Source organism: Atractosteus spatula (genome assembly GCF_055471065.1).
Source record: "Atractosteus spatula isolate fAtrSpa1 chromosome 10 unlocalized genomic scaffold, fAtrSpa1.hap1 SUPER_10_unloc_2, whole genome shotgun sequence".
In the NCBI taxonomy this organism is placed as follows: Eukaryota; Metazoa; Chordata; class Actinopteri; order Semionotiformes; family Lepisosteidae; genus Atractosteus; species Atractosteus spatula.
The window spans coordinates 441,014-512,191 of NW_028296622.1; the positions used below are offsets into that span (position 1 = coordinate 441,014).

At 47.5% G+C, this 71,178-nt stretch overlaps 9 non-coding genes and 3 pseudogenes across 9 annotated transcripts; 6 read left to right on the top strand and 6 right to left on the bottom strand.

The window, feature by feature from the left end:
* The first annotated feature begins 26,790 nt into the window (after positions 1-26,790).
* Positions 26,791-26,955, top strand: LOC148812540 (U1 spliceosomal RNA). Its single transcript, XR_016086329.1, has one exon. It is a non-coding gene; the product is annotated as a U1 spliceosomal RNA (small nuclear RNA).
* A 622-nt stretch (positions 26,956-27,577) lies between these two features.
* LOC148812541 (5S ribosomal RNA) lies at positions 27,578-27,696 on the bottom strand. Its single transcript, XR_016086330.1, has one exon. It is a non-coding gene; the product is annotated as a 5S ribosomal RNA (ribosomal RNA).
* A 4,051-nt stretch (positions 27,697-31,747) lies between these two features.
* LOC148812542 (U5 spliceosomal RNA) lies at positions 31,748-31,862 on the top strand. Its single transcript, XR_016086336.1, has one exon. It is a non-coding gene; the product is annotated as a U5 spliceosomal RNA (small nuclear RNA).
* A 404-nt stretch (positions 31,863-32,266) lies between these two features.
* Positions 32,267-32,383, top strand: LOC148812543 (U5 spliceosomal RNA). The gene has a single exon (XR_016086337.1). It is a non-coding gene; the product is annotated as a U5 spliceosomal RNA (small nuclear RNA).
* Positions 32,384-33,149: 766 nt separating this feature from the next.
* Positions 33,150-33,266, top strand: LOC148812544 (U5 spliceosomal RNA). The gene has a single exon (XR_016086333.1). It is a non-coding gene; the product is annotated as a U5 spliceosomal RNA (small nuclear RNA).
* Positions 33,267-33,579: 313 nt separating this feature from the next.
* Positions 33,580-33,694, bottom strand: LOC148812545 (U5 spliceosomal RNA). Its single transcript, XR_016086334.1, has one exon. It is a non-coding gene; the product is annotated as a U5 spliceosomal RNA (small nuclear RNA).
* Positions 33,695-40,795: 7,101 nt separating this feature from the next.
* On the top strand, positions 40,796-40,913 carry LOC148812546 (5S ribosomal RNA; annotated as a pseudogene).
* Positions 40,914-41,537: 624 nt separating this feature from the next.
* Positions 41,538-41,701, bottom strand: LOC148812547 (U1 spliceosomal RNA). The gene has a single exon (XR_016086332.1). It is a non-coding gene; the product is annotated as a U1 spliceosomal RNA (small nuclear RNA).
* Positions 41,702-43,542: 1,841 nt separating this feature from the next.
* On the top strand, positions 43,543-43,661 carry LOC148812548 (5S ribosomal RNA; annotated as a pseudogene).
* Positions 43,662-44,284: 623 nt separating this feature from the next.
* On the bottom strand, positions 44,285-44,448 carry LOC148812549 (U1 spliceosomal RNA). Its single transcript, XR_016086335.1, has one exon. It is a non-coding gene; the product is annotated as a U1 spliceosomal RNA (small nuclear RNA).
* A 2,571-nt stretch (positions 44,449-47,019) lies between these two features.
* LOC148812550 (U1 spliceosomal RNA) lies at positions 47,020-47,154 on the bottom strand (annotated as a pseudogene).
* Positions 47,155-52,896: 5,742 nt separating this feature from the next.
* LOC148812551 (U1 spliceosomal RNA) lies at positions 52,897-53,060 on the bottom strand. Its single transcript, XR_016086340.1, has one exon. It is a non-coding gene; the product is annotated as a U1 spliceosomal RNA (small nuclear RNA).
* Positions 53,061-71,178: the final 18,118 nt, after the last annotated feature.

Genomic DNA, 71,178 nt, shown 5'->3' on the forward strand with positions numbered 1-71,178 from the left:
TTTTTGACCAAGCACGAATATTCTTTTGTCCATATCTCCGCAATGGAAGCACAGAACGCCGTCAAACCAAATGCATTTTAAAGACCACGACTTGTGGATATTTCCACACCCTTTACATCAAACTATCAGTGAGCTAATTATCTTTTTTTAAACCTCCGGTTTTTCATCGATGCGTAATTACGCACGAACTGGAACCCGGGGGACCGCTGTGTGCACACGTTCACAACGCGAGAAATACTGTTCAGATTAAAGATTAAAATATTCTTTTCTCAGCAGCTTATTAAAAACAGCTCCCATGATGTTCAAACCGACGTTTTACACAGAACACTGACACAGCTTTGCATTCTGAATCTCTTTTTCTCATGCTTTTATTTAATATGGCACAATGCACTGGGATAGGGGTATTCTGTTCACAAACCAATAGCATTTAAACCACAGCACCCACAATGCTGCAAGTGTTTTGCACACTAAGCAGGTCCTCTGACTTTTCCCAGCTTTGTTTTGGGTTGTGGAACCTTTCTTTATATTTTTAAGGATTTTCTGAAGATTACACTACAGCTAATACACTGGGATAGGTGGGTCGTCTTCATGGCTCAATAGCATTTCAAATACAGCACCCACACTGCTGTACCCAAGTGTTTTACACACCAGACAGGCCCCCGAACCTCGTACAACCTTGCTGTGGCTGTGGCCCCTTTCTTTAATTTTTTATGATTTTCTGAAGATTACACTACAGCTAATACACTGGGATAGGTGGGTCGTCTTCATGGCTCAATAGCATTTCAAATACAGCACCCACACTGCTGTACCCAAGTGTTTTACACACCAGACAGGCCCCCGAACCTCATACAACCTTGCTGTGGCTGTGGCCCCTTTCTTTATTTTTTAATGATTTTCTGAAGATAACACTACAGGTAATATAGTGCCATAGGTGGGTCGACTTCATGGCTCAATAGCATTTCAAATACAACAGCCACACTGCTGAAACCAAGTGTTTTACATACCACACAGGTCCCTTAACCTTATACAACCTTTCTGTGGTTGTGGCCCCTTTATTTATTTTTTTAATAAGAATTTTAGTTTTTCAATATGGCACCATTAGACAGGCGGTACATGGGGATTGGGGGGTGCTATTCATGAGTCAATAGCTCTTCAAGCACAACAGCCACAGTGCTGCAACCAGGTGTTTTACACCAGACATTTCCCCTAACCTTATACAACCTCGCTTTGAGTTGTGGAACATTTCTTTATTTTTTAATGTTTTTTTTTACTGTAATCAAGTGTTGTGCTCACTAGGCAGGCCTCCTGACCTTTCACAGTCATGCTTTGTTGTGTGCAACTTTAATTATCTTTTTAGGATTTTTTGAACATGGCAACTTCCACCGAGACGGGTGGGGGTGTGGGGGTGCTCTTCAATAGCTTTTTCATCTATTCATCTTTATTTTTTTATGAGTTTTTCAATATGGCACCATTAGACAGGCGGTACATGGGGATAGGGGGTGCTCTTCACGAGTCAATAGCTCTTCAAGCACAACAGCCACAGTGCTGCAACCAGGTGTTTTACACACCAGACAGCTCCCCTAACCTTATACAACCTCGCTTTGAGTTGTTTAACATTTCTTTCAAATCACTTGGGTTCATCAATCATTTGATCATTTTTCAGCGTGGAATAAACCTATTACTTGTTCCTTGGAGATTACCATCTGCTGATAAGATATGATCGCTATATTGACCATATACAATTTCTTGCATAAGGAATTCATATTTTGCATACACCGATCCCCCCGGAGTCCCAAGTGATTCTGGTTTTGGAAAGCTAAAGGACAATGAGCTTCACGATACCAGGGGGACAGTGGGTGGTCAAGTCTCCCCTAAACAATGGATCTTGTCAGATTATGATGTCAGTGCATTTAATAATGTTGTTGAACTCTCTTTAGCCCAAATACAGAGGAGCCCAGACCCAGAATGTTACACATACTGACAGAGAGTTATCTCATTATGTGTGTTTGGATTTTAAAAACTATTTTTATTGTTTGCTAGAACCAAAACAATCTATGTTAGACATTTTCATCTTCAGCCAAAAATACAAACCTGTGTACGTAGTGTGGTGCAGGGTCTTGTCCCATCCTGCTCTTGGTCCAGGTTGGAGGGTTGCACCGATTCTGAGTCTTGTTAGCTGGTATGGATGGGTTTGGGGGTGTTGATACCAGAGTGGTCCAGGAGGGGGGTGCAGGTGTCTCGGGGGCATTCTTGTTTTTCTATGAGTTCAGGTTGATTCTGTTGGTTCTGTCATGAATCTCCCTCACGCAGGCAAGCGCTCCCGCATTCCCTTGAGCTCTCCCCATACCAAACGTGCACATGTCAATCAGTCCTCTACTTAAACCCTCATCTGTCCCCCGGTCATTGCTCACGATTGAGATTCTCTCCCGGAGCTTACCTACTAACTACGCCTTTGCCTTACTATGACTTCTCCCCTGGACCTCGACCCCGCTTTTCCGACTACCGCTTTAGCCACTCGATTTTGTACCTTCACCTGTTTTACGCTTTCTCTGATCCTGACCCCAGCCTGTCTCTTCGTTTACGCCTCTGCCTACCGACACAACTTCTACGCCTTCCCGGACTCCGACCCCTGCCAGTCCCTCGACTACGCCTTCGCCTGTCGATTCTGTGCCTACGCCTGTACTACGCCTTCCCGGACTCGGGCCCCTGCCTGTTTACTCCGACTATGCCTGCGTCTCGCGCCAACCCTACCAAGGGCACCGCATTGGATCCCTATCCTCAGCAGTCAGCCCCTGCGTGACAGGTTCTGAGTGTCTTGGTTACATCCATTTGTGTGTATAGATGAAAAAGCTATTGAAGAGCACCCCCACACCCCCCACCCGTCTCGGTGGAAGTTGCCATGTTCAAAAAATCCTAAAAAGATAATTAAAGTTGCACACAACAAAGCATGACTGTGAAAGGTCAGGAGGCCTGCCTAGTGAGCACAACACTTGATTACAGTAAAAAAAAAACATTAAAAAATAAAGAAATGTTCCACAACTCAAAGCGAGGTTGTATAAGGTTAGGGGAAATGTCTGGTGTAAAACACCTGGTTGCAGCACTGTGGCTGTTGTGCTTGAAGAGCTATTGACTCATGAATAGCACCCCCCAATCCCCATGTACCGCCTGTCTAATGGTGCCATATTGAAAAACTAAAATTCTTATTAAAAAAATAAATAAAGGGGCCACAACCACAGAAAGGTTGTATAAGGTTAAGGGACCTGTGTGGTGTGTAAAACACTTGGTTTCAGCAGTGTGGCTGTTGTATTTGAAATGCTATTGAGCCATGAAGTCAACCCACCTATGGTACTATATTACCTGTAGTGTTATCTTCAGAAAATCATTACAAAATAAAGAAAGGGGCCACAGCCACAGCAAGGTTGAACGAGGTTCGGGGGCCTGTCTGGTGTGTAAAACACTTGGTTTCAGCAGTGTGGCTGCTGTATTTGAAATGCTATTGAGCCATGAAGACGACCCACCTATCCCAGTATATTAGCTGTAGTGTAATCTTCAGAAAATCATAAAAAATTAAAGAAAGGGGCCACAGCCACAGCAAGGTTGTACGAGGTTTGGGGGCCTGTCTGGTGTGTAAAACACTTGGGTACAACAGTGTGGCTGCTGTATTTGAAATGCTATTGAGCCATGAAGACGACCCACCTATCCCAGTGTATTAGCTGTAGTGTAATCTTCAGAAAATCATAAAAAATTAAAGAAAGGGGCCACAGCCACAGCAAGGTTGTACGAGGTTCGGGGGCCTGTCTGGTGTGTAAAACACTTGGGTACAGCAGTGTGGGTGCTGTATTTGAAATGCTATTGAGCCATGAAGACGACCCACCTATCCCAGTGTATTACTTGTAGTGTTATCTTCAGAAAATCCTAAAAAATATAAAGAAAGGTTCCACAACCCAAAACAAAGCTGGGAAAAGTCAGAGGACCTGCTTAGTGTGCAAAACACTTGCAGCATTGTGGGTGCTGTGGTTTAAATGCTATTGGTTTGTGAACAGAATACCCCTATCCCACTGCATTGTGCCACATTAAATAAAAGCACGAGAAAAAGAGATTCAGAACACAAAGCTGTGTCAGTGTTCTGTGTAAAACGTCGGTTTGAACATCATGGGAGCTGTTTTTAATAAGCTGCTGAGAAAAGAATATTTTAATCTTCCTGCTGTCAGTAGTATTGTGAATATAGTTGACCCTTACCTGAATGAAAACAGGATGTAAAGGAAGGGTTTCAGAAATCAAACAAAGCTTTATTCCCGTGCTTACAGTCTGGGTAATGGGAGACTGCGCTGTTCTGCTTCCTATGGTCATATACGGGTTTTTCGCATGAAGCCGTATTGAACAGTATTTCTCGCGTTGTGAACGTGTGCACACAGCGGTCCCCCGGGTTCCAGTTCGTGCATAATTACGCATCGATGAAAAACCGGAGGTTTAAAAAAAGATAATTAGCTCACTGATAGTTCGATGTAAAGGCTGTGGAAATATCCACAAGTCGTGGTCTTTAAAATGCTTTTGGTTTGAAGGCGTTCTGTGCTTCCATTGCGGAGATATGGACAAAAGAATATTCGTGCTTGGTCAAAAAAATGTCATAAAACCGAAAAAGTAAAGGCTGAGAAATCATCCACAATGTATTTTATACACAAAGCAAGTGTTTTTGTAACTCTAAGAGATTTCGTGAAAGCGCTACAGGCGTGCCAAAATCGTTTTCGAACTTCAAGCTAACTTTACCCCGGTGGCGCAGGTTCACACAGACGCACCTGTCGCCTGTGAAACAGACAGCTTGAACCATCAGTCTAGGACACAGCTAACCTAGAGCCAGGTGACCCAGGGTCCAGGACTGGGAACCCCGAACTCGCTGTGTTTTAGTCAGTGAATGTAATTTACCCGAGTAGGGTAAACACGGTCTCGCGTCGGTTTTAGCCTTTTAGTTACTGTACGTGTTCTGTGATCAGTATGTTTTACTTATCACGGTTTGTCCTGTCAGTGGCTTTTCCTAATTTTAATTGTGTGTTTGTTTGCGTATTTGTTGTATTCAGAAAAGGGTGGGAAGTGTCTAAAATAACTTTATCAAACGCGAGAGCGCGGTGTCACTGCAAACACGATTCACGGGCTCCGTGGCTGCTGGACTCCTGTCGTCATGGCAACCGGGGGAAAGCACATTGAACAAGCCGACGTACAGAAATCCCGGAGCACCGCGAACATGTGACTCGTTTACAGCATGTTGATCCCTCAAATGAACGGGAGAGAAACAGAAACAACATTTCGGCTGTTCAGACATCTTCATGGTCGACACTGCATTGTTTTTATAGCGTTGTTAGTCGAACATTCATCTGATACCGAAGAGCTTTACTGTCTCAATGGATATAATAGTCTCTGGACAGACTCAGTCTTCACAATAGCAAACCACTGCTCTGTTAAAATAGACAAAGACTCTCTGCCTGAATTCCTGTATATTATCATGTCCCAGGTCTGTCAGCCAATTACCAGTCTGTACAGAGCTATTACCACAACAGGTTCTTCTTGACTGCTAACATACAGTAGACAAAGGAAACTCTCTTGTCTTGGGCTGCTGTCACCCGGATTCAAAGCGCGGGTATTGAGGTCACAGCACAAAGTACTGACCACTATACCATCGCGGCAAGCTGGGACAGACTATCCTTAATTTTATTCAAATGCTCACAGTGTCTTTAATCTGATAGATTCATATACCGTGCTCATGATAAAGTCACAAACCTGTCATCTACACACTGTTCCCAGAGCTGGATAGGTGATTCCAGATTCTACAGCTCTCTAGCAGTAGTGGAAATCAGGCTACAGAAATGGAGAAAATCTCTTCAAAATGTGGAAATATATTCCCGAGACGAGTCCTTTCTCAAAGGTCAACTCTGCTTGCAAGTCACCCCTCCCCACATCGCGCAGTGTAGCGGTTATAACCTTCTATTAAACACTAAAGGGCTTCAGTGAGAAAGCGGGCAGAAACAAAGCGATTCTCTTTCATTTTTACGTTTTGCACGCCTGACTGGGTTTTACGCTGCTCTTTTCTACACTGAACTGATCATTTGGACACCGTAAGTCAAGAGAGACACATTTCTATGTAATCAGGAAACCAGGAATCCTAACCGTTAGCCCGTTAGTGCCACAGAGAACAAAAAACGTTTCAGCAAGATAAAATTGCAGGATAAACACATTTTTTTCTTTTTCGTAGGGCTGGTGTTTTGTTTGATTTAGCGAATTTTTTACACTTTATTTCTGACACATGACTTAAAAGGCTGGTAGAGTATATTTAATACAAGAGCGCTGAACAACAATTTTCATCTACCGTATTGTCATGTTTTTTTTAAAAAAGCAAGTTAAATGCATATATAGTAAATGTTTTTTTTTTCATATAATAGTGTTTATGGTCGGATAAACGTAATTCATTATTTAACGGACATTTGGTATAATTAAAAAAAATACTCATTCACGAATGTAAACATTTTTTACAATAACGTGTTTTATTGTGATCTGCGCCCCGTGCAGCAATATCACCAGACAGTTTAATGGTCTGTCGTCCTTTTACAGTTCTGGGTTTTATTCTGTCTTCAGATGCACCAGATGTATTTTTAAAATACGTAAATAACAATTCTGGTGCAGCGAGGCATTCTGATTAATTCAGATTCACTCTTCACGTGTGTTACAGATATCATATAATGTTTTTGTATCCACGCAAAACATCGCATGAAGTTGATATAGTTTGCTTGTAACATATTTAACAAGGCACAGTGCCATACTATTAAAATACATCAGAAAAGTACCCGAACTCATCTTATTTATGTATTTGAAACGAACGGATGGGAGACTTTGATATGGCTTTCTGGAAATTCACTTTTAGGAGTTTTCGGAAGTCAGGACCCAAATATGCTCGTACAGTGAGGGAGGAGTGCTTGACTTCCTTCTTTCAGCTCGTGCATTGTTTCTACTTGTGACCACCAACAGAGAGAGCTTTACCGGTTCACAGAAACGTCCCGGGAGTTTTCTGGGTTAAGAGGGAAGAATAAATGTAATAAATGGAGATGTTATTGCCGCTGGGGAGTATGAAGGCGGTTTAGCGAGGCGGTGGCGTGTAGACGGAGGAGACGTGCATTCCGCACGGGCAGCGCAGATCAATGAATCACATCTGCTGCGCGTTGAGTCCTGTCCTACAGATGCAGCCATTCAAAGTGCGCGTCACAGACACGTACCGCAGGTGACGTCGCTCAGTATGACGCAAGATGACGCGTGGCACCGCAGTAAGTGATTGGTTGACCGACAGGGGCACTCGTGGTCCGTTGGTCTGTCGTAGAAAGACTTACAGTAAAAACGTCTTTGCTGTGCCCGTTGTAGATATTGAATTTTACCACTGAAGGGAAATCTTAGTAGCTGAGCATAAAAAGAATAGGAGCATACTGTAACGCGTGTGAAAGCCATAAACGATATTAATTTTGGAACATAAACATACAGTATATAGCTGGTCTTGGTACTTTAAAGAAAAAAATACACACCGGTATTCCATTTCTCCCTAAACATTGTAAGCTTCGAAGTCTTTAACTAACGTGATACCGGAGTCAACAAGCATACTTTTAGAATTTGATTAAAAGGGAATATAATATGGAATCGCGTATCTCAAGAATTTAATAACGGTATGATTATATCCGTGTACTGCGGCAGGGCTGTGTAGGGCTGTTTCGCCTGCTTGCTCCAGCGAGCTGACTGTAGCCGACTGGTCTAGGTGCGTGCCTGCCAACGGGCAGGCTGTGTGCTCGAATCCAGCTGGACCTTCTAGTTTTATTTATTTATTTTTTAATCGCGTAACATAAACATATTACCGTATGCAAACTGTACTGTATACAGTATGTATATGTATATTTAATGTCTTAACTGTGCCCGTTTAATTGAATTTAAAAAAATTATTTAACACGAACATTAAGCTGTTTACATCTTCCGCCTGAGAACAGTCACCCGTTGCTACCCAACGCAGAATGGTGATTGGCTGACACCATCTGACACCCCTCTGATTGGAGAAAAAAGACGTGCTGGTTTGCTATACATACTGTAACAGGAAGAGGATTTCTTTCTATTCAAAACGTGTATTTTAAAAGTTTAAGTAAAAACCTTTTACAGCGTACACAGATTTCTAAACTGATCAGGATCGTTATCTTTGTCTTATGCATAATAATATTCACCGCTCTGTGCAGCAAATTAATAATAAACTTTATTTTATATAGCGTTTTAAACGAATAAGTAATTAGATTGCTCATAAACCTAATCACTTGCTTTTTCTTTTTATTTAGGCTCAGATTTCAACTATAGATCGTATTATTAATAACCATAATAACAACCAACCAACAAAAACAACCATATAAACATAATACCAACCAAAAACATAGATAACAACCACAATACAAAATCAAATATATCAAACCATTTTACTCTCGCAAAGTCCTCCAATTATCATAATCCCGCCCCTTATGCAAAACCAAACCTTCCTCCCATCCCAGTTTATCCTGTTTATCATAAACAAAATCCACCTCAATTTTCAACATAAAGCATTACACAAAATCAATACCTCAACACTCCATACTCAACAACGATAATTCACAAACAGCCAGAACATGTAACTACACATTCCCAAACAGACCTAATTTCCATAGCCCCGCCCCTTATGCAAAACCAACATCCCTCCCCTGTTCTCTCTCTCCCCTGGCGGTTGTAATTGTTTTTATTTTCAAATAAATTTTAGCAAAGTCATGCATTTTAAAAATCTTAAGATTTTTATATTTATGTCTTTCTTTAGTGGTTTCATTAGTGACAAAGGCTAAACTTTCTTGGAAAAATGTCTTTTATGTAAACCATGTTTGCTATTTATTCATTCAGGGCTAAAATATGTTCATTGTATTCTAATGAAAGAAGGGTTCCTTTCGCCGTAGTCGGGAGCCTAGCCTTTAACTAGTAAGTACTGTACTTACTGGGTTTTTGAGGGGGGGGGGGGGGAGTGTCTTTCGCTGGAAATCTCGCCTCCTACTTTGAAAATACCCGTGAGACGGTTCAATTCGTCACAGCCAGCACTCCTGCAGAGAGGGGGGTTGTACTTGGAGTGTATACAGTACACGCGTTATGCTCTTCGTTAATGTCTAAGCCGGAACATATCATTATATCTCATTTTGTATTTCTTAAAAAAAATCGTTTTCCCAGCCTAACAGTATTGTTTTTAACCTGTAAATTTGCTGGACAGAGAGGTGAACATTATTACACAGAAGACAAAGATAGCGATTTACGTTGCATTGTGTATCGTGCTGCTTTAATACAGTTTTAAATAATTGGAAGTCTAAACAGTATCAGCTTTATTTATGGGTTTTAAATAAAGGTGATTTAAACGCGATTTAAATCAATATAAATGTTTATATTGTAACGCATAGGTGACTATTCATTGTTATTAAAATGACTTAAATTCGATCATGTTGTGATATTTAGAAATATACATTTGTTTGGTGCGAGTGAAGTTTTATTTAATCTCTGAGCCATACTGATTCTTCTGGAAGCGAGTTTCCGCCAGGGAGTAAAAAAAAAACACACTATGGTATTCTCTCCAATGCAGTGCAGTTAAAAACATACCTCTGATGCTGCTCCTAAATGAATATCGTTTATGACCATCAGAGGCTTTATGCTCCTTTTCTTTTTTCCAGTGGATTGAACAGGGAGAGGCATTTCATGATGTACTTTTCACTGATGAAACAACAGTGGCTCTGGAACAGTTTTCAACCATGTTGTTTTATAAAAAGGGGAGATATGTACACGTTACTGAAGCTAAAAGTTTAGCCTTTGTCACTAATGTAAACACTAAATAAAGACGTATAGAAATCCCTACGTTACAGACTGTATATGGCTGGTATTGGTAGTTTAAAGAAAAAATACACACCATTATTCCACTTTCTCCCTAAACATTTTAAGCATCAGAGTCTTACATGTGGTTATTTATTGCATAATTAAATTTTGAAAGCCACTGAGACATCAGGTACTACTGTTGTATTTATGAAAAAGAAACAAAACAAAAAACATACTAACAACTGTGCCATCCTACTCCTTAGTTAATACATTTTATTATTCATAAACAGTTAACATTGTTAGCAAAATATTTTGAATTATATTTATCCCTATTTTTTCTTTAGTTTTGTATTTAACTTATTATATGATAGTCAGACTTAATGTATATTTGAACAATGAAATGAAAATATATTTTTACAAGATTTTACATTAAGCACTTAAAATTAATATGGTTAATAAAAGTAAACTGTAACATGCTGTAACAAGATCGGTTAAACTGCGAAGAAAATGCTTTCAGAGAAAATGTTTCAGGTGTGAAGAACATAGAACTCTAATGCAATTTCAACCAAACCTGTTCCCACACACCCTGCCCCCACTACCATTAGAATATACACAAACATTCGCGTTTCATTCTGAGCAGAAGACCCTCACACCTGAAGAGTGCTGGCTGTGACGAATTAAACCGGTCTAACTGGCTTCAATCACAGACCATGTGACATGGGACTCAGTAAACTAACAGCGCCACTGGATTTGATAATACCTAACCAAAATCCGCAATATGGAAACAGAACCTGTGTGATTGTTGATAGATGATGTACTCGTAACATTTTTTCAAGACGAACTACAACATTTAAAAAATGACTTGTATGTACTTGATCTCTAATCAATCCACGGGTCCCAGCACAAAACGAAAGTAAAATGCATACCGTTTCGCGCTTCTTATTAGTTGCTCAAAAGTAATTTGACCGTATGAAATGCATAATATAAACCTAGAAACATATACGTGAGCAGTACTTAAGCACTGTAGTATCGGTGTTAAGACATACCTCTCAAATACTGTAAATCAAGTTAAAAATATCTCAAGACCGATTCTGGTCGTAATGAAACCATGTTTCGTGTATGTTTTCTTTTTCATCTTGAAATAACTCATTTCTAAATACCTTTTTCACTGTTAACATCTTGCAGCAACTTTGCGAGCAAAATATACACTCTGACAGTTCATCCTGCTACCAACATTAAATAAAACAAATCTTAAGATTTCTATATTTATGTCTTTATTTAGTGGTTTCATTAGTGACAAAGGCTAAACTTTCTTGGAAAAATGTATTTTATGTGTTGCAGAAAAAACTGACTTGCTTTAACAAAATATGTTTACAAATCCTTTCACCTGGCATTTTCGTAGTTAGAAATTATGGAACGCTCTGTTAAAAGCAAGGGAGTTTTTATGTCCGTTGCAGTTCTTTTGCAACATGAATATAATTATATCGTTATTAATTTCTTTAGATACGCGATTCCATATTATATTCCCTTTTAATCAAATTCTAAAAGTATGCTTGTTGACTCCGGTATCACGTTAGTTAAAGACTTCGAAGCTTACAATGTTTAGGGAGAAATGGAATACTGGTGTGTATGTTTTCTTTAAAGTACCGAGACCAGCCATATACTGTATGTTTATGTTAAGATTTCCCTTCAGTGGTAAAATTAGATATGAATATTCAATACTTAAACGGGCACAGTTAAGACATTAAATATACATATACATACTGTATACAGTACAGTTTGCATACGGTAATATGTTACGCGATTAAAAAATAAATAAAACTGGAAGGTCCAGCACCTTCCACCTGGATTCGAGCACACAACCTGCCCGTTGGCAGGCACGCACCTAGACCAGTCGGCTACAGTCAGCTCGCATGAGCAGGCAGGCGAAACAGCCCTACACAGCCCTGCCGCAGTACACGGATATAATCATACCGTTATTAAATTCTTGAGACACGCGATTCCATATTATATTCCCTTTTAATCAAATTCTAAAAGTATGCTTGTTGACTCCGGTATAACGTGAGAAATGGAATACCGGTGTGTATTTTTCCTTGTGATATTTTAAGCTCTAGTTGAATGATAGGTGTCGCATTTTAAATCATTTTCGTAGTTAGAAATTATGAAACGCCCTGTTAAAAGCAAGGAAGTTTTTATGCCCGTTGAAGTAAAACAAAATGCCTGACAAAGTATGGCTTGGACAGATTCCAAGTGCTTGTACAAATGTGCTAAAGAAATTATACTTTGAGTATACAGCTTGTCCAAAGTCATCCATTATTAATACTATTAGTAATATCTTCGGTAAAGGCTTTGATGCATAAATATTTCTGATAAAGGTAGGTTGTGTACTTTTGTCCAACTGAGCAATCTTGCTTTCATAAAATATACCAACATTTTAATGACTGAAGATTAACATGCTGTAATACACTGTTCAAAATTAAAGGCTCAAATGCTGTACATGAGAGGTTAAGCTCCCCCTGGCGGTTTTACAAGGTGACGCCGGATAGTTTCCGGCAGAGCGTCAAATGATGCGCGATTAACCACGTGACACTGCGTGATACCGCGACACGCCCACCGGGGTATGCCGCAAAATAACGCACCCATTTTGAATGGCTGCATCTGTATATAACCGCTGAGCCCGGACACACACAGCCTCTCCAGCCAGTGCTGGAGATTTACAGGGTTAAAGCCCAGAAGTTGAGAGTAGAGTTTTTGTACGAGTATAAGATTAAGGGAATAGGGTTTGGTGCACAGAAGAGGTTTAGGTTTGTTTTGTTTTTGCCACATTTGTAACGGCCATGGCGGCCTGTAGGGTCGGCATGCGCCGTTACTTTTGCACGCGTTTGGTGTTCAAGTGTGGTGAGGGCTCGGCTCACTCGGGTGATATTTCACGGTTGGACTTTTCAAGGAAGGTGTTACAGAAAGAGTTAAAGGTTAAGGCATTAGATGTCAATTGCTTAATTACTTTGCCGAAGGGAATTGGTTTTGACGTTAGTTTCAAATCGGCAAAGTTATTGGAAGAATTTTGGAGAAAAATAGAAGAGAAAAAAGATGTGGGCCTGATTAGAATGTTTGAATGGCAGAAGCTGACGGATCTTTCTAATAGGACTGTGATTGTTCGCATGTTTAATGAGATGGTGATGAAGGAAGATATTGTGACATGGTTGTCTAAGTATTGTTTAGTGAAAGGTGAGCCTCAGAAAGTCTTGGATGATGATGGGATCTGGAACTGTGCATGGAGAGTACCTGTTTCGTTGCATGAAGACAAAACTGGTTATGGTGGATTTAAACACATTCCTTCTTTGATTGGATTAGGTGAAAATAGAGGCCTTGTGTTCTACCAAGGGCAGCCAAAACTGTGCAGGAGGTGTGGGGAGCTGGGTCACTTTGTGGATGCCTGTACAAAGGTGGTGTGTGGTAAGTGAAAGGAAATTGGACATGCATATACTGAATGTACAAGCGTGAGGAAATGCAATCTATGTGAGTGTGAAGGTCATGTGTTTAAAGACTGTCCAAATTCCTTTGCAAATAGAACAAAACTGGGAAGACCGATGCAAAAGCAGGAAGAGTTTGAAGAGGCATTTAGGGCTGGAGCAGTGGTTCTGGATCAGGAACTGGATGTGGTTGACCTTGAAGAAAGTAGTGGAAAAGAGAGCGAGGCTTCAGAATGGAGTGAAGGAGATGAGGCTGAGGTAGAAAAGAATGATAATAAAGTGTAAAGGGAGGTGGACTCTGAATTGAGTGGTAGCATCTCTCCTGATCGTCTGCCACCCGTGGAGACTGAAAGCGCTCAAATGGAGTGTATAGAACAGAGGGTGCAGTCTAAAAGGTCTGCTGAGACATCTGATATAGAAAGTGATCTAACTCCGAGTGGAAAAGTGAGGGAAGATCATTTTCAGAGTCCTCAGATGGCAGGTTCTCCCATGGAATTAGTTCTCTCCAATCCTACTGATCCAGCTTTAGAACTAGAGACTCAAGGAGGGCAGGTGGAGAACCATCCTATTGATGGCGGGGGTGGTGGAGGAGGAGGCAAGGAGAGCAAATGGAAAAAGAAAAAGGCCTGTATAGTAGGTGTCACAGACTGAACGATTCTAGCCAGAGTTTTTAGTCTCCCCTGGTCTAACTTTAAGTATGGCTCTGAACATTGTGTCCATAAACGTGAGAAGCATTCGATCCAAGTTGAGGGCAAGGACTATATTATCATTTGTGAGTAAGGTAAATGCTGATATTATGTTGTTACAGGAGTGTGGATTACCTTTTAAAAACAGCTATAAGGATATGGAAGAACTGTGGACATTGGGCCCATCAATCTGGAGCGGGTCCAATGAGAATAAATCTGATGCTGTTTTAATTAAAAATAAGATGGTAGAGGTACGTCAGTACCTTGTAGTGAAACCAGGGAGAGCACTGGTGGTGTATCTGGGTTTCATGAATGTCAAATTTAAACTTTTAAATGTGTATTGTCCGAGTTGCCCACATGACAGATATGTCCTAATTCAGGAATTGAGAGAATATTTATTGGGATGGGAACCACTGGTTTTAGCTGGGGATTTTAATTGCCTTTTAGAAAGAGAAGGCAGAATGAGGGGTGAGAGACGGGTCCGATTTGATAAATCATCAATATTATTGCAAACGGTATGTAAAGATTTTAAACTGAAAGATGCCCTCAAACTTCATAGTCAGGGGAGGGCAGGTTTCACATGGCACAAGTCTAATGGGACCCAAGCCTCACGTATAGATTTCGTTTTGATACGTGATTTTACTTGCACAACTGCAGGCTTAACCCCTGTTTTTTCTTTGACAATTGTTTACTGTCATGTACACTTGCTATTCCAACGGTTGTTACTGTGGGGAAGGGTGTGTGGAAGCTGAATATTTCACTTCTGGAGGATGAGGAAGTGAGGAGCAGGTTCAGGGAAAGATATAAGGAATGGCAGTCTTTGTACGACCTGTTTGGCACAAGAGCACAGTGGTGGGAGGAGGTGAAGGAGCGCACAAAAGCATTCTTCATAGAGATGGGGAGGAGAAAACAGGCTAGGATACGAAGGGTTGAAAACGGATTACAAAAGAGATTGCAGAGGTATGTTAAGTTATTAGAAGAGGGGTGGGACTTCAGTGAGGAAATCAAAGGATTAAAGAATGAGCTTTTAAATCTCTCTAGAGAAAAGATTTAAAAAATCATGTTTCAAAGCAAAGTGAAAGAGCTTGAAGAAGGTGAAAAATGTACAAGATTCTTTTTCAAGAAAAGGGTTGCAGGGAGGGGACTAATGTCTGCATTGAAGGGACGAGAGGGGGTTTTGCAAACTAGTATGGAAGACATGTTGACTGTAGCTGAGGATTTCTATGGGGAGTTGTTTGGAAAGAAACAAGTGTCTAAGGATTTGTTAGAAAAATTTGTGCAAGTCATTCCAAAGAGTGTAAAAGACGATACTGTGTTATCAAAAGGCCTTTCTGTAGAAGAGTTAATGGAAAATTTGAAGACCTTCAAAACGGGTAAAACTCCAGGGTTGGATGGTCTACCCATTGAGTTTTACAGGGCCTTTTGGGATAATTTAGCATTGGATCTTTTAACCATTTTTAAAGAATTTGAGTTTTTAGAAGAACTGCCGGACAGCTTTAAGATGGGAGTTGTGATCTTACTATTCAAAAAGAATGATCGCACGGACCTGGCAAATTAGCGACCGATAACTTTATTGAATTGTGATCTTAAACTGCTTTCCACGTGTTTAACGCTTCGATTAAAATCTGTCCTGAGTGAAGTCATTCATCCAGATCAAGCTTGTAGTGTGGCAGAGAGGAGGATCAAGGACAGCCTAATACTGATAAGAGATACCATAGGTTATGCGAGAGAGAGGAATATTGGATTAGCGGTCTTAAACTTGGATTTTGAGAAAGCTTACGATCGTATCTCTTATGAGTATATGTTTAGAGTACTACAAAAGATGGGGCTTTCAACCAGGTTCCTCACTTGGGTAAGGTTATTATATAAGGGTATAGGAAGTAGAATAATGATTAATGGCAGCATGTCAAATGTGGTTAATGTGAATTGCGGTGTTCGCCAAGGCTGTCCGTTATCCCCACTCCTTTTTGTTTGCTGCATAGAACCACTGGCACAAGCCTTAAGAATGGAGAATGGGATTGAAGGCATTAAAATCCCTGGGAGTGGGGCCCAAGAGGTGAGAACTGTACTATACATGGACGATGTAAATGTTTTTTGTACAGATTATAAGGGAGTCAGAAATAGCTTGGAGGTGACAAGCCAGTTTTGCGGAGCATCAGGGGCCAAGCTGAATAAAAACAAATGTGTACTGATGCAATATGGAAACTGGAGTGAAGAGGAAAATGTGGGAATCACAATTCGTAGAGATGAAATGAAGATCTTGGGAATAAACTTTGACAGAAAGGGGATAGGGAGTAGGAATTGGGAGAGGGTGGTAGGGAAAGTCGAAAGCAAGATCGGTCTGTGGAGTTTACGGGAATTAACAATGGAAGGCAAGGCTTTAGTTGTCAAGACTGTAATTTTACCATTACTGTTGTTTGTCAGTGCTGTTTTTATGCCATCAAGGTCTGTTTTATTGGTTTTAAAGAGGGCTATTTTTTATTTTTTCTGGAGGTCAAAATTGGAGAGAGTAAAGAGGGTGGTTGTAGAAAAAAAGGTGGAAATGGGTGGAAAAGGCATGCCTGAACTGTTCACTTTCCTAATATACAAATATGTATCATTACATTTGTCTTTAGCGGTAGGGAACAGGGGGAAAGTATCCTTTATGTCTCGCTTTTTGTGTGGTTTTTATTTAAGGACATTGAAAGTTTTAGAGATCCCTTTAACAGCACCTGTTGCTTTTAACCTCCCATATTCATATTTTATCATAAAGAAATTTTTAAGGGAATGGAATTTGGAAAATGAGGCACTGGATGTGTTGACAAGTGCAAGAAGGTTGGAACTTGTTGTGTGGGGTAGAGGTGCAGTATGTAGTATGTCATATTCGTGGCCTCGTGGCTGGAGATCCCAGCCATGTTTGGAAAAGGGTTGGCCACACGGTTTTGTTGAATAGACACAGAGACATGTGCTGGTTGATTGCACATGAAGTTTTACCAACAAGGGCTGTGATGCATTCGAGAGGCATGGGGAAGACATCAAGGTGTCCAGTGGAAGGATGCGGACAAGAAGAATCCATCCGGCACGTCCTATGGGACTGTGGCATCGCAAAAGAGGTGTGGACATTGGCTAACAGCTGGATAAGGTGCTTTCTGGCTTGCGGTATAAGTGACCCCCAGGTAGTGCTCTATGGATATGGACTTGAGAAGCTATCGAAATCGGAAGAAAGCAAAGCCTGGCAGGTCATCTGTTGCCTAAGGGAAGCTTTATGGAAGACTAGATCTACATTGGTATATAGAATGGAAAAAATTCGGCCTCTGTCAGTGATACAGAAGGCTGTGTCTTATTTGAGAGACTACATTTTGATCCACCGGAGAAGATTTGGGGAGAAAGAGACTGAGAGGGTCTGGAAGTTGACATTATGGCCCAAGCATGTTGCAATCAAATGGTGATGGATCAAAAGTCATGTTTCAGCAGGTCATGTTGGAAACTTTTTTTGTGATGCCTCTTGCCTTGCACAAAAACTGTCTAGTGTTTTTATTCTTCGCTTTTGTATCTTATTTAATTTTATGTAGAACTTAATACTGTAAATTGGTTTTGCTTGTGTATCAATAAAAACTTTAAAATTTATTTATTATTTTCCTTTTGAGCAGAAGCTGGGTTTCTTTCTCTAGTTAAAGTTATTGGCGTTGTGGTTACTGTGCTAGACCGTTGGGAATAGCGCTTTTATTTATTTATTCAAGCAGTCTGCTGTATACTGTACGTGAAATAAAGATAAGAGTGCTTTCTTGATACTTCACAAGAGTATACATAATTCACGAGCTGTATTAAAAAAAATGAACTGGAAGAAAAGCAATAGGGCTGGAGTTTATAGACTGTGATGCAAATACAAGAGTAGGAGAGGAGGGGACTAGTTCAGGAGCACAACCGCCCCTCCCCTGCCCATTCTCCCACCAGGGTCTGTTGTAACCCAGTGTGGAATTCAGCTCCTTGCAGATCAGCTTTGGATCACTCAGCTGAGAAGCCCTGGGAATATGGGGCAAATACAGAAGATACCCACCAGACTAGAGGGAGAGTTTGTATTCCCAAGGGATGACTTGTTTTACAACATAAACAAAAACCTCTGTTCTGCTGCTCCAGGCTTGTTCCACTGGGAACAAGTGCGGCCAGGAGCTCATGAACAGTAATTGGGGGTTGTTTCCACAAGGGGGGCTGGAGTAAGTTGATGTAAATTGTCCAGTCTTGTTGAGGGCAATAAAATTCATTAGATCTGATTGACCAGTTAAAATGAATTGTTCTGCTTTATTCACAGAAGCCAGTGCTCTCTTCTCAATGTGTGGGTGAGTCTGTCAGTGATATAACAGCTAGGCAAGACTGCTACTCTTGTGTGATCTATTTCATCTCCTGTGACCCCATCTTCCAACGACAACAGTCCAGTCTAGCATGGAGTTTCCCAGACTGCTCTGTCAGTGACAGTGGGAGGTTTATCTTGTCTCTTGTTCAGCCAGAATGTGACAAATAGTGACCCCTTAATGGAGGAAACTTTAACTTTACACCACTTGACAATATTACAGGTGTTGGTGGGGGGGGATCCCCAGTGATCCCACAGTCTCACATAGACAATGGCCAGTCTACACAAACCTCCAGTCAACACAGCCCTGACCCCTGTTATGTCACCCAGGTCTTCACTGTGAGACAATGATTATTTATATATTCAATGGAAGTATGGAATTAAAATAGTCAAGTCTTGATAAATAGAGTATATTGTCTATTTATTATACTTTTGCATTGTGACAAAAATGAATTTCAAGTCCATCATGAGCACATGCAGCATATTAAAAACAGGTCTCTGCACTGCAAAGGAATCTCAGTTCACTTATAAAAACTTTAGCTAATAAACCTGAAATTTCATTTTTTTACTGCTTGTTCTTTAAGGTACTAACTCATTGACATTATGTAGATTAAAATAAGACTATTCACAAAGAAAAAGCATTTATCACAAATGTATCATGCCAAATACACTCTAGTAATCAAGAGCAATTAAGAAAAGAAAACAAAACCATCTTTTGAGGATGCCAGATAGAAATGTAAACACACACACTCGCACGTGGGGCCAATTTTACCAGAAACCAATTAACCCACCAATGATCTTGGACTGATGTCTGAAAACCAGAGCAAACAGTACAATATTAAAGTACTACAGCTATCAGTAGATAGCTTATCAATATAATACTTATGTCTGAACTTCATTGAATGGTGACACTTCAATCTTTAATATTCAATGTTTTTCACAAAATCAACAGCTGAGAAGAGACCGTCATATACATTTATCCAGTGGTTTTCAGAGAAGAGACATCCGTGTGGGCAAGAGTCCTTTCCCTGAGGTCCACTGCACTTCAGCTAGCTACATTCTGGCTGGGTCGTGTGTACTCCTGGGAACGTGGCCTTTAATGAATATTGGGCACTATGTACAAATTAATAATGTGAGCATATTAATATGATTTGTGTTGAAGCCAAACATAGACAATCACTGTTAAAACTTGAATTCAACCTCCAGTGTCTGCTTTTGAAATGCTGATCATCACCTGTCTTCTGGCTTAATGGATATTTCTTGTCTTCTTTTTTTTCCCCCAATATGCTCTTCTCTGTATTATTAAGTACAGTACTTCTGGGTCATCTCATGTACCTTGTGGCATCTTGGCTGGTGCTGAATGGCAAGCAGCTGCTATAAAAATAACATGCCTATTAATATGATGTTGAAGACAAAACCAAAACAATACAACTTTGTTTTATACTTTAAAATTTATCACAAGCTTGTCATATTTACAGTCATCAACTGATTTAGGCTGCTGTTCCTGTGAAAAATGTCCTTTGTTTAAGAAAGATTCAATTTAAAATCTTTAGGTTTTAAATATAAACCACTGGCAATATGGTAATCACTTTTACAACTTTTAAGAAGTTGCAAGATAGCTCTACAACTATGTTGTCCTTAACCTATTCAGAAACTACCACTAATATTATAAGAAATTGTTCTCTAGACTCATCTTGTGGGCTCTCTTCTCGATGAATTGGAAAGGTGTCGTTCATGAAGTCCAGTACTGTCGATGTCTCTCTTATCAAGAGACTACCCATCTAACGCTGCAGGAAACTCCAGTGCCTGGTCTGGGAATGCTGTGCTATTCAGATTCTATCAATAAATTTCAAGAATGGTTCACCTTTTTGTTTACACTGTGGCATTTCTTTGCAGTAACAATTGAGTGGGATAGTTATCTGCCTTCTATACTCTTCTGAAAATCATGTATCTTTTTAGCAGTCCCATATCCCTTCCTTATATCCTTGCTGATGAGAATGAGAAATGCTATTTTCAAGACATTAACACGAATATAATTTTTACATTAATTCCAAGGTACAAGAAAATGAATATCTTCAAAATATGCACTTTAATATACTTAGGAACAAGTAATAGGTTTATTCCATGCTGAAAAAAAGAAGAAAGAGAACACAACGTTTCGGCCGTGGAGCCTTCTTCAGGTGTGAGAGAGACAGGGCAGTAGGCAAAGGTAAAGTAGCGGGAGAACAAAGGTTAGGAGGGAGGAGGAGTGAGAGGCGGGAGTAGGGGACAGAAAGAGAGGCCAATCAAGAGGTGTGAAGTCAGAATGGGTGCAAAGAGGTGTGAAATGAAACTTCCAATGAATGGAGAAAATTTAAAAGAACATTAGTCTGTCGTTAAGGGAAGGGAGAATGTGTGATCCTAGCTGCAGAATAATTTTAGTTTCGGTGGTCTTTCTGATGTATGAGTTCGGAAAACCGTCTTTGAGAACACAGACGGAGAGATTAGAGTGGTCGTGGCCGTCAGAGGTGAAATGAGAAACAATGGGCTTGGAGAGATCTTTAATCTTCACAGCCCTGACGTGTTCTCTGAAGCTGTCTCCGAGTCTTCTTCCTGTTTCTCCAATGTAAATGGCTGGGCATTTACTGCAAGAGATACAGTAAATAAGGTTGCTGGAGGTACAAGATGCTGTCTGGGTGATCCGGAATTGTCCTGAGGGGCCTTGAATGAGTGTGGTGGTGGCTGTGTACTTGCAGGTGATACAGCGAGTTCTGTTGCAAGGAAAAGTGCCAGGTGTGGATGGTTGTTTAGGGCGGTCAAGGGAGCTGTGAACAAGGAGGTTACGCAGATTAGGTGGTCGGCGATATGAGATGATAGGGCGATCAGAAAAGAGGGCCCCAATGGAGGGATCATCCTGTAGGATGGAAAAGTTGTGGTTAATGGTCCTGGGGATAGGAAGTGTGTTAGGGTGGTAAGGAAGCACCAAAGGAATGCGGTTGTTAATATACTTAGTTTCTTTTTTGGAAATGGTCAGTGAACCAACCACTCCAGAGCTTGTCCTTCATTTTGAAATGATTTCCTGGAAATGCTGTAATCACAGAGGAGCTCTTCTTCACAGACAAAATTATGACAGGCTGTTCGTTGATTATAATTGACTTTCTTACAGCCCTTACATTGTCTTTTCTCTTTGATGGATTTATCCATCTTCTGATTTGTCTCCTTATCCGGGAGGCAGGCTCAGTGTTTTTCACGAGCATCAATGCACAGTTTTTGTGCAGGTTCAAATTATTCTTACTGTCATGTTCTTTACCACCCCTGGGTGCTGCAGGTGCTTCAGGTGGAGAAAGGCCTGCAGGTAATACAGTACAAGAAGCTGCTCAGGCAAGGTGATGTCTTGCCCAGTCTGTGCAACACATCTTTCTCTTTGCAACCATCAACACCTTCCAGCAATCCTTCGTACTTGGTTCTGGACTCTGCAACTGTCTATATCTGTGGGAGAAATTAATACTCATCAACTTTTTTTGTATTCAGATTAAAAGTACAACTGAAAGAAGTTTTTAAAATGAAAATGACCTATTTTTAGTAATCTCTTGGCAACATTCTTAATGTTCTTCTTCTGAATATCCTTTAGGATACTTTGGAAGTTGATGATGAGGTTAGCCAGGCTGGGATCCTCTACTTTCACACTGATATCATTTACGATGTAGCCCGGAAAATGGTTTATGTTTTTAATATAATTAGCAATGATTTGGTGAGACAGTCCAGTGGTCTTCATTTGGTTACAATAATTGTTGTTTTGGATAGGCCCTTTACAAAGTTTAAGGAAGATGCAGATGAATCCATAAAAACAGGAATCTGGAAACATTTTCTACCTGACAAATTGTAGAGTCACTATGTTTATGGCTGACATTTCACATGGGTGAATTTTAAGCTAAGGAGTAAAAACATGTGGTATGGAAATATCACTGCTCAATTTTAAATGCCTTTAAAAAATAAATACCTCCTGAGAGCAATCTGCCACTCCAAGATCCTTGGTAAGGTCCTGTTTAAACCCAGCCCGGTGAGGAGCATCCAGGGAGTGCTTCCTGTCCAGTCCAGCCTGGGCCACCATCTTCCTGAGAGCCTGCTGATGGCTTTTAAGAACTGGGGGACAGTAGGAATACAAAATACACATTTAAACATTTTTACTTATACGACAAACTAGAATACAAGTATAAAACACGTTCCTTCTGTACGTTTCTGTGTGAGTAGGTGCAGTTTCAGTTGGTGAATGGGTTTCTGCTTTCCCTGCTGGGGATTATGCATGGACCATTTACATCTCAATAAGCAATCAGGGTCTTTTGTTTACCTGCCTAGTAGGACTGTGGGAGCTGTACGAGTTTCCATAGCTGATTGGTTTCAGTTATTCTTCTGTTTGGTGCCTAAGTGTTAGTATGGTGACGATGAAGAGTTCCAGTCCCTTTAGGATCTGGCTAGTTAGGAGAGGGGAACAAAGCTCTTTCTCCCAGATTTTATCCAAGAGGGGACCATCTGGGACAAGGAGAGCACTCTCCTTCCAATGACTAAAACCTTCCCAGTTCTTCTGATGTTCAGGCCTTGTGGAAAGATAGTATCAAGCCTTTTGATCTACTCCCTTTCCTTTTTCTTTCTGTCTTTGTCCAGTCCCATAGTTCCTGATGTACCTGTGTTGTGCCTGTCGGGTTCGGATGGAGTTACCTGTTTCCCCCACATAGGTCACCCCGCACTTTTTGCACTGGATGCTGTAGATGGCGTTATTGATGTTTTCTGAGAGTGCCCTTTGCAACTGGAAGATTTCTTTAGTTTTGTTGTCTTGGATCATTGTTTTCTGTTATGAAATGTTTGGCTCTTGGTGTATATGATCTGTTTTGTACAGGTTTTAGCTTGCTTTGGACTAATTCATCCTGAAGGTTTTTGTTTTTTTGTGCTCCCTCAGTATGTTTGTGTTTTCTAATGTCATGGTTTTTGGTTGGTTTTTAGGCTGTGTTGAGAATATGATGTGTTCAGGGGTATTATTCTGTCATCTGGAGTTTTTCTATTCAGAAATGTTTGTGCCACATTTTTGAGGAAACTTTGTATGTATCCTCTCTGGTGTAAAGCTTGGAAGAGTGTGTATTTGGCTTCCTCAAAGTCTTGTTGTTGTGTACAGATTTTGTGGAACTGTAGGAGTTGTGATTTTACCAGTCCTTTGGAAGTATGTTTTGGGTGGAAGCTATCCTTGTGCAGTAAGCCGTGTGAATGTGTCTTGGAAAAATACCTTGATGTCCAGTTTGTCTGTGTTGTTGAAGGAAGAAACCTTGTATATGGTGGTGTCTAGGACGTCTATCAGGCTACCATACTTGGTGTATTTGAGTTTAATGGACCTGTGGTGTGTGTTGAGGGTGTTAATGATTTCTTGTAAGGCTTGATATGTGCTGCCTATATGTTTATAGGCAGCACTGTCGCACAGTTACTCTAAACTCGGAAGTAACACAGTATTGTTGCCTCAGCCTTGGGGCCCTGGGTTCAATTTGAGCTGTCTGAGTTCTTAGTACTTAGTTTTGTTCTCCCTGTGTTCAAGTGGGTTTCAAATAGGAGCTCTAGTTTCCTCCCATAGTCCAAAAGCATAGTGGTAGATTAGTGGGCTTCAGGTAAACCTGGACCTCCAGGTGAGTGTGTTTGTCTTTGCCCTGTGATGGACTGGTGTCCTTTCCAGGGTGTAAACTGCCATGCATCTATTTCTTGCCAAGTTTAAAAGTAAAGTTACAATCTTACTATTTTTACAGTTTTAAATTGACATTTACAAATGTATATTGAAACACCTACCCACCTGAACTAAACTACGTCAGCATGTGTAGTCTTCAAAAGAACAAGTAATAGGTTTATTCCATACTGAAAAGAGAAGAGAGAAAACGCAACGTTTCGGCTGTGAAGCCTTCTTCAGGTGTGAGAAAGGGGAGATTACAAAGATTAAATAGCACAGAAGATCAAAAGCTGGGAGAGGGGAGGAGGCAGGAGCGGCAGAGAGGCCACTCAGGAAGTGCAAAGTGCAGAGAGGTGAAGAAAGGTGTGAAGTCAAAACCTGCAAGAGAATAGAGAAGATTACATTAAAATAAGTCAGTCATTGAGAGATCATGGCCATTTGAGGTGAAAAGAAAAACTATGGGCTTGGAGAAATCTTTAACCTTCCCAGCTCTATGGGCATATGTCCCGCCCCCTCCAGAGCAGCCCCGGGTCTAAGGGTCCAAATGCCCACCACCGCATCCCCCTAGATTTATAAATAAGTGTATGAAAGCACGTATTAGCAACGAGGGTTGGAAGGCAATCATGTCTGCTGCAGGTTTGAGCGCGCTCTATCATAACCCTAGGGAATCGGCGGTGTGGGAAGTCTGGTGAGGGCCACGAGTTCACGGGGTGTGAGAGCCAGCCGCGGCCGGGTGTCAGACTGGTTGACCCTGATAGCATGTCTCAAAAAACATCAAGCACACACACACACACTGACTGAGTAAAGTGTCACAGAAAGAACTTGCAAGACAAATAGCATGGACAAATAGCATGTGAAATGTGAACCACTTTATTTCATCAGTAGGTTTTAAAATAGAGAAACATCCCAGTATACACTTTTGAACTTTTCACACACATTACAGTGTAGTGGTTTGATGGATTTACTGAGACAATTATTAATTGTAGCAGTAATCACGAGGTTGTTCGTTGGGGCTTTTAGAAAATCAATCGTCAGAACAACTAACAAGGCACACACATGGGTACAATACACGGGATACATTTATTAATATAAACTGTACACCAAACATATACTAGTCTGCCTGGATATGAGTGGCAGACCTTACTGTGAGGGTTATCAATATACAAGGTATATAATCTCGAAGAGATGCCAACACAAAGAGATACACAACAGAGAATATATATCAATATATATCGTTCGGTTACCAAATCGCTAATCAGTGTTATTACCCACTGTTACTCTAAACTCGGAAGTAAATACATTACTCATGAATTAAATTGATAACAACTTGTTTTAAGGTACAATTGAATTCTCGAGACGCAATGTAGAACATGGGGTTTACTTATCCACTGTGTATGGATTTGGAATTTCCCAGCAACGAACACCAAACCAGCTGACAGGCTCTGTTGCAGTCTCTGTTCCAGCGGTTGTCCAATGGGCGTTGTCCCGGCGTCCTCTGGCTACCGGCCAACCAGTCGAGGTGCAGCTCGGAGTAGGACGGGCAGAGGAATCTGACTGCGGCACGCAGGGCAGTCGTTGCTCCGAGGGGATCTACCAGCAGTCCGGCTGGCTAGTAGAAAGTCTCTATGCACAGTGTGTGACCGCGAGTCCTCACAAGTCACTCTTTTGCCTGGGAAGAAGCTGGTTCGTTCCCGGTCCAGCGCTGCTTCTGAATAAGCTATTCAGGTTGTCAACGAGGGTCCAACTGTAGGCTGCCGTTGATCAAGCGGCGCATTCACGTTGGTAGAATTCTGAGTACGTACGGGATCCGCGGCCTCGAGCTTAGAACAAAGTCCAAGTCCCTTTGCAGACAACAGCAGTTGTCACGTGATTGTCTCTGAGGATGCGCGAAAATGGCCAAGGAGAGCCCAGAACTGAGCTTGCGCTCCCTTTTTGACCAAGACCCAGATGTGTGCTGATTGGTTGAGAGTTTGGCGGGCATTGGAGACCCACGTGGTATTACCACGCCCTGCCAGTCCCTGATTGTTTGGTCAAGGTGAGATATGAGTCACTTACTCTTGACACTTAGGAATGCAGTCCAGATGTCCATTCGGCACTCCCTAGACAGATAGGCGCCAATGGATGACCATTGATCATGATAGCCAGGCTTAGCTAAGTACATCCCCATCTGGGAGCTGTCCCTTATCAAAAGAAAACATCTTAAATCAGCCTGCATGAATACTTTCTCTGTGGCTGCACCACAGAGATGGGGGGTGAGATGGGGCCTCATTTAGGACAGCATACCACCGCTTAATTCTGTCTTATTAACAAGCATTGCTGCTACAACGGCATCTCTCCTCTCAAACTTCCTCCTGACGTGTTTGACAGGATCTGGGCCGTGGTGAACAGTGGGAAAGACGTCCTGTGGAAAGTGAGGAACATGGGACTGTTCAAAGGCATCGAGGTCCCAGTCAAGGCAGCAGGTAGCCTGGCCCTGTTCATCACCCGAGAGAACTATTACCTCAGAGATCTGTGGAGAGAAGGGAGGGAGGAAGCAGAAAATCTGTGGGAAATAGAGAGCATAGGTCAATATCTCAAGAAACTGTGAAAAACATTATCATGTTTAAGTAAAGAATGTGATTTGCACCAGAAAAAAAGAAATTGTTGCTACGCAACTGGTACCGTGTCAAAATGTAATGAGATGTGATTATATATACTGTTTTAAGTATGTATATTAATGTAAAGCTTTCTAATTTGTGATGTCCTGTATTTTTTTGTGAAAAGAAAATAAAGTTCTTAAAAAATCGATTCACCCAGAGCGAGGCTCGGCCATTGCACTCCGGCTGTGCTGACCCCTGCGAATTCCCCAAATGTGGGAATCTCGACTGCCTAATTTCTGGTAGTGGGGGACTGCGTTTGCGCTCTCCCCTGATGTGCTTGGTCCAATATCAGATACGGAAGAGTTATGACACCACGAGCTGCGATAGGATCCCAGTTCGAAAGGAGTCGATGCCACTGCTGGTTCTCGGTTTCTTTTAGTTAGAGGTCCGGAGAAGCATTTCAAGCTGGTTACGCTACTCCTTCCGGACATTCATCCCTTTTCAAAGTCAGTCATTTTGCTGTAGTCTGCATTATTTAGGCTGATTATCGAGGTTAGCCTTTATTTGGTCATGGGAGCCTCGGTACTGTATGCTAATTCTCAAGACAGTTTCACCCATTTTCTGATTGCTAGGTTCTGTACCAGTGCAGACATGTCAAACAGTGAATGGCTGTACCTCTATTATATCCGTGCTCAATGAATGAAATCAGTAATAGATGAATATATGTATAGTTATACGAAAAACAAGTGGTTTATCGACTCATCTTCATTTGCAGATTTAGAGGCAGCTTCGATATTCGTTTTACAAATGGTTTTTTTTTTATATGGGTCACACACATGCCATAGCAACAAAACATCTCTAGAGATGAGGCTATAGATCACCTTTCCATCCTCCAGGTTTTCCTCCCAAAACCTACGGTACCAACGGCGACCCCTGCTGGCCGAGAGAGCAAAAGCTTGCAGCACCTGATATTCCCAGGCAGTCTCCCATCCAAGTACTAACCAGGCCCAACCCTGCTTAGCTTCTGAGATCAGACGAGATCGGGAACATCCAGGGTGGTGTGGCCGCAAGCAAAAGCCATGGCGCCTGACTCGCTACTTGAAGCTGTGTGTGGCTGGGGCTCCGCGCCCCCCTAGCGGGACTGAAGGATCGTTCGTGTGCAGCTCTTTGGAAAGGAGCTTCTTTCCAAATCGCATTGTGTACCTGGATGTTGGCGAATGTGCTCCCTTGTGTTGACTTGTCGCGCACTGGAGGAGAACAAACAAACTGCTTTATGTCGTGTCTTTCACAAGACATAAACCTCCAATGCACAGCACTCAAAACATTTCTGGGCTGTGGCGTGTTTATTTCAGCACATAAAGCGCACCAATCCAACACGTCGGCCTGGCGCGCGGCGCCTCCGCCCTCTTGTGGCCTTGCGGCGTCAGAGCAAGAGGCTCCTTCTCGCTGCCTTTCCGCTGTGTTGCAGAGCCCTGAGAGGGAACCTGGAGCGCACACTTTGTGGGGGCGGGAGACCGCGTTCGCGCTCTGCCCCCGATCTCTTGCGCGAGTGCTAAATCTCACGGTGCCAGCCAGCGGCCAGGAGACAAGTACAATATCGCGGGACAGGGAGGCCTCGTCGTTGATTGTTACATATGAGACGGGGATTAGGAGGAGACCCCGACTGATTGGTAAAGGGGAACACTAACACCAGAGTGACACCCGCGGCGTCTCATTTTGAGAGACGCCCTGGGATTTCTTAATGGCCAAGGAGGGTCGGGACCTCGGTTTTACGCCTCCCCCGAAGGACGGCGCCTGTTTGTGCAGCAGAGTGTCGCCATCAGGATGCTGGGGCATAAGAAAGCCACACAGACCGCAGGGTGAGCGCTCCCTACTGGTCCCAGTCACACGTCTTGCAGGAGCAGCAGCAACCTGAGCTTTTCCGGGGGGAATCTCCCATCCGGGTGCCGGCTAGGCTCACACCTGCTGGGCTGCCGTGGGTGAGCCCAGTCGAGAGTCGCAGGGTGAGATCTAGTCACCGGGGAGAAACGATACAAGCGAAGGATTACTCGGCTCCCAGCACTTGAAAAAGCCGACAAATGAATTTTTCCCGCCGGAGCTGAATGTACCTGCATGTGTCGTGTCATCTACTTCCCCCGCCCCGCTGTGTTTGCTGTATTGTCTTTGAAGCCGGCCCCCGAGACGAGACGGGCTGTTCCTGTGCCCCAATTAACACTTTACAGGTGCCATTCCCCGGTATTGTGGCCATTGTCGGTGGTCACACGCGATAAGATAAGGTGGAGGAGAGCGGGGCATGCCCAGCGCCAGACATTCAAGGAGGGGGCTGTGCGAGGTGAGGTGAGGTGCGACACGCTGGAGCCCCGACGCTGCTAATGCGGAGCACTTGTTGAACTGGCATTGAAAGGACGTGTGCGCACGGAGCGAGCCTTCCCTGCGGCGGAGCGTGGAAACTTTCTCCCCGCGCTGCAGGAGTTGTGTGCGCTGCAGCGGTGCCGAGAGAACAGCACAGAAGGCAGCAGGCTCTGGAGAGCGGGTAAGAGACAAACCTTGTGGGCAGGCGAGCAGGCCCGTTTTTTGGAAATTGCTGAAAAGGCTCCGGTGTTTGTTCGGTGTGTGGCAGGCGCACGACGCGAGCTTGCGTAGCGATCTGCCGGTCTGGTGTTATGCAAATGAGGCCGAATATCGTCCCGGGACATGCTGCGAATGCGCATTGGCGACTGCAGATGTATAGGAAACGGCGCGCTCGTTTTCTCGTTTTGCCCACCCTTTTGAGTGTTAGTGTGGCGTGTGAGTGTGCGAAACAGTGGGCCCAGCAGGAGGCGGTGGTGTGTGGGGCGAGGAGCTGGCCTAGGCTGCGCGCTTTGTGCTGTGGGTGCGGGCCGCTTGCAGGGGTTTGTACAGCTCATACTTACCTGGCAGGGGAGATACCTTGATCAGCCTGTAGGTGGGGTTGTTGGATTGTTTTCTTGTTTTGTGGAAGCAGTGTTTGTTTTGCAGTTTACAAAATGTCAACTTTTGGATCCCGCAAGAATGCTGTGCGTTTTGAGCTTTTGGATGACCTCTTCATGGATTGTATGCAGTTCAGCAGAAAAGTGTTGCAGAAGGAACTTGGCTTTGAACCTCGGCACTTGGATTTTATCTTCGCTCTCCCAGGTCAGAAAGCATTTGAGGTTGTATTTGCTACCTATCCTCTGTTTGAACAATGTGTGGATGTGTTTGAGGCAAAAAGAGGGAAAGTTCCTGCTCTTGAGAAGATCAACTTGCAGCCTTTGACACAGAGAGAGAGGAAAACCGTGCATGTTGTTATGTTCTCGGAACTGGCAAAGACGGAGGACATTCACACCTGGCTTAACCAGTACTGCACCGTCCACCATGGAACTGAGGTTACAGATGTTGACGGTATAAAAACAGGAGCAAGGAAATTTGAGGTTCGCTTGCTACCGGACAATGTAAATGGAGGCTTAAGGCACCTGCCCTCTACAATCAGGCTGGGCGCCTGCAATGGCTATGTTTTTTATGTGGGACAACCAAAGGTGTGTCGGCGCTGTGGTGCTGTGGGACACCTGGCATCGTCCTTCACTGTGAAATGCTGCAAGACCTGTGGCAAACAGGGACATTTAACCTCTGACTGTTCAATGCTGCCAAAGTGCAATTTATGTGGCTCGGAAGGACACGTTTTTAAGAACTGCCCTCACGCCTACGCCAATAAACTCAAAATGAGAAAGGATGAGGCAGTGCTTGTTTCAGCCAAACCGGCCCGAAAAGCCAAAGCAAACAACAAGTCAAACAAAGAACCCTTGTTGGACAAAGACTCTCAGCCTCCAGCCAGGATCAGTCCTGCTGTGGATCCGGGGCCGGTGGAAGAGAGATCCACTACGCCCCCACAACCGCAGACTGCACCAGACAAGCACGAGGGTTTGAAAACCCCCGAGAACAGCGAGGACCCCTCCCCCACTCCTGCTCCTCAGAACGAGGGCCAGTGTGGGGCCCCCCGGTGGAGCGGGTCCAGCGAGGATTTTTTCTTATAAAATATACTTTAATCAGAAAAAAAAACATCGCAAAAGTACACATCTCACACAGTAACTCTCCGAAAAACGACGGCGGAACGGCGGTGATTGTCCGTTATCAATCGTTGCAAGGGTGGGCGGATTTGCGCTATTGTGAGAGTCCCTCCAAACCCTACCACTTGCTGTTAATCCTTAGTCCCTGTACAGGGTCCATAGTCCTTTCCAGCGCTCCTTTGCCGTAGGGAAACCCCATTTGGCAACGTCGCGCTTCATCCTCCTCCTGAGGTCCGCCAGGATCCTCTCCTCCAGCTCCCTCGCTCCCCACTCGATGTTGTGCCGGATGAGATTGTTCCTTGCATCCCACAGGCCTTTCTTTGTGAGGGACAGCAGCAGCCACATCAGGAACTGCGTCCCCTTGTCCACTCCGGTAGGTGCCAGCCCCAGCAGAATGTACTGGTAACTGAGCACCGCACCCGTCTCCAGGAGTTGCATAGTGTTGTCCATTCTGCCCCACACCGCCTTGGCGAAGGGGCAGCTCCAGAACACGTGCTCCTGAGTCTCCTCGACGAAACACGTGTCCCGGGGGCAATGCGGATTCCTGGTAAGCGAGTGTCTGTAGAGAACCTCTCTGGTGGCCAGTCTCTTGTGTACGGCCATCCAGTTGAGGTCCTTTAGTTGATTGTCCAGTTCTTTCGGCTGCGTCCTTTCCCAGACTTGTCTGGGAACTTGCAGCCTTTCGTCGGCGACCAGATGCCCCCTCACCTCTTTGTACAGAGCTCTGTGGTTGGTGCAGAGCTCCAGCTGTCTCGTGGCCTCGTACTTCCTGCTCCACTTGACAGCATGGGTGTAGAACTTCGGTCGCCTCTCTGCCTTGGGCCCAGTGTTTGACCACTGGACCAAGTACCTCATCGGGATGGAGAGCCACAGCCTGACAAAGTACTGGTACTTGTGGCCGATGGGCTCCCGCAGCGCCCGACAGAGGTTGCAGAAAAAGATGCAGTCGAGTGATGAGCCCGGAGCTGAACGGTTTGTTTGTGAGGCCAGGTGCATTGCCAACCACGACCGGTAGGGCAGAGGCTTTGGAGGCGGCCTGGGCTCCTGCAGCTGAGTGGCCACGCACTCTGGTTTCTCTTCATCTTGTACAAATCTTTCGCCTTTTACTAAAGATTTCCGTGGAGAGGAGCATGAATGAGTTCCATGCAATTTTTATGCTACCCTGCTTTTGGGTGGGGCGCAGCTGGGCTGGTCAAAGAGAGAAAACAATCGCTGGCAATCGCTCTTGTTACTGCGGTTGTGGCCATCTGTCCCGTGAGTCCTGGATCTTCTGATTCCTTCTGATTCCTACTCTTTTCACGGGCGGGCGGGATGTGTCTGCCCGCCGGGGATCTTGGGAACTCGATTTGCATAGCGGCTTCCCAGAGTGCGTCGTTTCCGTACAGTGTGGCCGGTTGTTTTCCGAGTCATCGCGTCGCCGCAGCACGGATTGGGCACGCCCGCAAGCCGAGAGCCGCAGGCGATGAGCCCGGAGCTGAACGGGCCACACCGGCTCGTTTGTGAGGCCAGGTGCATTGCCAACCACGACCGGTAGGGCAGAGGCTTTGGAGGCGGCCTGGGCTCCTGCAGCTGGGTGGCCACGCACTCTGGTTTCTCTTCATCTTGTACAAATCTTTCGCCTTTTACTAAAGATTTCTGTGGAGAGAAGCATGAATGAGTGCCATGCAATTTTTGTGCTTCCCTGGCTTCGGGTGGGGCGCAGCTGGGCTGGTCAAAGAGAGAAAACAATCACTGGCAATCGCTCTTGTTACTGCGGTTGTGGCCATCTGTCCCGTGAGTCCTGGATCTCTGGCCTTCTGATTCCCGCTCTTTTCACTGGCGGGCGGGATGTGTCTGGCCGCCGGGGATCTTGGGAACTCGATTTGCATAGCGGCTTCCCAGAGTGCGTCGTTTCCGTACAGTGTGGCCGGTTGTTTTCCGAGTCATCGCGTCGCCGCAGCACGGATTGGGCACGCCCGGAAGCCGAGAGCCGCAGGCGATGAGCCCGGAGCTGAACGGGCCACACCGGCTCGTTTATGAGGCCAGGTGCATTGCCAACCACGACCGGTAGGGCAGAGGCTTTGGAGGCGGCCTGGTCAAAGAAAGAAAACAATCGCTGGCAATCGCTCTTGTTACTGCGGTTGTGGCCATCTGTCCCGTGAGTCCTGGATCTTCTGATTCCTTCTGATTCCTACTCTTTTCACTGGCGGGTGGGATGTGTCTGGCCGCCGGGGATCTTGGGAACTCGATTTGCATAGCGGCTTCCCAGAGTGCGTCGTTTCCGTACAGTGTGGAAGGTTGTTTTCCGAGTCATCGCGTCGCCGCAGCACGGATTGGGCACGCCCGCAAGCCGAGAGCCGCAGGCGATGAGCCCGGAGCTGAACGGGCCACACCGGCTCGTTTGTGAGGCCAGGTGCATTGCCAAACACGACCGGTAGGGCAGAGGCTTTGGAGGCGGCCTGGCCTCCTGCAGCTGGGTGGCCACGCACTCTGGTTTCTCTTCATCTCGTACAAATCTTTCGCCTTTTACTAAAGATTTCCGTGGAGAGGAGCATGAATGAGTTCCATGCAATTTTTGTGCTTCCCTGCCTTCGGGTGGGGCGCAGCTGGGCTGGTCAAAGAGAGAAAACAATCGCTGGCAATCGCTCTTGTTACTGCGGTTGTGGCCATCTGTCCCGTGAGTCCTGGATCTCTGGCCTTCTGATTCCTGCTCTTTTCACAGGCGGGCGGGATGTGTTTGGCCGCCGGGGATCTTGGGAACTCGATTTGCATAGTGGCTTCCCAGAGTGCGTCGTTTCCGTACAGTGTGGCCGGTTGTTTTCCGAGTCATCGCGTCGCCGCAGCACGGATTGGGCACGCCCGCAAGCCGAGAGCCGCAGGCGATGAGCCCGGAGCTGAACGGGCCCCAGCTGCGCCCCACCCAAAGGCAGGGTAGCATAAAAATTGCATGGAACTCATTCATGCTCCTCTCCACGGAAATCTTTAGTAAAAGGCGAAAGATTTGTACGAGATGAAGAGAAACCAGAGTGCGTGGCCACCCAGCTGCAGGAGCCCAGGCCGCTTCCAAAGCCTCTGCCCTACCGGTCGTGGTTGGCAATGCACCGATTTCGATTTTTAAGAACTTTATTTTCTTTTCACAAAAAAGTACAGGGCATCACAATTTAGAAAGCTTTACATTAATATACATACTTAAAACAGTATATATGATCACATCTCATTACATTTGACACGGTACCAGTTACATAGCAACAATTTCTTTTTTTCTGGTGCAAATCACATTCTTTACTTAAACATGATAATGTTTTTCACAGTTTCTTGAGATATTGACCTATGCTCTCTATTTCCCACAGATTTTCTGCTTCCTCCCTCCCTTCTCTCCACAGATCTCTGAGGTAATAGTTATCTCGGGTGATGAACAGGGCCAGGCTACCTGCTGCCTTGACTGGGACCTCGATGCCTTTGAACAGCCCCATGTTCCTCACTCTCCACAGGGCGTCTTTCCCACTGTTCACCACGGCCCAAATCCTGTCAAACACGTCAGGAGGAAGTTTGACAGGAGAGATGCCGTATATGACGAAAGCAGCGGTCAGGGTAAATTGGGGCGAGAGAGCTTGCAACCAATCTTCAAACTGTGCCCAGAAGGCCTTAGCAAAAAAGCAGGACCACAGGAGATGGGTCACAGTCTCCTCCTCGCCGCAGCCCACCCTAACGCAGCGAGGGCTGGGGGTGAGGCCCCTACGGTACAAGAAAGTTCGTACCGGTAAGCACTGGTGGACGACACTCCAGGCTAAATCTCTGTGAATGTTGCACAGAAACTTAGAGGATGTGTGTTTCCACACCTTCCTTGTTTGGGCTGATGTTAAAATGCCCACAGGGGTCTGCCTATTGTTCTGGGGTGCAACAAAATCTTCCAGTTTTTGGACGCTGACATCTCGGAGGGGAATATGGCCAATTGGGTGAGATCTTAGAAAACTTTTAACTGTCCCATAAATTGCAGGGCATGTGTCAGAGAGTGGGACATCCAGCTTGGGTCTGACACCCCACACTCTGAACACCTCCCTACCTATCCAGAGCCTGGAAAAATAAGTCCAGGTACGCGCTGCAGGTGCTGTTGCAAAGCCTCTCAGCACAGAGGCCAGGAAAATGCACAGCAGCTTCGTAGCAATATCTGGGACAGACTTCCCCCCTGAGGGTAGCGGCCTGTACATTATTTCCCTTCTGAGTCTTTCCTGCTTCCCACCCCATAGAAATTGAAACATCAATCTCCTCAGCACCGCCGCAACACGGTGTGGGATTGGGAAGGTAGAAGCCAGAAAATTCAAGATAGGCAAGAGCTCAGCTTTGATGACCAGCACCTTCCCTGTCATGGTGAGGTCTCGGTCCTTCCATTGCATCAGTTTTTTGTTTAAGATTGGCAATTTGTTCTGCCAATTTACTGTTCCCATCTCTTCTCCAAAATACACCCCCAGGACCTTAATTCTCTTCTCTTGCAGCCTGAGATCATGTCCTTCTTTTGGCTCCCTCCAGTTCTGATAAAAAATCTCACTCTTAGATTTGTTAATTTTTGCAGAGGAAGCCAAAGAGAAACGATCACAGCACTGCAGAGCTCTGCTAATTGAGGCATTGTCAGAGAGGAGCAGGGTGACGTCATCCATGTATAGAGACGTCTTTACCTCTCCTCCCCCACTTCCAGGCACTGGTATCCCATTAATGGCCTGATCCTGGCGCAAGGCACAGGCTAAGGGCTCCATAGCCAAAACAAATAACAAGGGGGATAATGGGCAGCCCTGCCTCACCCCTGAACAGACTTCAAAGGGGCGTGATCTATTGCCATTAACCATTACTCTGCTGTTGCTACCTGTGTACAGCAGGTTAATCCACTTTCTCATGATGGGGCCAAACTTCATGTGCTCAAGTACCGATGTTAAGTACTGCCGGTTTAGGCGGTCAAAGGCCTTTTCTAGGTCTACACCTAAAATGCACAGAGGGAGGGAGCGATCCTCCGAGTACAGACAGACATCCCTCAACAAGGCCAGGTTGTCGCTCATCAGGCGTCCTGCTATCCCACAAGTCTGTTCTTTCCCTACCAGTGAGGCCACTACATTTTTTAGGCGCAGGAAAAGGGCTTTGGACAGGATCTTAGTGTCCACGCCTAACAGGCTGAGGGGTCTCCAGTTCTTTATGTCATTCTTTGCTCCTTTCTTAAACAAGAGAGAGATAGTGCCTTCTCTTAAGGAGTCAGGCAGCAATTCTGTCTTATAGCTTTCCTCGAATAGGAGCAGTAGCGGATCCTGAAGCAGGTCCCAAAAGGTGCAATAAAATTCTTTAGGGAGCCCGTCAGCACCCGGAGTTTTTCCCTTCTGTAAGCTCTCCATAGCCTGTCTCAGCTCTTCTACTGTCAAATCCCTCTCTAGTACTTCCCTATGTTCTTCGCTCAAAACGTTTTCTAGCTTTGAGGTGAAAAAAAGAATTTCTTCATCCTTTACCTCTGTAGAGCTGTACAGTCTTGAGTAGAAGGCCTCGGTGCAGGAGAGGATAGCACTCGGCTCTGTTCTCTCTCGTCCCTCCTCATCAACTACACTTTCCATGACAGACTTGGAGCCTACCACTTTCCTGAAAAAGAAGCGAGTGCACTTCTCATTTTCTTCTAAGAACTGCACTCTGCTTCTTAACAGCACTCCTCGACTACTTTCTTCGGCTATGCTCCGGATGTCCTTTTTTAAAAGGGTGATATCCTCGAGCACATCGAAGCCACTGTGCAGCATCGTTTAGAGGCGCTGCAGCTGCCTCTGTTTCCTGTCTAGCACTCCTCTCCGTCTGGCAGCAGCCTTCCTTCCCTCAGCCATGAAAAAGGCCTTTGTCCTCACCTTCACCTCCTCCCACCACTCTCCTACTGACCCGTACAGACACTGCAAGGACAGCCACTGTGATAGTTTCTCCTTGTAGCGGGATACTACCCCCTCGTTCTCTAGCAGCTTTGTGTTGAGTTTCCAGAGGCCTGGGCCAAAGACAGTCCCGCCCTGGAGTTCCACTCTACACCCTAAAGCCTGATGATCTGAGAAGAAGACAGGCTGAAGAGTGACCCCAACAACTTTCACTCTCGCTGAGACAAAGCAATAGTCAATTCTGGAGCTGCTATTCCTCCCTGACCATGTATATCCTGCTGTTGTGGGATATATACATCTATATGTGTCTGAGAGTTTAAAGTCTTGAACTAAGTTTTGCAGGGCCAGTGAGCTGGAATCCAATTTTATCGGAGAGCTAGACTGCCTGTCTGTGTGCTCTAAGATACAATTAAAATCCCCTCCCACTATCACGTCTGTGCTACATAACAATAGGGGAGAGAGTGCCTTGAGTAGCTCCACCCTTCCTCCCACGTCAGTAGGACAATACACATTGATTAGCCGCAGGTTAACGGTCCCCCATTCCACATCCACACACAGCAACCTGCCATCTATGACCCTCTGAATACTTTTCAATTTGAAAGCCCATCCTTTGAAAAGAATGGCCACGCCAGAGGCTCTGTTGTTATTGTCCCCTGACCAAACAGAAAGCCCTTTATCCCACCTATCTTCAAAGCTTTTATACCTCTCTTGATAGGCTAAAGCACACTCCTGCAACATCAACACATCTCCCTCTCTCTGCTGGAGGTAATCAAAGACAGACTGACATTTAACTCTGTCATTGATACCTCTGGTGTTAAGAGAAATTATGTTTAGAGCCATATTACATAAGAAAGTGGAACCAGTCTTTACAAAACACATTTCTCTTCTGTCTCACCTGTTACCTTCTTCTTTTTCTTTTTCTTCTTACCAATTTCCTGCCAGCCATCCTCTGAAAGAGCCTTCATCAGGGTGGCAGCAGTAAAAGCGTTCACGGAGTCCGTTTCAAGGAAGGGGGTAGAGGGAGGGGTGGAGGGGTTCCAGCTGTCCCCATCACCATGCTCTCCTTCCTCCTCGCTCGGGGAGAAAACAGAGTCATTTTTCCTTTTCCTCACGTCCAGCTCCTGGGAGCACTGAGGGGAAAGGGGTGCAGCCGATGCACCAGTCTCCTCTTCCCCCTCACCCACCAGCTGCTGCAGATCCTCCGTGATGGACTGGATGGAGGAGAGGAGGGCGTCTGTAGCACTTGCAGAGTCTGGGAACAGCAGCTCCGCTGAATCCTGGGTATCCTCGCTGGACCCGCTCCACCGGGGGGCCCCACACTGGCCCTCGTTCTGAGGAGCAGGAGTGGGGGAGGGGTCCTCGCTGTTCTCGGGGGTTTTCAAACCCTCGTGCTTGTCTGGTGCAGTCTGCGGTTGTGGGGGCGTAGTGGATCTCTCTTCCACCGGCCCCGGAGCCACAGCAGGACTGATCCTGGCTGGAGGCTGAGAGTCTTTGTCCAACAAGGGTTCTTTGTTTGACTTGTTGTTTGCTTTGGCTTTTCGGGCCGGTTTGGCTGAAACAAGCACTGCCTCATCCTTTCTCATTTTGAGTTTATTGGCGTAGGCGTGAGGGCAGTTCTTAAAAACGTGTCCTTCCGAGCCACATAAATTGCACTTTGGCAGCATTGAACAGTCAGAGGCTAAATGTCCCTGTTTGCCACAGGTCTTGCAGCATTTCACAGTGCAGGACGATGCCAGGTGTCCCACAGCACCACAGCGCCGACACACCTTTGGTTGTCCCACATAAAAAACATAGCCATTGCAGGCGCCCAGCCGGATTGTAGAGGGCAGGTGCCTTAAGCCTCCATTTACATTGTCCGGTAGCAAGCGAACCTCGAATTTCCTTGCTCCTGTTTTTATACCGTCAACATCTCTAACCTCAGTTCCATGGTGGACGGTGCAGTACTGGTTAAGCCAGGTGTGAATGTCCTCCGTCTTTGCCAGTTCCGAGAACATAACAACATGCACCGTTTTCCTCTCTCTCTGTGTCAAAGGCTGCAAGTTGATCTTCTCAAGGGCAGGAACTTTCCCTCTTTTTGCCTCAAACACATCCACACATTGTTCAAACAGAGGATAGGTAGCAAATACAACCTCAAACGCTTTCTGACCTGGGAGAGCGAAGATGAAATCCAAGTGCCGAGGTTCAAAGCCAAGTTCCTTCTGCAACACTTTTCTGCTGAACTGCATACGATCCATGAAGAGGTCATCCAAAAGCTCAAAACGCACAGCATTCTTGCGGGACCCAAAAGTTGCCATTTCGTAAACTACAAAACAAACACTGCTTCCACAAAACAAGAAAACAATCCAACAACTCCACCTACAGGCTGATCAAGGTATCTCCCCTGCCAGGTAAGTATGAGCTGTACAAGCCCCTGCAAGCGGCCCGCACCCACAGCACAAAGCGCGCAGCCTAGGCCAGCTCCTCGCCCAGTTCCTCGCCCCGCACACCACCACCTCCTGCTGGGCCCACTCTTTCGCACACTCACACGCCACACTAACACTCAAAAGGGTGGGCAAAACGAGAAAACGAGCGCGCCGTTTCCTACACATCTGCAGTCGCCAATGCGCATTCGCAGCATGTCCCGGGACGCAATTCGGCCTCATTTGCATAACACCAGACCGGCAGATCGCTACGCAAGCTCGCGTCGTGCGCCTGCCACAAACCGAACAAACACCGGAGCCTTTTCAGCAATTTCCAAAAAACAGGCCTGCTCGCCTGCCCACAAGGTTTGTCTCTTACCCGCTCTCCAGAGCCTGCTGCCTTCTGTGCTGTTCTCTCGGCACCGCTGCAGCGCACACAACTCCTGCAGCGCGGGGAGAAAGTTTCCACGCTCCGCCGCAGGGAAGGCTCGCTCCGTGCGCACACGTCCTTTCAATGCCAGTTCAACAAGTGCTCCGCATTAGCAGCGTCGGGGCTCCGGCGTGTCGCACCTCACCTCACCTCGCACAGCCCCCTCCTTGAATGTCTGGCGCTGGGCATGCCCCGCTCTCCTCCACCTTATCTTATCGCGTGTGACCACCGACAATGGCCACAATGCCGGGGAATGGCACCTGTAAAGTGTTAATTGGGGCACAGGAACAGCCCGTCTCGTCTCGGGGGCCGGCTTCAAAGACAATACAGCAAACACAGCGGGGCGGGGGAAGTAGACGACACGACACATGCAGGTACATTCAGCTCCGGCGGGAACGAGTCATTTGTCGGCCTTTTCAAGTGCTGGGAGCCGAGTAATCCTTCGCTTGTATCGTTTCTCCCCGGTGACTAGATCTCACCCTGCGACTCTCGACTGGGCTCACCCACGGCAGCCCAGCAGGTGTGAGCCTAGCCGGCACCCGGATGGGAGATTCCCCCCGGAAAAGCTCAGGTTGCTGCTGCTCCTGCAAGACGTGTGACTGGGACCAGTAGGGAGCGCTCACCCTGCGGTCTGTGTGGCTTTCTTATACCCCAGCATCCTGATGGCGACACTCTGCTGCACAAACAGGCGCCGTCCTTCGGGGGAGGCGTAAAACCGAGGTCCCGACCCTCCTTGGCCATTAAGAAATCCCAGGGCGTCTCTCAAAATGAGACGCCGCGGGTGTCACTCTGGTGTTAGTGTTCCCCTTTACCAATCAGTCGGGGTCTCCTCCTAATCCCCGTCTCATATGTAACAATCAACGACGAGGCCCCCCTGTCCCGCGATATTGCACTTGTCTCCTGGCCGCTGGCTGGCGCCGTGAGATTTAGCACTCGCGCAAGAGATCGGGGGGAGAGCGCGAACGCGGTCTCCCGCCCCCACAAAGTGTGCGCTCCAGGTTCCCTCTCAGGGCTCTGCAACACAGCGGAAAGGCAGCGAGAAGGAGCCTCTTGCTCTGACGCCGCAAGGCCACAAGAGGGCGGAGGTGCCGCGTGCCCGGCCGACGTGTTGGACTGGTGCGCTTTATGTGCTGAAATAAACACGCGACAGCCCAGAAATGTTTTGGTGCTGTGCATTGGAGGTTTTTGTCTTGTGAAGACTTGCCTTGTGCTCCTCCGAGCAGTTTGTTTGTTCTCCTCCAGTGCGGGACAAGTCAACACAAGGGAGCACATTCGCCAACATCCAGGTACACAATGCGATTTGGAAAGAAGCTCCTTTCCAAAGAGCTGCACACGAACGATCCTTCAGTCCCGCTCGGGGGGCGCGGAGCCCCAGTTACACACAGCTTCAAGTAGCGAGTCAGGCGCCATGGCTTTCGCTTGCGGCCACACCACCCTGAATGTTCCGATCTTCTCTAATCTTCGAAGCTAAGCAGGGTTGGGCCTGGTTAGTATTTGGATGGGAGACTGCCTGGGAATACCAGGTGCTGCAAGCTTTTGCTCTCTCGGCCAGCAGGGGTCGCCGTTGGTACCGTTGGTTTTGGGAGGAAAACCTGGAGGATGGAAAGGTGATCTATAGCCTCATCTCTAGAGATGTTTTGTTGCTATGGCATGTGTGTGACCCATTTAAAAAAAAAAACCATTTGTAAAACGAATATCGAAGCTGCCTCTAAATCTGCAAATGAAGATGAGTCGATAAACCACTTGTTTTTCGTATAACTATACATATATTCATTTATTACTGATTTCATTCATTGAGCACGGATACAATAGAGGTACAGCCATTCACTGTTTGACATGTCTGCACTGGTACAGAACCTAGCAATCAGAAAACGGGTGAAACTGTCTTGAGAATTAGCATACAGTACCGAGGCTCCCATGACCAAATAAAGGCTAACCTCGATAATCAGCCTAAATAATGCAGACTACAGCAAAATGACTGACTTTGAAAAGGGAATGAATGTCCGGAAGGAGTAGCGTAACCAGCTTGAAATGCTTCTCCAGACCTCTAACTAAAAGAAACCGGGAACCAGCAGTGGCATCGACTCCTTTCGAACTGGGATCTGATCGCAGCTCGTGGTGTCATAACTCTTCCGTATCTGATATTGGACCAAGCACATCAGGGGAGAACGCGAACACAGTCCCCCACTACCAGAAATTATGCAGTCGAGATTCCCACATTTGGGGAATTCGCAGGGGTCAGCACAGCCGGAGTGCAATGGCCGAGCCTCGCTCTGGGTGAACCTCCTTCTTGATCAAGGTATCTCCCCTGCCAGGTAAGTATGAGCTGTACAAGCCCCTGCAAGCGGCCCGCACCCACAGCACAAAGCGCGCAGCCTAGGCCAGCTAATCGCCCCGCACACCACCGCCTCCTGCTGGGCCCACTCTTTCGCACACTCACACGCCACATTAACACTCAAAAGGGTGGGCAAAACGAGAAAACGAGCGCGCCGTTTCCTACACATCTGCAGTCGCCAATGCGCATTCGCAGCATGTCCCGGGATGCAATTCGGCCTCATTTGCATAACACCAGACCGGCAGATCGCTACGCAAGCTCGCGTCGTGCGCCTGCCACACACCGAACAAACACCGGAGCCTTTTCAGCAATTTCCAAAAACCGGGCCTGCTCGCCTGCCCACAAGGTTTGTCTCTTACCCGCTCTCCAGAGCCTGCTGCCTACTGTGCTGTTCTCTCGGCACTGCTGCAGCGCACACAACTCCTGCAGCGCAGGGAGAAAGTTTCCACGCTCCGCCGCAGGGAAGGCTCGCTCCGTGCGCACACGTCCTTTCAATGCCAGTTCAACAAGTGCTCCGCATTAGCAGCGTCGGGGCTCCGGCGTGTCGCACCTCACCTCACCTCGCACAGCCCCCTCCTTAAATGTCTGGCGCTGGGCATGCCCCGCCCTCCTCCACCTTATCTTATCGCGTGTGACCACCGACAATGGCCACAATGCCGGGGAATGGCACCTGTAAAGTGTTAATTGGGGCACAGGAACAGCCCGTCTCGTCTCGGGGGCCGGCTTCAAAGACAATACAGCAAACACAGCGGGGCGGGGGAAGTAGACGACACGACACATGCAGGTACATTCAGCTCCGGCGGGAACGAGTCATTTGTCGGCCTTTTCAAGTGCTGGGAGCCGAGTAATCCTTCGCTTGTATCGTTTCTCCCCGGTGACTAGATCTCACCCTGCGACTCTCGACTGGGCTCACCCACGGCAGCCCAGCAGGTGTGAGCCTAGCCGGCACCCGGATGGGAGATTCCCCCCGGAAAAGCTCAGGTTGCTGCTGCTCCTGCAAGACGTGTGACTGGGACCAGTAGGGAGTGCTCACCCTGCGGTCTGTGTGGCTTTCTTATGCCCCAGCATCCTGATGGCGACACTCTGCTGCACAAACAGGCGCCGTCCTTCGGGGGAGGCGTAAAACCGAGGTCCCGACCCTCCTTGGCCATTAAGAAATCCCAGGGCGTCTCTCAAAATGAGACGCAGCGGGTGTCACTCTGGTGTTAGTGTTCCCCTTTACCAATCAGTCGGGGTCTCCTCCTAATCCCCGTCTCATATGTAACAATCAATGACGAGGCCCCCCTGTCCCGCGATATTGCACTTGTCTCCTGGCCGCTGGCTGGCGCCGTGAGATTTAGCACTCGCGCAAGAGATCGGGGGCAGAGCGCGAACGCGGTCTCCCGCCCCCCACAAAGTGTGCGCTCCAGGTTCCCTCTCAGGGCTCTGCAACACAGCGGAAAGGCAGCGAGAAGGAGCCTCTTGCTCTGACGCCGCAAGGCCACAAGAGGGCGGAGGTGCCGCGCGCCCGGCCGACGTGTTGGACTGGTGCGCTTTATGTGCTGAAATAAACACGCGACAGCCCAGAAATGTTTTGAGTGCTGTGCATTGGAGGTTTTTGTCTTGTGAAGACTTGCCTTGTGCTCCTCCGAGCAGTTTGTTTGTTCTCCTCCAGTGCGGGACAAGTCAACACAAGGGAGCACATTCGCCAACATCCAGGTACACAATGCGATTTGGAAAGAAGCTCCTTTCCAAAGAGCTGCACACGAACGATCCTTCAGTCCCGCTCGGGGGGCGCGGAGCCCCAGCCACACACAGCTTCAAGTAGCGAGTCAGGCGCCATGGCTTTCGCTTGCGGCCACACCACCCTGAATGTTCCCGATCTCGTCTGAGCTTGGAAGCTAAGCAAGGGTGGGCCTGGTTAGTACTTAGATGGGAGACTGCCTGGGAATACCAGGTGCTGCAAGCTTTTGTTCTCTCGGCCAGCAGGGGTCGCCGTTGGTACCGTAGGTTTTAGGAGGAAAACCTGGAGGATGGAAAGGTGATCTATAGCCTCATCTCTAGAGATGTTTTGTTGCTATGGCATGTGTGTGACCCATATAAAAAAAAAACCATTTGTAAAACGAATATCGAAGCTGCCTCTAAAACTGCAAATGAAGATGAGTCGATAAACCACTTGTTTTTCGTATGACTATACATATATTCATTTATTACTGATTTCATTCATTGAGCACGGATACAATAGAGGTACAGCCATTCACTGTTTGACATGTCTGCACTGGTACAGAACCTAGCAATCAGAAAACGGGTGAAACTGTCTTGAGAATTAGCATACAGTACCGAGGCTCCCATGACCAAATAAAGGCTAACCTCGATAATCAGCCTAAATAATGCAGACTACAGCAAAATGACTGACTTTGAAAAGGGAATGAATGTCCGGAAGGAGTAGCGTAACCAGCTTGAAATGCTTCTCCGGACCACTAACTAAAAGAAACCAGGAACCAGCAGTGGCATCGACTCCTTTCGAACTGGGATCCTATCGCAGCTCGTGGTGTCATAACTCTTCCGTATCTGATATTGGACCAAGCACATCAGGGGAGAGCGCGAACGCAGTCCCCCACTACCAGAAATTATGCAGTCGAGATTCCTACATTTGGGGAATTCGCAGGGGTCAGCACAGCCGGAATGCAATGGCCGAGCCTCGCTCTGGGTGAACCTCCTTCTTGATCAAGGTATCTCCCCTGCCAGGTAAGTATAAGCTGTACATACCCCTGCAAGCGGCCCGCACCCACAGCACAAAGCGCGCAGCCTAGGCCAGCTCCTCGCCCCGCACACCACCGCCTCCTGCTGGGCCCACTCTTTCGCACACTCACACGCCACACTAACACTCAAAAGGGTGGGCAAAACGAGAAAACGAGCGCGCCGTTTCCTACACATCTGCAGTCGCCAATGCGCATTCGCAGCATGTCCCGGGATGCAATTCGGCCTCATTTGCATAACATCAGACCGGTAGATCGCTACGCAAGCTCGCGTCGTGCGCCTGCCACACACCGAAGAAACACCGGAGCCTTTTCAGCAATTTCCAAAAAACGGGCCTGCTCGCCTGCCCACAAGGTTTGTCTCTTACCCGCTCTCCAGAGCCTGCTGCCTTCTGTGCTGTTCTCTCGGCACCGCTGCAGCGCACACAACTCCTGCAGCGCGGGGAGAAAGTTTCCACGCTCCACCGCAGGGAAGGCTCGCTCCGTGAGCACACGTCCTTTCAATGCCAGTTCAACAAGTGCTCCGCATTAGCAGCGTCGGGGCTCCGGCGTGTCGCACCTCACCTCACCTCGCACAGCCCCCTCCTTGAATGTCTGGCGCTGGGCATGCCCCGCCCTCCTCCACCTTATCTTATCGCGTGTGACCACCGACAATGGCCACAATGCCGGGGAATGGCACCTGTAAAGTGTTAATTGGGGCACAGGAACAGCCCGTCTCGTCTCGGGGGCCGGCTTCAAAGACAATACAGCAAACACAGCGGGGCGTGGGAAGTAGACGACACGACACATGCAGGTACATTCAGCTCCGGCGGGAACGAGTCATTTGTCGGCCTTTTCAAGTGCTGGGAGCCGAGTAATCCTTCGCTTGTATCGTTTCTCCCCGGTGACTAGATCTCACCCTGCGACTCTCGACTGGGCTCACCCACGGCAGCCCAGCAGGTGTGAGCCTAGCCGGCACCCGGATGGGAGATTCCCCCCGGAAAAGCTCAGGTTGCTGCTGCTCCTGCAAGACGTGTGACTGGGACCAGTAGGGAGCGCTCACCCTGCGGTCTGTGTGGCTTTCTTATGCCCCAGCATCCTGATGGCGACACTCTGCTGCACAAACAGGCGCCGTCCTTCGGGGGAGGCGTAAAACCGAGGTCCCGACCCTCCTTGGCCATTAAGAAATCCCAGGGCGTCTCTCAAAATGAGACGCCGCGGGTGTCACTCTGGTGTTAGTGTTCCCCTTTACCAATCAGTCGGGGTCTCCTCCTAATCCCCGTCTCATATGTAACAATCAATGACGAGGCCCCCCTGTCCCGCGATATTGCACTTGTCTCCTGGCCGCTGGCTGGCGCCGTGAGATTTAGCACTCGCGCAAGAGATCGGGGGCAGAGCGCGAACGCGGTCTCCCGCCCCCCACAAAGTGTGCGCTCCAGGTTCCCTCTCAGGGCTCTGCAACACAGCGGAAAGGCAGCGAGAAGGAGCCTCTTGCTCTGACGCCGCAAGGCCACAAGTGGGCGGAGGTGCCGCGCGCCCGGCCGACGTGTTGGACTGGTGCGCTTTATGTGCTGAAATAAACACGCGACAGCCCAGAAATGTTGTGAGTGCTGTGCATTGGAGGTTTTTGTCTTGTGAAGACTTGCCTTGTGCTCCTCCGAGCAGTTTGTTTGTTCTCCTCCAGTGCGGGACAAGTCAACACAAGGGAGCACATTCGCCAACATCCAGGTACACAATGCGATTTGGAAAGAAGCTCCTTTCCAAAGAGCTGCACACGAACGATCCTTCAATCCCGCTCGGGGGGCGCGGAGCCCAGCCACACACAGCTTCCAGTAGCGAGTCAGGCGCCAGGGCTTTTGCTTGCGGCCACACCACCCTGAATGTTCCCGATCTCGTATGATCTTGGAAGCTAAGCAGGGTTGGGCCTGGATGGGAGACTGCCTGTTAATACCAGGTGCTTCAAGCTTTTGCTCTCTCGGCCTGCAGGGGTCGCCGTTGGTACCGTAGGCTTTGGGAGGAAAACCTGGAGGATGGAAAGGTGATCTATAGCCTCATCTCTAGAGATGTTTTGTTGCTATGGCATGTGTGTGACCCATATAAAAAAATACCCATTTGTAAAACGAATATCGAAGCTGCCTCTAAATCTGCAAATGAAGATGAGTCGATAAACCACTTGTTTTTCGTAAACCTATACATATATTCATTTATTACTGATTTCATTCATTGAGCACGGATACAATAGAGGTACAGCCATTCACTGCTTGACATGTCTGCACTGGTACAGAACCTAGCAATCAGAAAACGGGTGAAACTGTCTTGAGAATTAGCATACAGTACCGAGACTCCCATGACCAATTAAAGGCTAACCTCGATAATCAGCCTAAATAATGCAGACTACAGCAAAATGACTGACTTTGAAAAGGGAATGAATGTCCGGAAGGAGTAGCGTAACCAGCTTGAAATGCTTCTCCGGACCTCTAACTAAAAGAAACCGGGAACCAGCAGTGGCATCGACTCCTGTCGAACTGGGATCCGATCGCAGCTCGTGGTGTCATAACTCTTCTGTATCTGATATTGGACCAAGCACATCAGGGGAGAGCGCGAACGCAGTCCCCCACTACCAGAAATTATGCAGTTGAGATTCCCACATTTGTGGAATTCGCAGGGGTCAGCACAGCCGGAGTGCAATGGCCGAGCCTGGCTCTGGGTAAACCAATTCAATTTTTAAGAACTTTATTTTCTTTTCACAAAAAAGTACAGGACATCACAATTTAGAACGCTTTACATTAATATACATACTTAAAACAGTATATATGATCACATCTCATTACATTTTGACACGGTACCAGTTACATAGCAACAATTTCTTTTTTTCTGGTGCAAATCACATTCTTTACTTAAACATCATAATGTTTTTCACAGTTTCTTGAGATATTGACCTATGCTCTCTATTTCCCACAGATTTTCTGCTTCCTCCCTCCCTTCTCTCCACAGATCTCTGAGGTAATAGTTCTCTCGGGTGATGAACAGGGCCAGGCTACCTGCTGCCTTGACTGGGACCTCGATGCCTTTGAACAGCCCCATGTTCCTCACTCTCCACAGGGCGTCTTTCCCACTGTTCACCACGGCCCAGATCCTGTCAAACACGTCAGGAGGAAGTTTGACAGGAGAGATGCCGTATATGACGAAAGCAGCGGTCAGGGTAAATTGGGGCGAGAGAGCTTGCAACCAATTTTCAAACTGTGCCCAGAAGGCCTTAGCAAAAAAGCAGGACCACAGGAGATGGGTCACATTCTCCTCCTCGCCGCAGCCCACCCTAACGCAGCGAGGGCTGGGGGTGAGGCCCCTACGGTACAAGAAAGTTCGTACCGGTAAGCACTGGTGGACGACACTCCAGGCTAAATCTCTGTGAATGTTGCACAGAAACTTAGAGGATGTGTGTTTCCACACCTTCCTTGTTTGGGCTGATGTTAAAATGCCCACAGGGGTCTGCCTATTGTTCTGGGGTGCAACGAAATCTTCCAGTTTTTGGACGCTGACATCTCGGAGGGGAATATGGCCAATTGGGTGAGATCTTAGAAAACTTTTAACTGTCCCATAAATTGCAGGGCATGTGTCAGAGAGTGGGACATCCAGCTTGGGTCTGACACCCCACACTCTGAACACCTCCCTACCTATCCAGAGCCTGGAAAAATAAGTCCAGGTACGCGCTGCAGGTGCTGTTGCAAAGCCTCTCAGCACAGAGGCCAGGAAAATGCACAGCAGCTTCGTAGCAATATCTGGGACAGACTTCCCCCCTGAGGGTAGCGGCCTGTACATTATTTCCCTTCTGAGTCTTTCCTGCTTCCCACCCCATAGAAATTGAAACATCAATCTCCTCAGCACCGCCGCAACACGGTTTGGGATTGGGAAGGTAGAAGCCAGAAAATTCAAGACAGGCAAGAGCTCAGCTTTGATGACCAGCACCTTCCCTGTCATGGTGAGGTCTCGGTCCTTCCATTGCATCAGTTTTTTGTTTAAGATTGGCAATTTGTTCTGCCAATTTACTGTTCCCATCTCTTCTCCAAAATACACCCCCAGGACCTTAATTCTCTTCTCTTGCAGCCTGAGATCATGTCCTTCTTTTGGCTCCCTCCAGTTCTGATAAAAAATCTCACTCTTAGATTTGTTAATTTTTGCAGAGGAAGCCAAAGAGAAACGATCACAGCACTGCAGAGCTCTGCTAATTGAGGCATTGTCAGAGAGGAGCAGGGTGACGTCATCCATGTATAGAGATGTCTTTACCTCTCCTCCCCCACTTCCAGGCACTGGTATCCCATTAATGGCCTGATCCTGGCGCAAGGCACAGGCTAAGGGCTCCATAGCCAAAACGAATAACAAGGGGGATAATGGGCAGCCCTGCCTCACCCCTGAACAGACTTCAAAGGGGCGTGATCTATTGCCATTAACCATTACTCTGCTGTTGCTACCTGTGTACAGCAGGTTAATCCACTTTCTCATGATGGGGCCAAACTTCATGTGCTCAAGTACCGATGTCAAGTACTGCCGGTTTAGGCGGTCAAAGGCCTTTTCTAGGTCTACACCTAAAATGCACAGAGGGAGGGAGCGATCCTCCGAGTACAGACAGACATCCCTCAACAAGGCCAGGTTGTCGCTCATCAGGCGTCCTGCTATCCCACAAGTCTGTTCTTTCCCTACCAGTGAGGCCACTACATTTTGTAGGCGCAGGAAAAGGGCTTTGGACAGGATCTTAGTGTCCACGCCTAACAGGCTGAGGGGTCTCCAGTTCTTTATGTCATTCTTTGCTCCTTTCTTAAACAAGAGAGAGATAGTGCCTTCTCTTAAGGAGTCAGGCAGCAATTCTGTCTTATAGCTTTCCTCGAATAGGAGCAGTAGCGGATCCTGAAGCAGATCCCAAAAGGTGCAATAAAATTCTTTAGGGAGCCCGTCAGCACCCGGAGTTTTCCCCTTCTGTAAGCTCTCCATAGCCTGTCTCAGCTCTTCTACTGTCAAATCCCTCTCAAGTACTTCCCTATCTTCTTCACTCAAAACGTTTTCTAGCTTTGAGGTGAAAAAATGAATTTCTTCATCCTTTACCTCTGTAGAGCTGTACAGTCTTGAGTAGAAGGCCTCGGTGCAGGAGAGGATAGCACTCGGCTCTGTTCTCTCTCGTCCCTCCTCATCAACTACACTTTCCATGACAGACTTGGAGCCTACCACTTTCCTGAAAAAGAAGCGGGTACACTTCTCATTTTCTTCCAAGAACTGCACTCTGCTTCTTAACAGCACTCCTCGACTACTTTCTTCGGCTATGCTCCGGATGTCCTTTTTTAAAAGGGTGATATCCTCGAGCACATCGAAGCCACTGTGCAGCATCGTGTAGAGACGCTGCAGCTGCCTCTGTTTCCTGGCTAGCACTCCTCTCCGTCTGGCAGCAGCCTTCCTTCCCTCAGCCATGAAAAAGGTCTTTGTCCTCACCTTCACCTCCTCCCACCACTCTCCTACTGACCCGTACAGACACTGCAAGGACAGCCACTGTGATAGTTTCTCCTTGTAGCGGGATACTACCCCCTCGTTCTCTAGCAGCTTTGTGTTGAGTTTCCAGAGGCCTGGGCCAAAGACAGTCCCGCCCTGGAGTTCCACTCTACACCCTAAAGCCTGATGATCTGAGAAGAAGACAGGCTGAAGAGTGACCCCAACAACTTTCACTCTCGCTGAGACAAAGCAATAGTCAATTCTGGAGCTGCTATTCCTCCCTGACCATGTATATCCTGCTGTTGTGGGATATATACATCTATATGTGTCTGAGAGTTTAAAGTCTTGAACTAAGTTTTGCAGGGCCAGTGAGCTGGAATCCAATTTTATCGGAGAGCTAGACTGCCTGTCTGTGTGCTCTAAGATACAATTAAAATCCCCTCCCACTATCACGTCTGTGCTACATAACAATAGGGGAGAGAGTGCCTTGAGTAGCTCCACCCTTCCTCCCACGTCGGTAGGACAATACACATTGATTAGCCGCAGGTTAACGGTCCCCCATTCCACATCCACACACAGCAACCTGCCATCTATGACCCTCTGAATACTTTTCAATTTGAAAGCCCATCCTTTGAAAAGAATGGCCACGCCAGAGGCTCTGTTGTTATTGTCCCCTGACCAAACAGAAGGCCCTTTATCCCACCTATCTTCAAAGCTTTTATACCTCTCTTGATAGGCTAAAGCACACTCCTGCAACATCAACACATCTCCCTCTCTCTGCTGGAGGTAATCAAAGACAGACTGACATTTAACTCTGTCATTGATACCTCTGGTGTTAAGAGAAATTATGTTTAGAGCCATATTACATAAGAAAGTGGAACCAGTCTTTACAAAACACATTTCTCTTCTGTCTCACCTGTTACCTTCTTCTTTTTCTTTTTCTTCTTACCAATTTCCTGCCAGCCATCCTCTGAATGAGCCTTCATCAGGGTGGCAGCAGTAAAAGCGTTCACAGAGTCCATTTCAAGGAAGGGGCTAGAGGGAGGGGTGGAGGGGTTCCAGCTGTCCCCATCGCCATGCTCTCCTTCCTCCTCGCTCGGGGAGAAAACAGAGTCATTTTTCCTTTTCCTCACGTCCAGCTCCTGGGAGCACTGAGGGGAAAGGGGTGCAGCCGATGCACCAGTCTCCTCTTCCCCCTCACCCACCAGCTGCTGCAGATCCTCCGTGATGGACTGGATGGAGGAGAGGAGGGCATCTGTAGCACTTGCAGAGTCTGGGAAAAGCAGCTCCGCTGAATCCTGGTTATCCTCGCTGGACCCGCTCCACCGGGGGGCCCCACACTGGCCCTCGTTCTGAGGAGCAGGAGTGGGGGAGGGGTCCTCGCTGTTCTCGGGGGTTTTCAAACCCTCGTGCTTGTCTGGTGCAGTCTGCGGTTGTGGGGGCGTAGTGGATCTTTCTTCCACCGGCCCCGGAGCCACAGCAGGACTGATCCTGGCTGGAGGCTGAGAGTCTTTGTCCAACAAGGGTTCTTTGTTTGACTTGTTGTTTGCTTTGGCTTTTCGGGCCGGTTTGGCTGAAACAAGCACTGCCTCATCCTTTCTCATTTTGAGTTTATTGGCGTAGGCGTGAGGGCAGTTCTTAAAAACGTGTCCTTCCGAGCCACATAAATTGCACTTTGGCAGCATTGAACAGTCAGAGGCTAAATGTCCCTGTTTGCCACAGGTCTTGCAGCATTTCACAGTGCAGGACGATGCCAGGTGTCCCACAGCACCACAGCGCCGACACACCTTTGGTTGTCCCACATAAAAAACATAGCCATTGCAGGCGCCCAGCCGGATTGTAGAGGGCAGGTGCCTTAAGCCTCCATTTACATTGTCCGGTAGCAAGCGCCGTTTCCTACACATCTGCAGTCGCCAATGCGCATTCGCAGCATGTCCCGGAACGCAATTCGGCCTCATTTGCATAACACCAGACCGGCAGATCGATACGCATGCTCGCGTCGTGCGCCTGCCACACACCGAACAAACACCGGAGCCTTTTCAGCAATTTCCAAAAAACGGGCCTGCTCGCCTGCCCACAAGGTTTGTCTCTTACCCGCTCTCCAGAGCCTGCTGCCTTCTGTGCTGTTCTCTCGGCACCGCTGCAGCGCACACAACTCCTGCAGCGTGGGGAGAAAGTTTCCACGCTCCGCCGCAGGGGAGGCTCGCTCCGTGCGCACACGTCCTTTCAATGCCAGTTCAACAAGTGCTCCGCATTAGCAGCGTGTTCCCGAATGTTCCCGATCTCGTCTGATCTTGGAAGCTAAGCAGGGTTGGGCCTGGTTAGTACTTGGATGGGAGACTGCCTGGGAATACCAGGTGCTGCAAGCTTTTGCTCTCTCGGCCAGCAGGGGTCGCCCTTGGTACCGTAGGTTTTGGGAGGAAAACCTGGAGGATGGAAAGGTGATCTATAGCCTCATCTCTAGAGATGTTTTGTTGCTATGGCATGTGTGTGACCCATATAAAAAAAAACCCGTTTGTAAAACGAATATCGAAGCTGCCTCTAAATCTGCAAATGAAGATGAGTCGATAAACCACTTGTTTTTCGTATAACTATACATATATTCATTTATTACTGATTTCATTCATTGAGCACGGATACAATAGAGGTACAGCCATTCACTGTTTGACATGTCTGCACTGGTACAGAACCTAACAATCAGAAAACGGGTGAAACTGTCTTGAGAATTAGCATACAGTACCGAGGCCCCCATGACCGAATAAAGGCTAACCTCGATAATCAGCCTAAATAATGCAGACTACAGCAAAACGACTGACTTTGAAAAGGGAATGAATGTCCGGAAGGAGTAGTGTAACCAGCTTGAAATGCTTCTCCGGACCTCTAACTAAAAAAACCGGGAACCAGCAGTGGCATCGACTCCTTTCAAACTGGGATCCTATCGCAGCTCGCGGTGTCGTAACTCTTCCGTATCTGATATTGGACCAAGCACATCAGGGGAGAGCGCGAACGCAGTCCCCCACTACCAGAAATTATGCAGTCGAGATTCCCACATTTGGGGAATTCGCAGGGGTCAGCACAGCCGGAGTGCAATGGCCGAGCCTCGCCCTGGGTGAACCGATTTTTTAAGAACTTTATTTTCTTTTCACAAAAAATACAGGATATCACAAATTAGAAAGCTTTACATTAATATACATACTTAAAACAGTATATATAATCACATCTCATTAAATTTTGACACGGTACCAGTTACATAGCAACAATTTCTTTTTTTCTGGAGCAAATCACATTCTTTACTTAAACATGATAATGTTTTTCTCAGTCTCTTGAGATATTGACCTATGCTCTCTATTTCCCACAGATTTTCTGCTTCCTCCCTCCCTTCTCTCCGCAGATCTCTGAGGTAATAGTTCTCTCGGGTGATGAACAGGGCCAGGCTGCCTGCTGCCTTGACTGGGACCTCGATGCCTTTGAACAGCCCCATGTTCCTCACTCTCCACAGGGCGTCTTTCCCACTGTTCACCACGGCTCAGATCCTGTCAAACACGTCAGGAGGAAGTTTGACAGCAGAGATGCCGTTGTAGCGGCAATGCTTGCTAATAAGACAGAATTAAGCGGTGGTATGCTGTCCTAAATGAGGCCCCATCTCACCCTCCATCTCTGTGGTGCAGCCACAGAGAAAGAATTCATGCAGGCTGATTTAAGATGTTTTCTTTTGATAAGGAACAAGCTCCCAGACGGGGATGTGCTTAGCTAAGCCTGGCTATCGTGATCAATGGTCATCCACTGGCGCCTATCAGTCTAGGGAGTGCCAAATGGACATCTGGACTGCATTCCTAAGTGTCAAGAGTAAGTGACGTATATCTCACCTTGACCAACCAATCAGGGACTGGCAGGGTGTGGTAATACCACGTGGGTCTCCAATGCCCGCCAAACTCTCAACCAATCAGCACACATCTGGGTCTTGGTCAAAAAGGGAGCGCAAGCTCAGATCGGGGCTCTCCTTGGCCATTTTCACGCATCCTCAGAGACAATCACGTGACAACTGCTGTTGTCTGCAAAAGGACTTGGACTTTGTTCTAAGCGCGAGGCCGAGGATCCCGTACGTACTCAGAATTCTACCAACGTGAATGCTCCGCTTGATCAACGGCAGCCTACAGTTGGACCCTCGTCGACAACCTGAATAGCTTATTCAGAAGCAGCGCTGGACCGGGAACGAACCAGTTTCTTCCCAGGCAAAAGAGTGACTTGTGAGGACTCACGGTCACACTCTGTGCATAGAGACTTTCTACTAGCCAGCCGGACTGCTGGTAGGTCCCCTCGGAGCAACGACTGCCCTGCGCGCCGCAGTTAGATTCCTCCGCCCGTCCTACTCCGAGCTGCACCTTGACTGGTTGGCCGGTAGCCAGAGGACGCCGACACAACGCCCATTAGACAACCGCTGCAACAGAGGCTGCAACAGAGCCTGTCAGCTGGTTTGGTGTTCGTGCCAGGAGATTCCAAATCCATACACAGTGGATAAGTAAACCCCATGTTCTACATTGCGTCTCGAGAATTCAATTGTACCTCAACACAAGTTGTTATCAATTTAATTCATGAGTAATGTATTTACTTCCGAGTTTAGAGTAACAGTGGGTAATAACACTGATTAGCGATTTGGTAACCGAACAAAATATATTGACATATATTCTCTGTTGTGTATCTCTTTGTGTTTGCATCTCTTCGAGATTATATACCTTGTATATTGATAACCCTCACAGTAAGGTCTGCCGCTCGTATCCAGGCAGACTAGTATATCTTTGGTGCACAATTTATATTAATAAATGTATCTCGTGTATTGAACCCGTGTGTGTGCGTTGTTAGTTGTTCTGACGATTGATTTTCTAAAAGCTACAACGAACAACCTCGTGATTACTGTTACAATTAATAAGTGTCTCAGTAAACCCATCAAACCACTACACCTGTCTGTCCAGAGAGGACAGGCTCAGTGACCACAGTCTGGACACACACACTGGACACAGGCAGACCTGGCTGCCCAGAGAGGACAGGCTCAGTGACCACAGCCTGGACACACACACTGGACACAGGCAGACCTGGCTGCCCAGAGAGGACAGGCTGTGCTCCCACTGCCAGCGGGGAGAAATAGAGACAGAGGTGCACTTCCTACTACACTGTGACAGATACTCTGGGATTAGAGAAACAGTCTTCCCTAAATTCAGAAATCTAATCCCAGAGTTCTCACACCTGCCAGAATCACTTCGGGTCCCGATCCTACTGGGAGAGGGAGGAGGGAACTCAGCTGAACTGGCAGCCCAGTATGTGATCTCCTGTCACAGCCTGAGGAACAGTGAGCCTGTCTCCCAATAATGCTCAATATGTTTACAGTATATGTCGATATTTTATGATATGTCTTTGTTGTAAATGTCTGTAGATTTTATTTTACTTTTATTTCTGTTTTGTTTCATGTGAATTTAATTATTTTTATTTGCTTTGGCAACACTGATTGTAACCGTCGGTCATGCTAATAAAGCACCTTGAATTGAATTGAGAGAGAGAAATGGGCGGTGGAAATGTCACAGTTAAAATAAACTGCCAGAAGAGAATAACCGTCTCCGTCCCGTCCCTCTCCTTGCAGGCGAAGTGTTTAGTCACCGCCGACCTCACGAACAGTAGTTAGTGAACAGGGCACTAGATATGGAGCTCCAGTCTGGACTAAGCGCGGAGAGGACGGCGGTTACTCACCCGTGGGGCGGCCCGTCTCGGGTTTGACAGCCTGTCTCCTGCGGAGCCGGAGCGGACTGGCGACGCCAGGCAGCAGTTTAATCGGAGGGGGGGGAATTAAACAGGGAGTGACTCATAATCATATGAGATTTGTTTCGTCTCAGGCTGACTAACTGTTTTTTTTCCGTTAGGGAAATTCATATTACAGTAAAAATGTAAATCAACTAGGTAAGGCGTTTAAAGATCTTTGAACCTCGCTGTTATCTAAACCATCTTCTTCGTTTCTGTTTTGAGTTTGCGTTTTTTTGTTGCCTTTTCTTCACCCAGGGGTGGGGTGGATAATTCATTTTTTGGGGGGCTGAGCTTGTGTGTAGCGTAATAAAAGTGTGAAGATGCCCAGGCCAAAGGCGAGGAGAGCTTGGGAAAGCCCCCCGAAACCCGGCGCTAGAAAAGTTGTCCGTCTCCTCTAGGTATAGAACGACGCGCTCTTTACACGTCATTCACAGGAGTCACGTTACTCGGGCAACGGAGGTACGCTTATCCTCAGTGGGCAAGTTGATGTACTGTAAATAAAAAAGTTGATGTACTGTATGTGCTTTCAGTAAAGCTGGAAAAGATACTCAGACACGTTTATTTATCACCTGCATATATTAACAAAGTTATTTTAGATGGACTTGCAGAACTATATCTCTAAGCAATTAAGTGCCAATGTTAGATTCAAGGCGCTTGATATCATGTTATACTGTGCAAGATGTAAAGTGGAAGTTGACTATTTACATTTGATCTGTTAGTAAAACTGGGTGGATATCGCAATCACAAAACAAAACGGCCCATTGATACCCCCCCCCCCCCCCTTTGACGATTATAAGATGGAAATGCAGTATCACTTAAACTGCATTAAGAAGATAACAAGGTTATCTTCTTAATGCAGTTAGAAAATTAACAAGGTTAAAAAAACAATAAATATATGTAAAACTGATTTATAATAACCTCTAGCTGAGTATTGCTTCGTGTGCGTGTATTTTTTTCTTTCACATATTTTTTTGATACCTTTCCTCCCTTTGTATTATTTGATGTTGAACTAAAGTTTGAAAAGAAAAACTCGCTGCCTCATTTTTCGGGGTTTTCATGGGTTAATGACGTCTGAGCGTCTTATGGGTCGCTTGAAGGTGTTGTGTTACAATGCGTAAAAAAAGCTTGGAGACACCCAGATGTGCCTGAACGCATCTAACAGTCACGTCTCATTTAGTTATATATGTATGTGCCTTATTTTCAGTTCCCTTTCTTTCTACAAAATGCTTACCTTAATACATGTCTCAGAAGAAGGGCGCAGGTGTCAGTACTGGGAGTTTGGATTGAATTCCGGACCGGGGGTGCTTGCTGTCTGTGGAGAGTTTTGTTTGTGATGGACTCTTGTCGTGTGTGTGTGTGTCCTGTGATGGTGTACCCCCGCCCTGTGCCCGTTGCATGCCGGGAGAGGCTCTGGCTCCCCCGCGAGACGATTTGTTTTTCCCCAGAACGGAAATCTTCCTATTAGTTCATGTTTATTCTTATTACTTATTGACGGTTGGCCCCTGGAGGGCAAAGGCGGTGACCGGGGGAGGAAAACCACCACAAAAAGGCGCTGCCCACCGCTGTTTGTCGTAGGGAGAGCGAGCTGTGTGAACGTACAATCTTTGAGTTATTTAGCGCTGTGCTGCAGTCAGGTTTAAAGGACGAGAACAAATGTCTCTTATGTGTTGGTTATTGAACTCTGTAGTATGAGAAATAATAGAATTATTTTCTGCTCAAGCAGTGATCATACGCGGTTTTGGCACGACAGGTGTGTGTCGGCTGTTACCCTCAAGCGCTTGGGAATTCGTGTAAAGTCGGGGACTTTACGTAAACGAAAATGAAAACCCTAGTTTTAAGGAAAACTGACAACTAGATAAAACGTTTCAATGATACGTTTCTCGTAATTAGGCGATACCACATGAATTATTTTCCCCCTATTGGCCGCAATGAGCGTCTGTAATTTCCAATTATACTAAGTAATAAAGATAAATTGGGAAGGGACAGCCCCTTTTTTTGAGGAGTCAGAATTTTCCACGTGCATAGAGACTCCACAGCATCGAAATCACACTTTCATAACCCCAACGGTGCCTGAACACTTCTTGGAACAGGCTTCTTTCTCCCGTACAAAGTGTCGTGGTATAATACAAAAAGGCGACACAATCGTCAGAACGTATAGTGACGTCTCGGCGTCACACGGTTTCAAGCATGAGAATCTGTCGACCCGACAGCAAGAAAACGTCGCTCGGTTCTGATTCTGAAAACATCCCGGTCGGTTTGTTCGCGACCGTGTTGTGAGAGCCACGTAACGTTAGTTCCCGAATTGATCATTTCTGTCAGGATCTGTTAAAAAACAACAACAAGGTTTTCTGCCTTTAAAATAAAACACACACGCGTCTGACTACCATTGAATTCCTCGCCATTCAGGTTAGCGGCGAAGAGACGTCAGTTGCTTATTCTGCCGTTTGTTGTACAATAGAAGGCGTTTGTGCGTTTTTTAAATGAACCTTCTTGTTAATTATTCCTAAAAAAAGATGGAAACACTCTGGTAAGACAGGTGATTTGATACCACAGTAACACACAGTCACTTTCGTGCGCTGTTTCCAGGCGTATATTATATTATAAGCCATCTCGGAACCCAGAGAAGTTGGTTTTTTTTTTTTGACAAATTTTATTTTTTAAGCTTTCTAAGCAAGCGAATGCAGACGAATGCAGGGCATCCACGACAGTGCGAGCATAAATTCCAAATCATTGAATAATTGTTGTTTCGGTGTGACCGCAAGGCAGTTGACAAGGCCTGGAGAATTAACACAACAATTACAGTACAAACATTACATTGGATATTTGCAGATATTATGTCAAACATTATTGTGAGACAGGTTCACAAACTGATCAAGTACTGGACTGCAGCTCTGTTGAGTTTCCTCTCCCAGTAAGATTGGCAGCTGTTGTGATTCTGGCAGGAATGGGAATTATGGGATTAGATTTGTTATTTTGGGGAAGAATGTTGGTCCGATCCCAGAGTATTTCTGTCAGTGCATCAGAAGGTGTATCTCTGTCTCTGCTTTTCCCCGCTGGCAGTGGGAGCACAGCCTGTCCTCTCTGGTCACTGAGCCTGTCCTCTCTGGACAGCCGGGTCTGCCTGTGTCCAGGCTGTGGAAACTGAACCTGTCCTCTCTGGGCAGCTGGGTCTGCGTGTGTCCAGTGTCTGTATCCAGGCTGTGGAAACTGAGCCTGTCCTCTCTGGACAGCCAGGTCTGCCTGTGTCCTGTTTCTGTGTCCAGGCTGTGGGCACTGAGCCTGTCCTCTCTGGACAGCCGGGTCTGCCTGTGTCCAGTGTGTGTGTCCAGGCTGTGGTCACTGAGCCTGTCCTCTCTGGACAGCTGGGTCTGCCTGTGTCCAGTTTCTATGTCCAGACTGTGGGCACTGAGCCTGTCCTCTCTGGACAGCCAGGTCTGCCTGTGTCCAGTGTGTGTGTCCAGGCTGTGGAAACTGAGCCTGTCCTCTCTGGACAGCCAGGTCTGCCTGTGTCCTGTTTCTGTGTCCAGGCTGTGGGCACTGAGCCTGTCCTCTCTGGACAGCCGGGTCTGCCTGTGTCCAGTGTGTGTGTCCAGGTTGTGGTCACTGAGCCTGTCCTCTCTGGACAGCTGGGTCTGCCTGTGTCCAGTTTCTATGTCCAGACTGTGATCCAGATCCAAACAGACTTAGAAACTGAACAGAAATACAGTGTGTGATCTCCAGTCACAGATCTGGTTGTCTTTTCCTGGTCAAATGCTCAGCTAGTGTGTATTGTCTATTTAGCGTGTCCTGTGCTGTAATTTGGTTGTAGTGCTGTAATCTGCCTGTCAGGACGGCAGCGTGTTACATTTAGGTGTCATCACCCGAAGACAGCCCCGCAGCCAAAACGTTGTGTCTCTTTTCTCGTCCGCGTGAAATAAACTTTTACTCGTTCTTGTGGTTTTTGTACACAGCAGCCACTGGGTAGATGAACTGAGGTAGAGTAACAAGTGCGTCTCTTTCTACTGTTTCCTTACTACGAACGTCGGTGCCCGTTCAGGCAGTGCCTGAGTATAGTGCTGTGCTCAAGCTGTGCTACGCCCTGGGGCTATGAACCAGCAACCCCCCAGACATCCAGACACCCCCACACTCGGCGCAGCTGCTGCTGTGAGTGCAACACACCACCCAGCACCTCCCCAGCCATGATCGCATCTTTAAAAATGCACGGATGGGGACTTCAGCTGTCCCAGCAGTGCTCATGTCGGTATGGGAGGGGGGCGGGTGGATCTTAATGTAGGACATTCCGAGCCCGAGGCATGAGCAGTTGTCCCTGCTGCCTTGCTGCTGCTGGGGTGCCTGGCCTGGCTGGGGTGGGGTGGGGTTCAGTTCCGCGCCTGGGGAAGGGGTGGGGGGGTGTTTGCTGTCTGTGTGGAGTTTGCATGTTCTCCCAGACAGACAAGATGAGGCTCTCGGATGAATTCTTACTCGTTTTCCTCCTGCTTTTATCCAGTAGGGGGTCGCAGGGGGAGCCGGGCAACCCCACATATAGCGCAGCACCCCGGAAATTCACCTCTAACACCCGCGCACGTGTCCCGGAGTACGGTATCCCGTTTTGAGGAGAACCCAAGATGCTGGTATCCTTCTACACCCCGTGAATTGGTGGTGTTTTTTTTGCCGTTTTGCCGTTGCTGGAAAGCTACAAGCGCACGGAAGGGAGTAGATATATATAAAAAAAACTCTGGTCGGCGAGCAAAGCGAGGAGACGCGGAAGCCGACCCGCTGAACGCGCACGATGCGCGGCTGCAGGGGAGGCGCATTCCCGCTGGACGGAAGCGGCGCGGGAACGCGCGGCGGTGCATGCCGTGAGCGTGCGAAGCCCGTGCCGGGGTGCCGGCGGATCTGACGCCCCCCCGCAGGTTGAAGAGTTGAAAGAGTTACAGGAACTAGGAGCGGGGGGTGATTAAATACGGAAGCGCATTGTTGCCATCAAGGAAGACGAGTTACCAGCTAAGGGCGAGAGAGCAGTGATCACTTGAGTGTGTGAACAACCTGTTGCACTGCGCACTGAGAAGCTACCGAGAGCTCATCTGGAACTGAGGGCTCAGGGCTGCAGAATGAGGCCAGGCCCACTCTCCACTGTATGTGTGTGCTCAAACCACGGCGTGACAGTTTGTATGGGGTGCGAACAGCCTTTTCACCCCCGGGGAGCCCCCAGCCGCCTCCGTTTACAAGAAAGAGTGGGACCAGGAGCCACCCCAAAGAGCTGAAAGCCGGAGAGCCCGAGAATGAGAATGTGAGTATTGTGCGACAGCACAGGGCTCTCGTGTGGTGGTGGTAGTCACTTACGGTACGGTGAGAACGTCTGGTCGTTACGAGAAATACATACTAGTCATCTGCGATCTCTTTATGAGTAAGTGCACACTAGGCATCTGCGATCTCTTTATTTATGAGAAAGTGCACACTAGGCATCTGCGATCTCTTTCTTTATGAGAAAGTGCACACAAGGCATCTGCGATCTCTTTATTTATTGGAAAGTGCACACTAGTCATCTGCAATCTCTTAATATAACACATGGATTGTTTTTCCCTCCTTATCAGAGCAATGCGCTTGTGCAACCACGGGAAAAGGAAATTCGCCCTCCTATCTCGTCATTAGGCAATAGGAATTCTCCCGTATTTTGTGTGATCAGGCGATCGCGCCCTCTGTCACACCATACCTGTGATATCGCTACGGGCGGGCTTGTAGCTCGAAGCCGTGGAGTTGATCGCACGTATAACTGTTCATCACGGAACACCACCATCACTTGCTTTGATCTTTAAATCCGGTCCTCCTGCTGGTAACGCTTCTGTTCACGTTGGCTAAAATAAATAAATAAATCGCAAGGTGTCATTATGGCTAAACCCCGAGTGAAAGCCAATCCGGACACATTCTGCAGCGCTGGACACCGCTGGACACGGTCATGAAACCGGAGGGCACCTCCCCAAGCCCAAGCTCTCGGCCGCTTCTCGACGCGTTCAGCGCGCACAACAGAGCAGGACCGACGCTGATGTTAGCATTGCTACCTCGTCATTAAGAAATAACGGAGGGGAGCAATTTCTTTTTCTTTTCTTCCTGGGTGGCAGCAATGCGCTCCCGTCATGGCGCGGCGGGAGGGACTGAACAGCGGGACGAGAAGGATATTGGAGACGAACTCGGGGAGGGGAATCGCCGGCGTGAAACTGGGGGAAGACCGTTCAGGAGGGGGGCACCCCGATCGGCGGAAGGTAGACGGAGCTGGAGAGCGGCGCGTACAAGTACCAGGATCTGGGACTGGGGCGGAGCGGTGGCTCTGTGGCTCAGGATCTGCGCCTGTGGCTGGTTTCCGGTTCGTATCCCGCAGCCGGCAGAGGAATCCTACTCCGTTGGGCCCCTGAGCAAGGCCCTGAACCCCAACTGCTCCGGGGGCGCCGTATACATGGCTGACCCTGCGCTCTGACCCCCATCTCCTCTCTCCCTGTGTGTGTGTCTCATGGAGAGCAAGCTGGGGTCTGCGAAAAGATGAATTCCTACTACAAGGAATTGTACAGGGCTAATAAAGTGAACTGATCTTATCTGCGCCAGATGACACGGGGAATAGCACTGGGATCTCCCGCTCCACAGCCATGAGGAGCGTGTGAGAGCGCAGTGTCTGCTCGGCGGTGTGCAGCTGATCGGGAGGGGCCGGCGGGCACGCAGCGGGGAGCAGCAGCATGGGGGGTGTAGTCACGTTTTCGTCAGCTGTGAAATGTGGGCGGGGGCGGCTGCTCTTCTCTGGGAACAGCTGAAGGAGCAGGCAGCCTGGTTGGTCCCGTGTGGTCCCATCTGGCCCGTTTGGTAGCGGGTAGCGAGTAGTGAGTAGTGAGTAGCGGGTGGAGGGGGGTCTCAAGAGGAGCCGGGGTATCAGCTTCTACGGCTTGGCTGGGCAACTTGTTCCCCACTCCCACATCTCTTTGTGTAAAGAGGTGCAATTTCCCCCCCCCCCCACCCCGTGTCCTGACTGGGGGAGCTCATCGGCTGTGTCTTTTACTCCCTTCTGACTAAAGAGACTCAGTTCCTCGAGCCTGTCACTGTGGGACACCCCCTTCAGACTAAAGAGACTCAGTTCCTCCAGCCTGTCAGTGTGGGACAGCCTCTTCAGCTCTGGCAGTAATATATATATATAGTATAAGTATATACAGTATAATCCATACAGTATAAAGACATCTCATGGCCAGCAACTACTGCTGCATTGTTGTGCATTTGATAAAAATCAACTTTGATTTGATACTGTAGTGTGATTCCACTGTCCTCTACATCACAAAGGGGAAACCCACAGTTTTTCAATCCCCGAGGATCAAATGCCAACATTCAGAAAAGATGAAAAAACATTCATCTTTTACAGATGCGCCAGAACCTCAGCCTCCCATAACTGTGGGGTGACCAGCTCCCCATCATCATGTTGACATGGGTCCCCCGAGATCCTGGTCCCTTCTTAACCAGACAGCTACACCCTATGGTACACCCCCCTCACCTGCTCTGTCCTCTCATCTCCTCTCTGTCTGTCTTCCCCCCCGCCTCACGCCTGATGAAGACTCCCCAGCCGAAACGTTGCCCTGTCTTCTTCCTTCCTTCGCTCGCTCCTAGGCTCCCCGAGACGCCTGCCAGGGATCTTTGCTGGCGGCACCCCAAAATCACAGGGGAGGTGGTGGTCAGGGGGTTGCTAGACAGCAGGGGGGCAGCCAGCTGATCAAACCCCCGTTTCGATCCCCTGTGTTCGGGGGGAGTCCCGGAGAGACAGCAGACATCCCCGTCACAGCTGCTGAAACAACAGAGAAAGGCCCTTGAATAGGAAACTGGGCACACACACTCACACACCCTGGACAGGACACCAGTCCATCACAGGACACACACACACACAGACACACACACCCTGGACAGGACACCAGTCCATCACAGGACACACAGACACTCTCACACACACCCTGGACAGGACATCACAGGACAGACACACCAGTCCCAGTTTTTCTGGTAGCCAGTTCACCCACCAGCATGTCTTTGAACTGGGGAAGGAAACCAGAGCTCCTGGAGGAAACTCCCGCAAACGCAGGAGGAACATGCAAACTCCACACAGACAGCACCCCGGGTCTAAAATTAGAACCCCCAGCACTGCGCCACCATGCTGCCCACCCTCCCCCACCGGAATTTAATGAAGATGAGTGTGTCAGTCAGTGGGGTGTGAGGTGGGGTGAGGTGGATAGTGAGTCACAGGGCAGGGAAATGAGGGTGAACAGGTGAAAGGGAAAGAGTGGGAAAGAGTTTGTCACAAAGGCAAAACAGCCAGCCTGCGGTGAGAGGGTCTCCGAGAGGGGAGACAAGTATTCATGCAGAACATCCTCTTCACCATTAGAGCTTAATCTAATCCAATCCAAGAGTCCCCTGTCTCTCACCTGTGTCCGCTTGTTCAGACTGTATCCTATCATGGGCAGCAGGCACGCAGCCAGGACAGCGATCCCAGAGGCCAGAGCTAACCCATGCCGCCGGGACAGCCCATCTCCAGCACTACAGAGTCCTGCAATAACAGCACCGACACACTGCGTAAGGAACGGAACACTGCAGACACACCTTGACCCCTGCAGAAGAGTACAGTACAACATACTGGAGCTTCTTAGTGTGTCACAGTGTGTGTGATATAGTATAATACACACTGATCTGCTCCAGACTCACCCCAGTGTGTGATACAGTATAATACACACTGATCTGCTCCAGTCTCACCCCAGTGTGTGATACAGTATAATACACACTGATCTGCTCCAGACTCACCCCAGTGTGTGATACAGTATAATACACACTGATCTGCTCCAGATTCACCCCAGTGTGTGATACAGTATAATACACACTGATCTGCACCAGTCTCACCCCAGTGTGTGATACAGTATAATACACACTAATCTGCTCCAGACTCTTACCCCAGGTCAGTGTGACGCTGTAGTTGGAGCTGTGATGAGTGACAGTACACTTGTATTCCTCAATCTCACTCTCTCTGATCTCCACACTCTTCCTCAGCTGATAGGTGGCGTCTCCATTGGGTCTGAGCCCACTGGACCACACGTCCTCTCCCTCGGTCTCTCCAGCCCTGGACAGACTGACCTCTATGACTCCAGGACTGAAGCCAGTGACCAGACAGGACAGAGAACAGCTCTGTGTGTCTCCCCGACGCTTGGAAGAGACAAACACCTGAGGAGAGACTGAGAGGGAGACCGGAAGCAATGTTAACACATTGAGGATTAGTGTGGACACTGTGCAAGGTGAGGCGACATCGCTCCACAGACAAGATCTTGTGTGCCTCCTTTCTGTAAACCTTTACAACCACAACATGTCATTATTAGACAATTATACAAATCAAACATATTTTCTCTTTGTCTGTTCCTCAGGCTGGGACAGGAGGTCACACACTGTATTATTATTACTGAGAGACAGGCTCACTGTTCCTCAGGCTGGGACAGGAGATCACACACTGTATTATTATTATTGAGAGACAGGCTCACTGTCTGTTCCTCAGGCTGGGACAGGAGATCACACACTGTATTATTATCATTGACAGACAGGCTCACTCTCTGTTTCTCAAGCTAGGACAGGAGATCACACTAGGACTGTAGTACTGCAGACACGTCCTGTTCACACAGGATCACACAGCATTCACATTCACACAGACACAGATGCATACTCATACACGAGCCAGTTTCCCATAAGCCAATTTACCCACCAGGGAGGAAACCCACACAAACATGAGGTGAACATGCAAACTCCACACAGACAGCACCCCAGAAACTGCACTGTGCCACCCACTCCTCTGCACATGGGGGATGTTTTTACAAAACTCCTTGTGCAGAGCGTCTAGGGGCATTTGTCTCCTATTGTATCTGATATCTCTCTGTCTCACCTGTGTGGTTCTTGTCTATTTCTCTGAACTCCAGGAATCTCTTCAGTGTTTCCATACAGTCAGTCTCCAGGAAGAATCTTGTATACTGGTTTTTAACCCTGTTCTGGTTCCAGTCCCTCTGACTGTCCTCTGCCTCCAGGGAACTTGCTCTCCAGGTCATGTTGTCCACCTCAAAGGACAGGAAGTCTTGTCCATTGAAGCCGTAGTGATCAAACAGAGCCACACTCCCATCATCCCCCAGTCTACAGCCTCGCCACCTCTGGAGCACATCTGGAGAGAGAGACCGAGGACACTGACACACACACAGAGAGAGCGGGGACAGTGACACACACAAACAGAGACCAAGACACTGTCACACACACAGAGAGACTAACAGTACAGACAAACTCCCATCATCCCCCAGTCTACAGCCTCGCCACCTCTGGAGCACATCTGGAGAGAGAGACCAAGACACTGTCACACACACAGAGAGAGCGGGGACAGTGACACACACAAACAGAGACCAAGACACTGTCACACACACAGAGAGACTAACAGTACAGACAAACTCCCATCATCCCCCAGATCACAGCGCATCTGAAGAGAGAGAGAGAGACCGAGGACACTGACAGACACAGAGACTGATGACACTGACACACAGAGAAAGAGGACAGAGGACAGTGCGGAGGACTGACTGACCTTTCCCCATGTTGCTCCTCTTCCTCAGGATTCCCTGCAGCCTCTGCCTGTTCTCCATCTCCTCGTGCTCATAGTCGATGTCTCTGAGGCCGGCAGCTCCGCTGGGCCAGTGGCGGGTGCGAGTCTCTCTCTGGGAGGTGCTGGTGCTGTCCCAGTGAGAGACCGTCTGCTGGTCCAGCACCCTGGAGATCAGGAGCTGGGAGAGGAGCCCCGCCTCCGACACTGCTGTGGAGGTGTAGACCAGCGAGTGGGAGGCCGAGGCGCTCTCTGTGTGCGGGGGAGTGAAAGGAGAAAGCTGTGATGCAGAAAGAGACCACCAGCGCCCAGATTCCTGCTGTTACTGAAAATCAGACCCGGCCGGGTTCGAGCGCAGCTCCGGGGTGGGAGCTGGGAGAATTCCAGGTGGCTACTGGGAAGTTCAGGATTCATCCCTCCACTCCCAGTTACTGAAGCTGCTGCTCAGGAAGATCTTCAATCCCTGCTGTGGGTGGTGGAGACTCTCCGCTAATGACATCCAGCCATCGAACAGCGCTCTCCAGTACAGGGTCATAGTGGAGCTGGAGCCTATCCCAGCATACAACAGGCACAAGGCCAGATACACCCTGGACAGGACACCAGTCCATCAAGGACACACACACACTCACACACCCCGGACAGGACGGCCGGACACACACACACACCCACCCACCCTGGACAGGACACCAGTACATCACAGAACACACACATAACAGGGCCAGTTTTCCCAGAAGCCAATTAACCCACCAGCAGGACTGTGGGAGGGAAAGCCATGGAATCACATGGGGAAAACATGCAAACTCCCCACAGACAGCAGCCCCAGGTCTGGAATTGAACCCGGGGCCCCAGAACTGTGAGGCAGCAGTGCTGACCTACTGCGCCCCACTGTGCTGCCCTCCTATGTGAAGTCCAAGATGACAGCAATGGAGACGAGCTCCTCTTTTTTTTGGAGGGGACGCGAGTGTGACCCCACCCTCTCTGATCAAGGCTCCAGAGAGCAGACCCAGAAGGTTCCCCATCAGAGCTGCTCCAGCGTTGACACTCACCTTCTTCGACAGACGGTATCAGGAAGACTCCCAACACGATGAAGAAACTCCACATTGGAGAAATGGGCTGAGAAACAAACAAAAAACAATATTGAGCTGGATTAGAATGTAATATGACCCTGATTATCATATAATCTGAATTGGATCTGGATGTAAACTGAATGGGATTAGAATGTAATCTAAACTGTCTTGGGTTTCATCCAAAGTGAATGAAGATACACCATGAACTGGGTGAGGATGATGTACCGTACGGACTACAAACTGACATCAGGGTGTAATTTGATCTGGAACTGGTTTAATATGCGAGGAGAGCAGAGTAATGAAGCCAGAGATGGGGATAATAAGGAGGCCATGATTGGTAAAGGCCAATGGGTAATTTGGCCAGGACACAGGGGTTACACCCCTACTCTTTTCGAGAAACGCCCTGGGATTTTTAATGACCACAGAGAGTCAGGACCTCAGTTTTATGTCTCATCCAAAGGACGGCGCCTCTTTACAGTCTAGTGTCCCCATCACTATACTGGGGTATCAGGATCCACACAGACCGCAAGGTGAGAGCACCCCCTGCTGGCCCCACTAACACCTCTTCCAGCAGCAACCTCAGCTTTTCCCAGGAGTCTCCCCTCCAGGTACTGACTAGGCTCACAGCTGCTTAGCTTCAGTGGACTGCTAGTTGTGAGATGCAGGGTAATATGGCTGCTGGCCGTATAGAAAATCCCGTTTAGAGAAAAGCGACGCGAGACGAGCTCACGAGCAAGGGGAGCCCCCTTCCGGCTAGGGCGTCTCAGTAGGTGACGGACCCCTGCACCCCCCTTTCAACCCACCCCACTGGAGCCCGGGTGATTTCCCAGACTCAGATCACTGCAAACTGCACTGTGCCCAGCTCTCCGATACCCACGATGCACTACAGGAGTAGAAACACGCTTTGCTGCAGGTCCGTCAGCTGTTCTACAATATAATTGTATCGCCTTCCTGAGCTTTGAGATAAATCGACATTTTCCCGGTGAAGGTCTGCATTTTGTACTGTCAGAAACCGCAGTGCGCCTTCACACTGACTCGTATTTTACAGTGAACGTGTCTTTTATAGCTGTGAGACTCGTGTCCGCCTGACCGCAGCCATGTGCTCCTCCTGTCCCTGTGCTTTTCACGCACAAACCTCGATACCTTTCCACGTCGAATAAACAAATAAATCCACGCGGAATCTTTTTCTTTGTTGGTCTCGGCGGCTTCTAAAAGACAGCGATACGCCGGCCGCCAGCGCTTGTCCCCCACGCGTGGGGGAAAAAAACGGCAGTCCTCCTCCCGCGATCGTCTCTCGCAGACTGAGAGCGAAAATCGCAGATGCTGACGAGACTTAACGACGCTTTTCGATCATCCGTTAAGAACACCCTAGTGTGTTTTTTGCGTATCCGGTTATGGAATTACTCAAATTCAAATTTCAGCCCGACCGCTGAATTTTGCTGCTGGCAGGCAAGTTTCATCCGCAGTACAAACAGTAGAAATTGCATCTTCTTGCATGAGCGTGTGCCGATGGTGAGATGCGTGTCGTGAAATCACCTTTAATTTGATCGAAAAAACAGAGGGATCGGTCTTTTCGGGGGATTCGGTCTTCTCCGTGATGTGGCGTTTCGTATGCAAAACCATCTTCTCCTCTGGCTCTTTTCGGAATCGCTTTAGAGCGTTTCGTGTCTGTTTTCACACAAATGTTGCGTCTGTGCTTTTTGTAGCCGTTGTCTGAGCGACCCAAGCCAAATTCCCACCTCCCCCGGCTGGTTCCTGCGATCAAGTTCACGGAAAAAAAAACTCCAAAACCCAAACAACTTTATCCGAGAGGCTCAGCTGCCCAGAGCTCCGTGTCTCTCCGTGTCTGTGAGGAATGATCCTCCGTGTCCGACGTACAGAGAGACACAACTGGCAGCCCCACTAGAGTTCAGCAGGTGTGAGCCTGGTCAGTACCTGGATGGGAGACCACCTAGGAAAGCTAAGGCTGCTGTTGGAAGAGGTGTGAGTGGGGCCAGCAGGAGGCACTCACCCCACGGTCCATGTGGGTCCTAATGCCCCAGTGTAGTGACGGGGACACTGGACTTTAAACAGGCGCTGTCCTTCGGATGAGATGTAAAACTCTGGTATCCTGCTCTAATTTCCCCCCTGGTCTTTACCCATCATGGCCTCCTAATAACCCCCCTCTCTGAACTGACTTTATTCCTCTGCTCTCCTCCCCACTGAGAGCTGGTGGGTGGGGAGAGGACTGGAGCATCATCCGGGTGGGGCTGCACACTGGTGGGGCTGGAGGGGATCCCCATTAACCTGTAAACCACTTTGAGTGGAGTGTCCAGAACAGTGCTACAGAAGTGTAAGCAATTATTGTAATTATGACCTGCGGGGGCTGCTGCTGTCTCTCATAAAACAAGGACTGCGAGACGCGAGGAACACTCTCATCCGGCACAACATAAAGTGGGGAGCGAGGGGGCTGGAGGAGAGGATCCTGGCGGACTTCACAAGGAGGATGAAGCGCGACGTCACGAAATGGGGTTTCCCCACGGCGAGGGCTGGACAGGACTTTGGGCCCCGTACAGGGGACTAATGGACACAAGCGAGTGAGAGGGCTTGGAGGGACTCAGTGTGCAAATCCGGCCCCGTCGTCCACTTGCACAGTTTGACAATGGACAATCACCGCCGTTCGGAAAGTTTTTTTTATTGCATGCTAGTTTACCAATTTGTGAGAACGTTTCTTTTTTTTTAGATGTCGTTATGGAAATAACTGATATTTTGTAGAAAAACACGTCCCATCGCGTGAGTTTTACCCACCCGTGCCTGGATTCCGCCCGATGTCCTTTATAGCAGCCTCGCCTCTGTCCAGAGATCATTCTCGAGCGGGCCGTTGGAAGAGACGCAAAAAAAACACGCAATAAGTTCAATTAAAAGGACTCCCCTCAGCACAAACAGTTAACAATCAGACTCGTGGGAGAGTTCCAGTCATTCTTTGCTGATGAATCAGACTGCAGCCCGCGCAATGATGACAAATATTCGTGATTAGGATAAGGACACGTACTATATTCAAGAGAGAAATCTCAAGCCATCCGTCTCGTGCGCTACGAGACCGCGGACTGTAAGGACCCGAGCTCTGTAAAAACTCTTTCGCACCGGCAAATTGATTTCGGCGGTAATGAGATACTTTTGTGAAGTGCGATTCGAGCTGCAGAGCCGTAGGAGAGAATTAAAAGAGTACAAGAGTAAAAGTGCACATTCACATTTCCCTGACACGCTTTTTCTTATCTTGATTCAAGAAATTGTTCAAAGAATTTATCACCACTCATTTCTGCATTAGTCTGTGCAGCGTGTTACAAAAACGCTGTCTCAAAAGAGCGTAGCGATAAAGTCCTGACAGTTCCCGTAATATCGAGCATACTGCATTACCCTGTCATGCGTGATGAATAAACAGGGCTCTGCCCGTTAATACTCATGTTAACTAAATAAGGTCACGATGCATCAAACCCGCAGAAACCTTGAAACTGATGCACAGACATCACTTAGAAACCCCCCGTCAGGATAGTGTCCGGGCGACTCACGCTCACCAGCACACCAGGCAAGGAAAGCGCTCTAGTTTACTTATTTGTTTTCAAATTTCTGTTTTTTTTCCCCAGCTTTCAGCTTCCAGGAAGCAAATCCACACTCTCACTGAGCATTACTAACAGTAACAATAAATACTGTATGATCCATTAATTATTAACATAAATCACTAACAGTAATAAATGCTGCATGATCCATTATTAACATAAATGACTAACAGTACTGTAGGATCCCCTCAGACTCTGTCTGAGTCACTGCCCT